The sequence below is a fragment of the Erythranthe guttata genome, chromosome 12, assembly GCF_056151865.1.
Source record: "Erythranthe guttata isolate IM_541 chromosome 12, IM_541, whole genome shotgun sequence".
Taxonomy (NCBI): Eukaryota; Viridiplantae; Streptophyta; class Magnoliopsida; order Lamiales; family Phrymaceae; genus Erythranthe; species Erythranthe guttata.
In genome coordinates this window covers 12,267,746-12,339,834 of record NC_142544.1, presented here as the reverse complement: position 1 = coordinate 12,339,834, position 72,089 = coordinate 12,267,746, and the positions used below count along the sequence as shown (strand labels likewise).

The 72,089-nt window shown below is 35.3% G+C and overlaps 3 protein-coding genes and 1 non-coding gene across 34 annotated transcripts; 3 read left to right on the top strand and 1 right to left on the bottom strand.

The window, feature by feature from the left end:
• The first annotated feature begins 16,711 nt into the window (after positions 1 to 16,711).
• On the top strand, positions 16,712 to 16,784 carry TRNAK-CUU (transfer RNA lysine (anticodon CUU)). Its single transcript has one exon. It is a non-coding gene; the product is annotated as a tRNA-Lys (tRNA).
• Positions 16,785 to 17,087: 303 nt separating this feature from the next.
• Positions 17,088 to 25,932, top strand: LOC105969779 (putative NAD(P)H dehydrogenase (quinone) FQR1-like 2). 28 transcript variants are annotated; one of them, XM_088826311.1, is made up of 12 exons: positions 17,090 to 17,551; positions 18,714 to 18,945; positions 19,625 to 19,897; positions 20,461 to 20,579; positions 20,839 to 20,976; positions 21,057 to 21,123; positions 21,492 to 21,604; positions 21,932 to 21,993; positions 22,213 to 22,297; positions 22,503 to 22,577; positions 23,051 to 23,102; positions 25,735 to 25,932. In XM_088826311.1, exons 2-5 carry the CDS (start codon positions 18,838 to 18,840, stop codon positions 20,840 to 20,842), a joined length of 504 nt encoding a protein of 167 aa, XP_088682437.1. In that variant the 5' UTR covers positions 17,090 to 17,551; positions 18,714 to 18,837; the 3' UTR covers positions 20,843 to 20,976; positions 21,057 to 21,123; positions 21,492 to 21,604; positions 21,932 to 21,993; positions 22,213 to 22,297; positions 22,503 to 22,577; positions 23,051 to 23,102; positions 25,735 to 25,932. The 28 variants fall into 28 exon arrangements, with proteins under 28 accessions (XP_088682436.1, XP_088682432.1, XP_088682427.1 ...); XM_088826310.1 differs by lacking the exon at positions 22,213 to 22,297 and adding an exon at positions 22,109 to 22,186 and having other exon boundaries at positions 17,088 to 17,551; positions 20,839 to 21,123; positions 25,212 to 25,932; XM_088826306.1 differs by lacking the exon at positions 25,735 to 25,932 and having other exon boundaries at positions 17,088 to 17,551; positions 20,839 to 21,123; positions 23,051 to 23,252.
• Positions 25,933 to 46,282: 20,350 nt separating this feature from the next.
• LOC148766469 (uncharacterized) lies at positions 46,283 to 49,008 on the bottom strand. Its single transcript, XM_088827298.1, has 2 exons — positions 47,158 to 49,008; positions 46,283 to 47,062 (listed from the first exon to the last, which is right to left on the bottom strand). The coding sequence occupies exons 1-2, from the start codon at positions 49,006 to 49,008 to the stop codon at positions 46,283 to 46,285; spliced, it is 2,631 nt and encodes an 876-aa protein (XP_088683424.1).
• Positions 49,009 to 56,145: 7,137 nt separating this feature from the next.
• Positions 56,146 to 64,478, top strand: LOC105954279 (polygalacturonase inhibitor (DUF639)). Of its 4 annotated transcripts, XM_088827173.1 has the most exons (11): positions 56,161 to 56,346; positions 56,433 to 56,690; positions 57,611 to 57,845; positions 58,036 to 58,122; positions 58,277 to 58,446; positions 58,980 to 59,122; positions 59,511 to 59,685; positions 59,761 to 60,355; positions 61,007 to 61,119; positions 62,712 to 62,955; positions 64,014 to 64,478. In XM_088827173.1, the coding sequence occupies exons 2-11, from the start codon at positions 56,488 to 56,490 to the stop codon at positions 64,236 to 64,238; spliced, it is 2,190 nt and encodes a 729-aa protein (XP_088683299.1). In that variant the 5' UTR covers positions 56,161 to 56,346; positions 56,433 to 56,487; the 3' UTR covers positions 64,239 to 64,478. The 4 variants fall into 4 exon arrangements, with proteins under 4 accessions (XP_088683300.1, XP_088683299.1, XP_012833408.2 ...); XM_088827174.1 differs by lacking the exon at positions 58,036 to 58,122 and having other exon boundaries at positions 56,146 to 56,346; XM_012977952.2 differs by lacking the exon at positions 56,161 to 56,346 and having other exon boundaries at positions 56,358 to 56,690.
• Positions 64,479 to 72,089: the final 7,611 nt, after the last annotated feature.

The following is a 72,089-nucleotide window of genomic DNA, read 5'->3' as shown; positions in this document are numbered from 1 at the left end:
AGAAATGGTTTGGGGAGGTATTGTTGTATTTAGTGGTGTTTGATTTTCCATTGTAGTTGTAATGGAGACTAAGTAGGTGGGCAAAGGATCAAACTCTATTCAATTGATAGAGAGAGCTCTGGTACCATAAAGAGATTTGCTGTAATATTCATTATATTTTATTAAGAATGATATTATACATAATATATACAAAAGAGTCCCACTAATCTAGTTTGTACAATAGGAAACTAAATCAATGTAATTACTGTAATGGGGAGAGAATTATGTCATTACTGATTATGCTCTATGAAGGAATATTATGTTCCTGATTTTGTGCTCTATCATATATATCGACCTACGTGATTGTAAGTGTACTCCCTTCGGGTCGAGGAAGCTTACGATCCATGGTTTATGATCTATGAGTAATAAGATACTATATGAGGCTAAAAACCGAGAACAAGATTAATAAAAATGGATTTTTTTGTGATTGAATTGTTGATGGTTCGAATATTTTGGAAAGAAAATGAAATAAATGGAAATTTGGTGCTACTTGAAAGAAAACTTCAAGTCTCTTGAGAAAAAGGGCTTGAACTTTAATTAATGAAACATGGAGATAGTAATTATAAATAACCAAATGATTTGAGTTACTTTTGTTATGTGTGTAAAATATGTGATCTATGTTCTTTGCTTGAGTTGTTATGTGTCTTGCTTGATTTTGTGAGTTTGTGACTAAACTATGTGCCTTTACGAAATAAGTGGAAATATGTGTATACTTATGTGAAAGTTTAACTTTGAATGTTGAATTAAGAATATGTACTAACCTCACTTGCACGTTTTTAAAGTTGGGAAATCTTGTAAAACTTAGATCGAATAGGCACGGGGTATGAGGGACGGTACCCCAAAAATGAGATGAAGAGTGTGTGGTTTGATTCCACTTATGAAACGGGTTCCAAATAAATGAAGGCTTATTGTGTAATGTTTTGCTTGATTTTCCAAAGGATATCCGAACAAAAATGTTATTCTCACACGCCTAATCAAGTTGCTTGAAATGAATGAAAGTATGTACTAACCTCACTTGCACGTTTTTAAAGTTGAAAAATCTTGTAAAACATAGATCGAATAAGCACGGGGTATGAGGGGCCGGTACCCAAAAAATGAGATGAAAAGTGTGTGGTTTGATTCCACTTATGAAACGGGTTCCAAATAAATGAAGGCTTATTGTCTAATGTTTTGCTTGATTTTCCAAAGGATATCCGAACAAAAAAATGTTTTTCTCACACGTTGTATGAGCACTTGAATGAATGTATGTGTAAAAGAATGACGACTCCCTTGTAAGGGATTACTCTTATTTCTTATAAAATGATGAAATGAAGGTCTAAGAGGTAAACCGAGAAGGTAAAGGTAAATTGGTAAAGTTTCTCAATGAAATGACGAGAGGTAAAAGCGAAATGTTTATATTGTGTATATGTATGATTTGAGATATATATGTTTGTTTGTCTATGTGTATTCGGTATTTCTTCGGAAATTCTCATTGAGTCCAAAAGACTCATATAGGTGTTGAAATGCTTGTAGTTACTTTCAATCCGTGGCACGAGTCGTAAAGTTGGAGTCGAGTTTGAGGATCGAGGGATGTGTTCATATGGACGGCGTGTGGATCTTGTGTGCTCTTAATTTAGCCATATTGTTCTACTTATATAGTTTAATTTTAAAGACTTTCGATGCCGTCTTAGATATCTATTATCGTACTCTTTCACCCCTCGAGGGATCTTATTAGTAAGAACATTGCATCTAATAATAATTCGGATTTTGATTTCCTCTTTTTGCCAAACTTCTATATAATGCTTATCAGTTAGTTATATGTTGTGCTCTGTCCTGTTGTTTCATAATACGTATTAAATATACTTTCTGTTTAGAATTGCATGTAATTTTAAAGAGTAATAGGCCTTTCTGTAAGGGTTATTTTGGTAGGTCTTTTGTATCATTTGAATAAGTCACGAATTTATTATGAATTAATTTCCACAACTGTACACATGCTGAGTCATTTTAGGACATGCTTCAATATATGAAGTTGTTCTGACTCCAATGAATCCATTTAACTTGGATTATGTTCCTACTTTGGTATAAAATTTGGTAGTGTTTAGAACAGTAGGGAATTTATAAAGAATTTTCAAAACTCCCTCCCCTGTTCTGGATTTTCAAACTGTACAGTTGCATGTCTTTAATTATTTCTTTCAAATGGTTTATGATATTTTAAAAATGTTTTAAAGGAGTGGTTTAGACCCATATGAGAGTATGTTGATAAATTTTCAAAGTCTTTGTACGAAGGGTTTAAGAGAAATGAAGGGGATGTTTGGTTTCATTTCCAAAACCAATTTTCAGTTCTATAATATTCATAAAACCGAGATCATGTTTGTTTCACAATTTTATCCAGAAAATCCCATTTTTTTTATCAAATTTCTATTGAAAATACAGTATTCATATTTTTTTCAATTTTCAAACCTACTAAAACCTACTACTAACCTATATATTATAGCCGAAAGTACAGTTTGCACCCCTGAACTATTAGGGTTGTACTAAATACCCCTTGAACTACCATACGTACCAAAATGACCCTTGTCATTTATGGTCAACGTTAAAGCAACTAAAACCGTCAGTTTTCATGTGCTTTTACTTATTTGCCCACCAATTTTGCAACCCTCTCTCATCCTCCCTTCTCTCTTCTCTCTCTTCTTCATCTTCTCCCATTTTCTTTTTCTTTTTCTTTTTCCTAAACATGGGTTCTCTCCTCTCTCCCCTCTCATTTCCTTTCCTCCTTTTCTTTCTAATCTTACCTTGAATTATTTTGACAGAGCCGATTGACTGAATTCGGGAAACTTTTGAAAGTTGAATTTGGCTTTGGGATTTACGAGATATTCCATCTCTTCTCTTTTCTTTTACCTTAAATTTATGCACAAAAGGTTTATGGAGAGAACCATGTTGATTTTGTCGAAAAGCCATTTTTTCTTGTATTTCCATTTTAACAAGCCGCAATGCGCCTAGTTAAAATCCCTCATTTTTTTGTTCTTGTAGTCGGGAAATTTGAAATTCTGTAGCCGGTGCATTGAGTAACCGTCAACTCTCGTGCACAGAGGTGGACCGTAAGTATGGTGGGGGTTGTTGCCCCCCCCCCCCCCCCCCCAAGATTTTATATTTTTCCATTACATAATATATGTAACAAAAATTATATTATATGCAATTTTATGTTAGTTTTTGAGAAAAAAAAGAAGTAATATTAATTTGGGTCATCGGCCACTAAAATGAGAATGCATGAGACTTTCATGAGTTTTAGGACTCGTTTGATTACCGCTATAAGATTTTATTGACTAAATAGTATGAGCTAATAATATGTCCAGTTAGCGGGATTCACAATTTTTCAAACCCGTTACTAAATTAACACTCCGCCATTAAATGCTATTATTTTATTAAATTAGTAGCACCCATCTTCCTAAGATTAATTTAAGAGAGTAATTAAAAATAATACCAATTTTTTTCTCACTTCAATACCACTAAAATAAAAATTAGATAGTAGATAGGTAACGACATAAATACCCTTAATGAAAATCAATACCACAAAAACATTAAAAATCTCATCTTTCCTTCTTCAATACCAAACACACAAAACACTTCAAACCCATCTCCTTCACAAACTCCTCCGTCTTCTTCTTCCTCACAACAAATCTTCCTAAAAAATCTCAAAACTAAAGAAATCATTACCTCATACAACTTACAAAATGGATTCAAATGACTACAAAATGGTAGTTTACGACCAAGGAGAACCCATTAACATATGTATCCATGTCTTATTTGAGTTTCGAAGTTGATTTTGATTTTTTTTTTAAACCGACATACAATTTTTGACACATACAGAGCGAAGTTTTTGTCAATTTTCGACACCAACTTGTACAAAAATATAATTGAAAAAAAAAAGAAAAAAAGAAAAATAATTTCGATACGTATGTGACGAAAAAACCACTGCCGCTTTAAAAAAACGTTTTTTGAAGTAGTGATTTTTCGACACATACATGTCGAAATTTTGAGAAATTTCGACATGTTGGTGTCGAAATTTTGTTGGTATCCAAAATTGACAAAAAATCGACATGTATGTGTCCAAACTGTGGACGTGGTTAAAAAAAACTTCAAAATCAACTTCCAAGCTCATAAAAGACATGGATACATACTTTAATGGGTTCTCCTACTTTGTAAACTATCATTTTGTTGTCATGTGGCCCCATTTATATGTTTTGTGAGGTTTTGATTTTTTTGAATTTTGAGATTTTTCGGAGGGTTTGTAAGAAGATGAAGAAGAATTTAGGGTTTAATGAGTTTGGGTTTGTGGGAGAAGAACAATTTTTTTTTTCTTTTTTTATTATTGGGGCAATATGCCAAACACCCTCCATTGGGATTTTTATTCTTGATAAATCCTTAATTTATTAATGGTATTTGAGATAAATCCAATGGGCTTGAAAACCCATATATGCCCCCACTTATTATTAATTAATATAATTATTCAAACTAAAAAAAAAATTATACACATAATTTACACCCCGATCTTTTCCATAATTTATATCCCCAAATCACGCTTCAGATTTATGCCCAAAATAATACTACCAAATCAATTCTAAAAATCTCATTTTTATTTCTTTTCTTATTTTCGATTTCTTCATAAAAAAAATTGATTTTGTTTCTAAAAAAGTTTATTTTTCATTTTCTTAATTTTGGTTTTTTACTTTTTTATATTGCTGCTTTTCAATTAAATTTAAAAAAAAATGTTTTTAACAAATTGAAATTCACTATAAACTTACCAAAAACCACTATGTGATTATAGTATACCGTTACGAAAATCCATTATAAACTTATCGAAAATCTCTGTGTAATTAATAAAAACCACTATCTAATTAATGAAAATCACTCTGTAAATTAACGAAAATCACTATGTAATTAGCCAATTCCATTACAAAAATTCACTAAAAACTTATCAATTAACAAAAACCACTTTATAATTAATACAACTCTGTAATTAACGAAAATCACTACGTAATTAACAAATTCCATTTCAAAAATTCACTGAAAACTTATATATCATTTAACGAAACGACTATGTAATTAATAAAAACCACTCTGCGTGCAAAAACCACTTTGCGTGCAAAAACCACTCTTTCTTTTAACTTTGAAATCCTGCATTGTGTCAAATCCACTTTGTAATTTGAAAGGATCGATCAACTAGATGCTAAAAACCACATAACAGTGGGGGAGAAAAACCATGTGCATTCATATTAACATTATTTCGAACGGTGTTAAAACCACGACTATTATGCACTTACAAAGTTAGCGTAAAAAGTACGAAAACCACTCTGTAATTTCTTAAGACGAACTTCCTTCTTTGCCACATATGACACCTCTTGATTTCTGTACGAATGATTCACAAAACAACACGTGAATGCCCCTGTCCTTAACATCTAAATCACGAATAATCAACACTCGTCAAACATTCCACTATTACCCATAAACAAACAAGAATGGAACAGACGATTGCTAATGGCATCTAATTGAGGAGGCTGCACGGCGGCAGAGAGAGAGAGCCAATAAGGCCGCGACGGTGGAGAGGTGTTGAGTGTAGATTTTACGCTCAATACGTTTACTTTATGTGGATCTTTTGTTTAGATTTAATTATATTTGTGCTTTAATTGATTGATTTTGTGTTTTATAGGTGAAAACGAGAATTAGGTGTCCATGAAGGACAAAAGATCAAAAAGAAAGGAAAAAGTTGCAAATAAGGAATTAAATCAAATTGGAAGAAGGAATCTCGCCACAGCTTTGGCAGTGTCCACCATTTCGAGCATATCTCTTTCATACGAACTACAAATCAGCTGATTTTGGCGGCATTGGAAAGCTAATTTAAAGTAGGGTTGTGCATGGATCGGTTTTAACCACCAACCAACTCATTTTCGACCCATAATTTGTGACGGATAATCAACCATCAACCGACCCATTTAAGTTGGGTCGATAATCTTAACCAATCCATGTATAGTTGGGTTGATAATGGTTTCTAATATGCTATAAAGTTGGTTAGTCGGGTAATATCGGCCAACCAACTTTATTTATTAATTTATTGTTTATTAATTTTATTTAAAATGTTTAATATTTTTTATTTCAAATTTCTATTTTATATCACATTTATAAAATTGTTTAATATTGACCGAAATCCTAAAAGCAATAAATCTAACCTAATTATCTATTTTGAACTATTTTAATTTTAAGACATATAGCCTAAATATTTGGACGATTATTATTTGTTGAACTATTTATGTTTAATTAAAATATATATGGCCCGTAATGTTTTGAATTTTTTATTTGAATATTGTTGAACTAGTCATATTTAATTTATAAAAGATATAGTTTTGTAACAACTAATAAAATATTAAATAAAATTAAAAAATATTTAGATGGATGACCCATCAACCAAACCATCAATCGACCCACTAAATTGGTTTGCAACCATCACCCAACCCATGTAAACTAGGTTAACGGTTTCCAATATTGGCCAAAGTTGGTTGGATGGGTTGGGTTGGTTTTATGACTGGTTTTTAACCAAACCAACCAACGCACAACCCTAATTTCAAGGGCTACAGTTCTTATTTACGAAGTATTCCAAAATTCGGACTCCAACATGGCGAAAATCGAAGAACAGATCCTGATGGGGGAAAGTGGCGGAAATTGATTCCTATTAGGTCTCCACTACTTCTTTATCAAGAAAAGCCTATAAAAGCAACAAGTCTCTACACCATAAGCAAGAAATTTGACACCACACAATGCGAAGAACGACGATCAACGAAGACTCAAGCATAGTTTTTGTTATTTATTTTATTTATTCTATTTTGTTTATCTTATTCTAGGATTTTATTTGAACCCTATGTGGTAATTCGAACCTATTTTTCTATTATTATGCAAGTTTAAATTCCATGATTATTTCTTCTATTTGATCTTATTTAGCGCATGAATCTAGCTAGTTTATGTTGCTATGTGTTATTGTTAGAATTGAATCGACAGATCGTTTTAATAATTAGAACAGGGATAGAAGAGTCTTCAAGTAGTTTTCACCGGATGAGTGTGTCAATTGCATGTGGTGTCTTAGACATACAGATATCACCTTAGGTCGTCGTTTACGAGACTTGTTATTTAATACTTTATTTCTAATTGGTTTGCATAGACATATAGTGAATCGTTTATGAATAATAGACTTATAACACACGCGACAACGGGTTATGAGTAATTTAGTGTCTCGGGTTAATAATCGGGAATGGTAACTTGCATGATAGAAGTTAATTGGGTGACGAATTATCGCATAGGGGGAAGATAAAATCCTAAATCCGTTTTTATATTGATATTTTCTCGTGTTTATTTTCTTTCATAATTAGTCTAATTATTTAGTTGATTAAATTTGACAACTTTGCGTAGGCTGGATAAAAATCATAATTGTTAGAATTTGGTACTTAGGATTAGATAATTTGAATATTCCATGTGGGATCGACATCCGACTCTCACGAGTCCACTTTTACTACTTGTTTGACATACGTGCACTCGTGTTAGGTATTTTGACAAACAAGAGGGAAGAGAAAGGGGCCAACGACGCGAGAGTGGTGCATGGCCAATTCCATCTGTGGTGGAGCGGGATGTCTCGCCAGGAGGAGTAGGGCGGAGAAGGCTTCGTCGTTTGGTGGGGCAGCGGTGCTGTGGGTGTAGAGAGAAGATAGAAGGAACCATCGTGATACAAATATAAGTTCTAGGGTTGGGAAGTAACTCAATATAAAATAAAAAGAAAATTGATATCAGAAAGGATATAATCATGAAACTATATTTATTTGTATTAATTAAAATTATTTTGGATTTATCATAAAAATGTAATTTTGTTTTGGACTCATTGTAATTGAAGGAGTCTAATGAGGGGTGTTTGTCAAATTGTCCCTTTATTATTTGGTATTGTGAAAAAAAAAAAAAATTTATATAAATTGTATTTTGTTTGATGAGGGGGATTTCAGTACTTTGCTAAAAAAAATTATTTGTGGTAGTAAACTAAGAAAAAAATGAAAAAACTTCTATAAAATATGGTATTAAACTCAGTGGTATTGATGTGAGAAACAATTGGTATTAATTTTTGCAGTCCCCTTATTCCCTTAATTTAATAGGGCTGACTAAAAAGGAAAAAAGACAATTTTCTTCTTAAAATTGAATCTTATTATTGTAAACTAAGTGGTTTATAGACAGTTCATATATTATAAGAGAATTTAACAAATTTAATAGAAGATCTAATCTAAGAAACCGAACATGCTACTAACTAAATAACTAATTAGTCAGAGGAAATGAATTCAATCTCATCTAATCCAATCTAATCCAATATAGACAACCGAATGAGGCCTTAGGCTTTTGGCTATATACGGTAATATATTACTCAGTGTGGAATAAAAAAAGAATTGCTCATCCAATTTGAAATTACATATTAAAATTTTATATGTTCTGCATGTTTAGGTGCTTATTTGTTGAAGTTAGAATGATATGATTAGTTACATTGTTATTAAAAAAAAAAAAAAAAAAAAAAATTGGCCATGTGTAATGACGAAACTCATGGATTGTGTGTAGTTTTTGCTTAAAATTTTGTGATATAAATGCAGAGATTATTTATATTATGTCATATAATGTGCAATTTTAGAACTCACCTTAGGAATCTGCAAGTGAAGTAGCTGAGTCATTGAGTGATTTGGAATATTTTCAAAACGTTTGAGCCTTTGTAGCCTACTATTTAATATATTATCACTTGAACCCTGATTGTTCGATGAAGAAATTCTTTTATTTAGCAATATTAAATTGGATAGAATAACCTTTGGAGTATTGTTGAAAATTTGTTATGCAAAAAGAAAGAAAAAGAAAAAAAAGGAAAAAAGAAAAAAAAAATCTAGAAAAGACAAAGAGGACATGAGCATCTTGATCAAAAGCCAAAGAAAATAAAGCTTGAACCATATCTCGAGAGCATAGGTAGATACCTTTGAACTCTTGTGAATTAAGTAGCGTAACAAGTCTCTAGAGGTGAAGTTATCGCTCAAAAAGTATAATCTTCAAACTTTCGGCGAAAACACATCGATTCAAGAAAAGAGTATCAAAATCTTGTTCATTACAAACCTAATTAAAATTGGGAAAATCAAAACGAGAAGAGCAACCAATAATACCCATAATTCCTTCCTTGTACCAAAAAACTAAACAATTGAAAGCCAAAAAGTTCAAAGGATCCCATTAGCTTAATTATTCAATATTAGCAGAGTAGAGGAATTTTGTGAACTTTTAGACTTAAATATTATGATGCTATGTATAAGTTCTCTCCATATTTATTGCAAAGTTGAATATTTGAAACAATAATAGAGCTTTTTTTTTTTGCAATGTGTTAAGTAATTAAGTGTGTTTGAGTTTCGAGCTTATCATTTTTGTTTAAGAATGGTTATGGCAATTGCAAATTTTGAAAAAGGAAAGTTGGTCATAATTTTTGTGATGAGATGCATGCGTCAGTTTGTTATTTTGCACGCATCTTTATATTTGCTTGAGGTCCAGCAATAGTTCAAGTTTTGGGGTGTGGAGAGTGTGATCTGCACTCTATTTCATTACTTTCCGACATGGACTGTTCTTTCTTAGTCTTTTTTATTATTGTTATGTTGTTTTGTGCTTTTAGTATTTTTATATGTAAACATGTGGAAAAGAATGAATAATACATAAAAATTCAAGTTTGGAAGCAAAATCAACGTTTGGAGAAGAAATTAAAAAGTTGGTTTAAACAGTGTTTACAATGTTGGTCCTAACTGACTAATATGAACTCCAAATGATCCGATTCAAGCAGCATAAAAAGTTATCTGAAATGGCTAGTACTCCTATTTTTACGACCATTGTCCAAATTCGGGACATACATGGGTCAAAATCAGGTTTAAAGTCCAATGATGTGAAGAATACCTTCTGCCGACTAGGATCGCGGTCCAAGAAAATTCCTTGCAAATGAGATCGCGGCCCGAGTGAATAAACGAGGTTATGGTTCTGAAGGCTCGGACCTCGATTCAAGAAAATACTTAGGAAATAGGACAATGATTTGAAAGTATTTGTGTGGAAATTTATTAAAAACGTGAAAACTTGGGCTAGAAGTTTAGCTATAAAAATAAGGTTTCCAATGCAAGTTGGAGAGGAGTCTTTGCAAGAATATTCGGAGAAAACTTGGAGCAATAAAAGCGAGAAGATGGAGAACACAGACAACAAAGAATTGACAATTTTTCATCATATTTTCTCTATTTTTCTTCTTTTTTGAACTCATTTATCGTTATTGTATTTATCATTTTTTTGAACAATCTGAGTAGCTAAACTCATACTCTAGAATTTCGTTAGAACCCTATGTGAGATTTGTTCGATTTATTTTCCTATAATACAAGTTTGATGAATTATATATTTCTTCACCTTGGGCTTTATCGATTCATGAATATGATAAGTTTGTAATTTGTTTTTATTGAAGTGATTGATGAGTTGCTTTAATTATTTAGAACTGTGGATAGAAGAACTTTCGGGTCAACTTCATCAATAATTGATTAAGAATTATACTTACTTGGGCGTAGAAATTCACCGGATCTACGAAAAACCATAAATGGAGGGAGGCTTGCAAAAGCAATGTTCTTAAGAATATATTTTCCGGTTGTCTACTGTGAATCTCTCCCGGTAGTATCCCAGTATACAACAATTGGATAATTCGATATTTGCACAAATTCGAAGCCAAAGGCAAACTCGAAACGCATAAGTGAAATTAAAAAAAAAAAACAGTAAGAAGAATTTCTTAAACGGCCTTGTTATATCTTATGCAAAATTGATCATATTTTGTCTTATTTATAGATATTTAAGAGTCTTTTCGTGAATGAATATGTTGTTTCATAAATAAATGTGTTGTTTGTGAAGAAAACTATTCAATCTAAATACGCACCTATTTGAAATAGCCTAATTAATTTTATTCATATCAAAATTCCAACAATGATGCACATTATGCACCCAAAAAACGTATAATTGATGCATAAATGCATTCAAGCTTACAAAAAGCCTATTGATCTATAATATATTTCACCTTCAATATGCCATCTCCACAAAAAAATCATACAATATATCAAACATGGGAGCTCTGTGGTCAGTTTGTCCTTCTTTATTATTTTGTGAGGAGGTCCCCGACCAACCCTCTTTATGATTCTAGGTTTATGTGTTATATCTCTTTTGCCAATAAGTTCATCCCTTTAATATGTCCAAAGGCAAACTTAATGTATATGACAAAATTACCCCCAACCCTTTAAACTCAATTCCTAATAGTAACCACCAATTTAACTTCAATTTCAATAATTTTGAACAAACTTTTTTGTTTTTCAATGACTTTTTCTTTTTCAAATTTGTTTTTTCACCTGCCGAATACCGGCGGTGACTTTTTATTGACTTGAGTTTAAGAAATATTTTGCTAAACAAGAAGAGTGTTAATCATTATCAACAAGTATATAACTTGTGAAGGTGCATTTACAAGCAAATGTTTTTATTAAAACAATATTGAAGATTACGAAAGAGAGAAGTATAGATGTTCTCTTTTACGAAGAAATCCCAAGATGTTTTTTTTGTACAAAACATCCTAGAATCAACAACAACCTATACTTAACAAAACTCTAGGATTTAAGACTAGTATTCACGAATAATGAATAGAAACAGACTCAATTTAGTACTGAGAAAACAAGGTGTTGTTGAAAGTATTCCAACATCTAAAGCTCTCTTCTCTCCACTCTCTTCAAAAATCAGTGAGAAATGAACAGCTGACTTCTCCTATTTAAAGAGTCTAATGGCTTCTTGTCCTGCACGAAATATACACACTAGAGGAGATCGCGGGTTAGTGAGTTAGTGGATTAATTAATTAAGTGTTTAAGATAATTAACCACTAGGCTAGATATAACCGTTAACTAACTACTAACAAATAATCCGCTTAAATAAATAAATAAAATTGATTTAAAAAAAGTTAAAATAAAATATATTATATTTGACTTATAAAATCAAATATCAAACCTAAAAGAATGTCTCCAAAAAGATAGATATTGTCAAACAAAGGGGTTACTATTTTGCTCTAAAACTAATTGATCGGAAAATGCTACAAGTTTTGTCAACTACGAGTCTACGACAATCTAGTAATTTTAATTTATTAATATACCAATGCATTTGTTAAAAACAAAATTAGTGCTTATGGCCATGCAAATGATGGCCTAGTGAACGAAGCAACAAAGATGTGTCAAATGTCCCAAATTCAAATTCTACAATCTCTAGGTCGAATTTGTTTGACATAAATATGATCGTGTGGCTTACATCGCTCGTACAGTTTACAAGTTATTAAATGGGGGTGGATGTTTATTCCATTCACCTATATATTTGGATGCGGATTCATTTACTACTTATTAATTAATAGAAAAATATTTAAAACATAAAAAAATGTAGAAAAAAATTGTGTGATTTGATCATAATGAATAATCATATACAAGTAAGAGCTCCCCCTACCTTACTACTTTGGCCAATAAATGCATATAGTGGTGTTCAAATAGGCCCCCTTGTGCGCCACGACACATTTAAGGTTGGCTCGTCCGATCAACAACTCAGCATGCCCACGGATTATTACAACTCGTCGGGCCATGGGTTGGAACTGTCGAACTAATGGTCACATAATCAAGAACAGGTTGTTCGAAGGATCAGGACCTTCTAGGTTGGCCGGTTATGAGTTGGTTATGGGTCGGCCCGGGTCAAACGCATGGCAATTTTCTTTTTGATGATCCCGACCGTTGATTTCAAAAGGAAAAAAAAGTCAATGTTGCCGAAGACCGGCGTTTACCGCCCGCGGCGGCAGCAACATAAAAAAAATAATAATAATAATAAAAATGAATAATAGGTATAATTTAGGGTCTAGTTGAGGTTAAGATGAGTTAAGTGATAAAATTGAAGCATATTAAAATGTGAGGCAATAATTTAGTCTTTTACACACCTCTGAACTTTGTCTAGATTTTGTTATAAAAGAGATTTTGGTGTTGTCCTCTCTATGAATAAGTAGGCCATGATGGGTTTCTTTTTAAATGCCCCAAAAATCTAATTAATGCATTTATAAATCAGAGAAATGTTTGAAATAATTTAGATTAATGAAAAAACTATATAAATATTTATATAGAATAATGAATTCTGTAAGGTTCTATATGATAATATAGGCGTGAAAATAACTTAAAATTATTTATATAAAAATAGATATTAATAAATTTGTCCAATAAAAAAATTAATAAATAATTGAATAACTTATTTAATCGAGCTTAATTCAAATAGAGTCATAGCAAGATCAAGCTCGGTTCATCATATATGGGCTCGCTAAAATGACTCAATCTCGATACACCTTACAATTAACTAGGTTATCAGATAAAATTTGGTCGAACTGTCAAGCTTCATGTAGGCCGAGCTCAATTGACATTCCCACATATTCTCTACTCAACATTTCACTGTTATTTGCATATATATATATATATATATATATATATATATATATATATATATATATATATATATATATATATATATATATATATATATATATATATATATATATATATATATATATGGGATAATTAGCAAGAACCCCCTCATCTAGGTAAATGAGTTAAGAAAACACCCTCTTCCAAAAATAATTAGAGAAAACCCCTTTACCTAACATTTCACCCAAGTGATATTTTCATAATTCCAAAACTACCGTTAATTATCTACTATACTCTTTCAAACCCTAATCTTATTTTCTCTTCTCTTCCGTCTCTTCTTTCCCCGTCCATTCTCTGTTTTTCTTTTCTCCATTTTATACTTTTCTCTCTCAATTCTTAGATTACTCTCTCTTGATCGGAAGATGAAGAACCAACTGGAACGGAACAACGATGCTAATTCCGTTGAAGCCTTTGTTGTCGGTGCCGTCTCCTTCGTCGTCGCTGTCGAAGTCGGGGTCGGGGTCGTCGTCGTTGTCGGCAGATCTTAACAAAAGCCATAAATTGTCGATTTGTTATCGAAATCGGATTTTTGATGGGTGGTGGTGCGAGTTGTGATTTTATTTATTGTTTGTAATTAAAAAACCATCATAATAGCAAAGTAAGGTGATGATGGTGTGTTGTGACGGCGGTGTAGTGACGATGGGGAGGCTGATTTAGGGTTTTTCGGTGGATTGAACGGATGAAGGTGCGTGTAGAGAATTTCGCGCAGGCTGTTACCTTAATCGACTATGTACATGTTCATAGTCGATTAAGCTAATCGACTATGCTCTGGTAGTCGATTAAGGTTCATCGATTCCAATTTTTTTTTTTTTTTGGATTTTTTGTTTATTGCTTTCAATTGTATAAATCATTTATAATATTTGTATATTTTTTTGTTTTTGTAATATATAGTTGATTTTGTATTTTTTTCGCAGTTGTGATTTGTTATTTTTAGTAGCAGATTCTTAATCGACTATGCTTCACATCATAGTCGATTACTATACCTGATATAAAACAAAAATTAAAAATAAATAAATAATTAAATAATTTCCTTAATCGACTATGAAGCATAGTCGATTAAGGCTAATCGACTATGCTTCATAGTCGATTAAGGAAACTGATACAGAAAAGACGGAAGAAAAAAAACGGAAAAAAAAAAAATCGCTGAGCGTGACCCAGTGATGATGTGGCGGGCGGGGGCAAAGCATGAAAGCATAATGGCTGAAAATGGGTGTGGACTTTTCTCAAATGGACTAAAATATTTTGGGCCTCCCTCCATTAAAAAAAGTAGTGAGGGGTTTTCTCAAAAAACCCATATATATATATATATATATATATATATATATATATATATATATATATATATATGGGATTATTTGTCAAAAGCCCCCCATTACACAAGGCTAATTACAATAGATCCAATTTTTTTAGAACTTTTTGAGATAAATCCATTTCGGCATTAAATAATAAAAAATAATAAATTATCACTATTTTACCCCTAACCTAAAAGTAACGTATATTTTATGATTGGAAATAAAAAAAATTAAAAAAGATTTGTAATATCTTTTCCTATTATATCGCAATTAATTATAAATTAAATGCGATATAATAATATATTTTCCTATTATAACGCAATTAATTACGAACAACACCGGCTTCTCCCCTGCAATCATTCATCAAGAAATCCTCATCGCATCGGAAATATCTCCGCAGCCGCTCCGCCTCAAAACCTGCGTCCGTCGCTCCTCCTCCCCGCCGCCACATCCGCGGCGAATTTCCGCTTCAACGTCGAGTTCCAGTGGTTTTTAATCGCGTTATAGGTGTGCCTGACGAGCAGCCTCGAGATCGACGCCCACTTGTTCCCAAACTCGGCGTGCGCCTTGAGAATAGTCTCGTCCTCCTCCGCCGTGAACGGGCGGTGACGAAAGCTGATTGCACCACCGCAGCCCACAGGACTTCCCCGATCTCCCCGAAATCGACCGGCATATGAACGACCAATTCCTAGTGCCGTGCCGCTCAACCAATTTATTCAACAACTCATCCTCCTCCGTACTCCACGGCCCCTTGATCCTGTCACGAACCTCCTCCGCCGCCATTGATTAATCAACACACACACAAGTCGGTAAATCCATAACCAAAAAAAATTTGAATATTTTATTCGAGCAATTATATAGATACAGAGTCCTTGTATATGTACAAGGGGTTAGATTATAGGGATTATTTGTCAAAAGCCCCCCATTACACAAGGCTTTTTTGGTTCAAGTTCTTGAGCAACCAAAGTGATGCCGAATTTGTTTGTATACATTTGTTAATAGTGGTTTTGGATGAACATTTGTTAATAGTGGTTTTGGATGAACATATACTGGATTACACTTATGTAACAGTCGATTACACTAATTTAATAGTGGATTACGTTTTTTTAATGTGGATTATGCTTATTTTATAGTAAATTTTACTTCAATTCTATAGTGGTTTTCGATAAATTTATGCTTATTTTATATTAATTTGTACTTTTAACTTCATAGTGGTTTTCGATAAATTTAGTGTTTTTCATGTTATATTGCTGGTATATAGAGTGGTTTTCATGTTTATATAGTTGTGTTATATAGAGTGATTTTCATGTTTATATGAGTGGTTTTTATTTTAAAAAACTGGAAAGAAAAAAAAACCATTTTTAAATAAAATTGAAATTAAGAAACAATAAAAACCATGAAAAAATTAAAATAAAATTTAAATCATTTTTTAAATTAAAATAAAAAGCATGAAAATATAAATAAGAAAAAAATAATTTAAAATAAAAAACCAAAAATAAAAAAAAAAAAAAATAATAATTACAAAATTTTCTTTTAAATCGAATAAAGAAAATCATTAAACAAAATAAATAAGAAAAGAAAAAAAAAACTGAATTAGCGTGATAAGGGGAATAATTTTTGGAGAAGATTTAGGTGTAGATTATGTATATACTTTTTGTAAAATTAAATAATTATACTAATTAATAGTTAGTGGGGGTATATATGGTTTTTCAGGCCCATTGGATTTATCTCAAATGTCATTTATAAATAAAGGATTTATCAAGAATTAAAATCCCAATAAAGGGTGTTCGGCATATTTCGGTTTACATTGCCCGTCTAGCTCAGTTGGTAGAGTGCAAGGCTCTTAACCTTGTGGTCGTGGTTTCGAGCCCCACGGTGGGCGTTATTAATAATCAAATTTTGCCCGCATGGGTGTAGCTCAACTGGTTCCGGAGGTGGTAAGTTGGTGCAAGGTCCTAGGATCGAATCTTGGCAGCCTTTCAACTCCAATGAGTTGGTTCCTTGTGGGCACCAGGTCCGGGTCCGCTACCTTAACGGGCCGTTGAGTTACCATGATTTACATTCCTCCATCAATCCTTGTCGGGCCAAGGGATGGGGGCTCGCCTTTTATATATATATATATATATATATATATATATATATATATATATATATATATATATATATATATATATATATATAGCGAGCAATCGGTGGCTGCTCTCCATTATTATCCCTTTACAGGGTGATTCGTTCCCTCCGAACCCAATCGGAATCTCAAACTCTTCATAGTGTACTACCACGTGGAGGGCCTCGCCCGCCGGTTGAAGCGTCTGCGGCATCGACGCCGTGCTCTACCGGGTGCCCCAAACCCTTCCCGATGAAGTCCCCGCCAAAATGCTGGCCCCAGAGAAGGACGATTCGATTCCCGTAATCGGGTTTCCGGAGGATTTGACCGGTTCGATTCCCGTAATCGGGTTTCCGGAGGATTTGACCGGCGCCGATGGGTTTCTCTTCGGGTTTCTGACGAGGTACGGGTCCATGGCTGCGCAAATGAAGCCTTTCTTTGATTCGACTGTGCAGCTATGGAGGGAGCAAAAACTCGCCCGGAAAACAAGCCGGCTTTTTCGTCAGCACCGGCACTCAAGGCGGCGACCAATAGACCACTGCGTAAGGCCCCCTTACTGTTGTTGCTCTTATTGTTTTCTTTGTTTTCATACTCGATATATGTTTGGTTTTAATATTAACGTTTGCTGTAAGAATTAGCCGTTGATTGATTGAGTTTCCATCGATACAAATGCAAGAAATGCGTATATTGAGTTTCTTTAAAATATTTGCAAATTAGTAATGTGAATTCTAAATAAGATGCACGATTGATGATGGTGGGTTTTTTATTGGTCAACTTTTCTGAGTTTTCTGCTAAACTGATTTCCGTAATTCCTGTCGTAAATTTCTTTCGGGGACTTATTACTAAATAAGGGGATAGCGTTTGAACGAAACAAGTGGGAACCTTCGTTCGGTGACTACGGCCTATCATGGAAAAGCAATCAATCTATATGTTGTTATGCAGCTTATGTTGGCAAGAAATTATGAATTTTAACGTAAAGATCGATGACTTTTAGTGTGAACAACGTATGCGACTCGTATGTTATATCTCGTAAACCAGTTAGTAATAAATAATAATAGTGGAGGTATAAGAATCTAAAACAGTTGTTATGTTTTTACCTCTAATCTGCTGCATCTTCTTAATTTTAGCTTCATCGACCCTAATTAGTAGTAGAATCACAATTACGAACATGTCAAAGTGCATTAGAACTCGTGTTTTTTCATCATCCATTCTTCTCTTCACTATTGGTGTTAGTTTGATGGGAGTCATGAATGATGAGATCGAGTAATGTGTTTATGGAAGCATATTTCTTTTACCACCGAAGCATAATGTACAATCACAAGAAATATATACGAACCCCACATTGTTTTTAAAGGCATTTTCGTGCCGTTGTTTTATATATTATTTGGCCTCGTTTGGTTGGTATAGTCACGGTTAATCAAATATTGGACCGTATTGGATGTATGCTTAGTCCATCAACTTTTCAAGCCAACCCACAATTGTGATTAACCAAACGAGGCCTTTTCACTTTCGGTTTACAATTCAATGATTGGTTGAAAATCTTAGTTAACAGTAGATCACTCTTTTAGTTTTGTTGTTTGCTGTACATCTTTGTTGTCTCTTTGATGAAACAGGGTCCTCGTATGTAATCGTAAGATGATAAGAACGAACATGTGTTTTGTCATATGATAAAATTTGATTCAATTCTCACGTTAACCGATTTAGGTGAACTGCAATTACTCAACTAGCAGATACGGAATGCTTTTTGTTCCGATTGGATATACTTTTGGAGCAGGTGTGTTTAAAATGGATTCGATAAGAGGTGGCTCTCCGTACGGTGCTGAAGTTTATGCAGGTGATGGAACAAGGGAACGGTAATAAGAGGAAAAGAAAGGTGTTGGATAATGATAGCCAGTCTCTCTGCAGCTTGCTTTTGATGGTGTCAAGGATATTACCGGTATTGAACATCTCTCATTATCCATTATCAAGAATTACTATTAGGTGTAATAATTCTCGATTGTTTTAATCTATGGAGCCATTTTTGACGGAATTGTTATAGCTGATGTTCTTTTTAGGATGGGCAAAATCGAAGTATAGTGTTAAACAAGTAGGTGTAACCGTTGAGTTTTATGGCGGCGAACTCAATGTAGTCAATTACGGGAAATCGAAATAAAAAATGTGACAATGTGGATTATGCTAAAAAGGTTTTATTACCGAATAGTGGGAAAAAATCTCAAAATGCATAAACAAATGGAACTCCGAGTGGATGTCCAAAGATTTCACCGATTATTAGTGAGGATAGTAATCCAAAGATTGCACAATATCACATTGTGCATTCGCATCACCAACTCGGTCGAAATAACCGATCGACTTGTGCAAATATGACTACGGGACACCGCGCCTTGCGCGGTGCTCCGTACCTAGTATATATATATATATATATATATATATATATATTTTAAGTATATATATATATGTCTATGGCCCCCAAATCCCGCCCCCCTATTTACTTTTGCTTTTTTTTTGGACAGTTTTATTCTGAAACGGCGTGCTTCTTCTTTTCCTTTTCCTTTTTTTTTTTCAAAATCTGCCCTTCGCCGCAATCGACGACTTCTTCCCTGTAATTTTCTCTGCAGGTGTTGAACGGTGTGCATCCAGGTATTGAACGGTGGTGCACGGGCCTACAATTTCTGACTATGACCGCCGCCCTCCTCTGCCGCCTTCAATCAGGTCTTCCGCCGCCGCCTCCGCCGCTTCGTTCGAGGCCACCGCCCCAGCTGCCAGTGTCACTTCCCACCGCATTTTTCATCCAATTGCAGACCGCTCCCCCTTTTCGATCTCATCCGGACTTGGATTACTCAAGAATTGTCTATTGTCGGTGCCCACCCCTTTTCTCCAACATAATCATGGTACTGATCCTATTTTCTTTCTCATCCTCTTCGTTTTCTCCAGTTCTCCCAATTTTTATGTATTGGTATTGATTCGATCGATTTTATTCAACTCTCGGTTGGAACGCTTCCACTGTTCTTTGTATTAATTTAATTTCTCCCAGACTCGTCCGCCATTACAACTGTCCTTTGTTTATATTTGAGAGTTTTTCATGTTTTTTCTAATAAATTTCCGTACTTCGTACAGTGTCTTCTCTTTCTTATGAGCTTCCTCTTGCTTTAGTATCATCTTCTTATTTTTTTTATTACATTAGTGGTGACGAAATGAGGTGTTGTGGGTTTTGGCCTCAAAGTTTTTTAATGTTTCATCCAATAATGTTTCTGATTTTATACAAATTGTCTTTCCTTTTTTATGAATTTTCTTTTGGTTTTACAGTTTGTACGTGCTCAACAATTTGCTTTCGAAACCTTACCCCGTCTTCCTGTAAAAATTCTTCATACCCCTACCAAAGTGTATTTGAGTTTCTTTAAATTTATTTGTGGAGAGATGATTCCTCCTATTCATTTGTTTTTACGATTATTAGGTGTTTCCTTTGGGGATTCTTCGTGTTAGTTCTTCCGTGTTCTACAACACCGTGCCTCATTTGTGGACGCGAAATCTTGAGATTTATTTCACTGTAGCCTTGAAAAGCACATTGGTGTGGTAAGTGTAAACCCCGTATAACATCCCGAAAGCATTCTTCGATATTTAATCTAAAATTGTATTTTTCAGGCCTTGATTTTGCTCGTCAGTCTATGATTTGTCGATTTTAGCCTTTGCTTTTGCTATTGTTCGGATATTCTGAATTTTTTTTTATGGAACTCCTCTGTTTTTGTTTCTCTCTGTTTTGGTGATATGGTCTTATTCTTCAAACTGTGGCCTGATTTTTTCCTTATTTTAAGATCATGCATTGTTGAAGCAGGTGAAAGCAATGAGGCAACTACAACTTAGAAAATTGAGGATTGTGGCAAACAAGCAAATGTGCAGCAAATCTCTGTAGCTCAATTTCTTGTTTGTGTTTCCTTTGCACGATTTTTCTTTTTATCTTTAATCAAATGAGGTCTGGTATCGATTGTTTAATTTATGCTATCGATTCGTGACTGGAATTTTAACTAATAAATGTAAACACTTCCATTGCAGATCTGCTCGTGGGGTCTTGTCTGGTAAAACATATTGAGGACTTGCACTTGCGCAACAACTGTATTAGGTGTTTTTTCTGTCATTAAAATTTTACAGTTCAGTTCCAATGACAAATGATCTTTTTTTGTGCTGCTAGAATTCAGCTATGTTCTATGATTCCATGCTCTCTTTTGTATCAAAAAATGATGCTTGTTTATTTAGTACAGGTTGATACTCTTGAATTTTTTTATTAGGTTTAAGTGTATCATGTTATATCACTTTTATTATTAGCTGCAACAATAAAAAGTTTCTGATAGTTATATGAGTATTAGTTTGTTTGATTTTAAGCACATTAAAAATGATATCTTGGCTTATTGTTTTTAGTTTCTTGTTTGGTACAAATTGCTATAAATGGGTGGTTCTTTTGACGCTAATATGTTGGATTTTTTTTTATAGGCGTGGTAAGAGTAGGGAGTTGAAGCTATGGAGGGAGCGCGTCTGCTTGGATTGCATTTGTGGGGCCGACCAGGCACCTCACTGCCGCCAATTTTTTTGCCCCGTCTGGATGCGTATGAGTTTCACTTTCACTATTTGTGTGCCAATTCTTAAAAATCGAATAATTGATGCATGTTTATTGGTTATCTGTGGTCTATAGAGGTTTTATAATTTGCCTGTGCTTCTCTTTTCATTAGTCATAAGTTGCTGCTTGAGTTTAGTTTTTATTTGTTTAGTTTATTGGGAGTTTTATTGAAGTTTTGAACTGATATACAAGTATTCTTTGGATAGTTATAATATTAAACTTGTATTATTCAATCAAACAGATCGACATTGTATACATGGGAGACACTCTTAATTATTCATCTATGTAGATTTTTATATTAATACGCAGTTTGCAGGTGATCCTCTCGTGGAAGATATCTCTAGACTGCACAACAACGGTGTAGGCAGATCAAATAGGGTATAGTTTTTAGTTCTGATAACTTATTATGAGTTCTTTTATGTTCTTAAAGTTGGAAAGTTTATGTTGGCTGATTTTTCCATTTTCAAAAATTATTTTACCTGAACAAATAAAGTAATAGATTGAGCCACGATGTTGACAAGTTTGTAGAGCCAACCGATGCATACAGTGATTTGTTCGACAACCTGAATTGGTGAGTTTATATGTTTTCCCTTTAAGGTAAAACCATTTAGGTTCCGATTCTGGATCCAGGCGCATGGTTGAAGTGATGAAATAATTTTCTTCTTTGCCTCAATACATTCCGGTATTCCATTTTCCTTACGATATGAGTCTGTGTTGCATTTATTCCTTATGATATTTCTTCAGTACTGTTTTTAAATTATATATATTAAACGATATTCAGTTTTCAGTTCTTTTATGTGGGATAGAGCTATGACGGATTTATGCATGTGTGTGTGTGTGTGTGTGTGAGAGTGTGGATTACCTAACAAAATATGCTTGTTTTGCAGTGTGAAAATAGCTAATTAGGAAAACATGGACTTCTTTTAATGTTATTTCCAGTCTCTCTCCAAGGCCATGCACAAGTAAGTCACTATATTTCTAGCTGGTTAATTTGTTATGTAATCATTTTTCTTTTTAATTATTATCGAGGAGAGGCATGGTTGTTTCGATGATTTTATTTGTTACTTCTGCCCCACTTAAATATCAATAGTCTAATTGCTTTTTAGATTAATTAGTATGATTCTTTGCAAATTTCACGGTAGAAGATATAGAGGAGGGTGTTCAAGGTACCCTTCTAATCCATATATGATTGTGTGATTATGTAAAGTTCAATTTTCTTTTCTGATGATGATTAGCTTTGGCTGATTAGATTTGTACGTTGTATTATATGGAAGTGAGATTAGGAACTCCACCACTGGAGTTTAATGTGAATTTTGTTTGGGAGCGACATCTTGGCTGCAAGTGATATACTTTGATTAAAAAATATCTGCTTCTCTATTTTCCGTTTGAATGAGACTATAAATTTGTGAATCATTATTTGCTATGTTATGTTCAGGCTAAAATTCCTCTGGAAAAGGCGCACACATATTTTGCTAGTGGACTCAAAGGTAAGTGCTTACGAAATAGATAGATAGATTGATAGATATAGTGTTAACTGTAGCAGATGAAGAGAACCCAAAATTTATCAATTATGTAGTGTTGATGAGGCAGTGAATAAAACAAGGCACCGCGCATTGCGCGGTGCTCCTCACCTAGTATATATATATATATATATATATATATATATATATATATATATATATATATATATATATATATATATATATATATATATATATATATATATATATATATATATATATATATATATATATATATATATATATGGGTCTTTACAAATAAGCCCATTAATAGGTACTTATTCATAAAGAGATTCAGACTAAAAGCTCATTTACCAATAAGTCCGCACATGGTCCAGATGATTTTTTTAAAGAACTAAAATAACATCTCATACTTTAATATGCTCCAATTTCATCCTTAACTTAATTTAACTTTAATTTGATCCCAAATTTCACAAATTATTCAATTTTGACCCAAAACTTTTTTTTTCTCAATTTTTTTTCCCTCCGGATTCCGGCGTTGACCTTTTTTTTTTTTTTTTCCTTTCTGTAACTTTTTTTTTTCCGTTTAAACAGCAATATTGTTGTGATTGACAGTAATATTAACTATACTACGGTTAAACATAGTAAAATTAACTAAACTATAGTTTAACACAGTAATATTGCTATATTAATCTCTAGCACAGTAATATTAACACAACAAAACTCATTATTATTGTGTAATAAAGTAATATTACTATGTTGACCGTTCAACAAATGTAAACATAATAAAAAGCCAAAAGAATTAATATTACTGTGAGTGACAGTAATATTGCTATAACAACAGTAATATTACCGTCAACCACAGTAATATTACAATAATAGACAGTAATATTATTACGTTACTCCGTGAATAACTCAAACAAACAAAAAATTCCAAACAAAATAATAATATTGATGTGGATGACAACAATATTAATATAACAACAGTAATATTACCGTCAACCACAGTAATAGTATTGTGTTTACAGTAATATTACAATAATAGACAGTAATATTATTACGTTAGCCCGTGAATAACTCAAACAAAACAAAAAAACCCCAAAAAATAATAATATTGATGCTGTTGACAGTAATATAATTACGTTGATTTGTCAACAAATCAACAAAATAAAAAAAATTAACAAAAAATAAAAAATAATAATATTACGTTAATTTACTGTCAACGGCAGAATAATTACATAAATGTATTGTCAACGGCAGTACAATTACGTTAATTAACTGTCATTGACAGTATAATTACCTTAATTTACTGTCAGTGACAGCACAATTACGGTCAACGTTTAGCGGCGGACGTAAAAAAAAAAACAAAAAAAAAAAAGTCAATGCCGGAGACTGGCGAAAAAATCCGAAAGAAAGAAAGAAAAAAAAATTGAAAAGTCAATGTCGGAGACCGGCGTTGACCGTCGGTCAACGCTGGAATCCGGCGGCAAATTTTTTTCTTTTTTTTCAAAAAAAAAAGTTTTGGGTCAAAATTGAATAATTTGTGAAATTTAGGATCAAATTGAGATTAAATTAAGATAAGGATGAAATTGGAGTATATTAAAGTATGCTCCAAAAAAAAGTCAAAATTGAATTTTTGTGGTTAAAATTGGATTTTGTGGACAAAATTGATTGAATTGGGGTTACAATTAAGAATTGGGTATAAATGGTTGAGGGTAATATTGTGATATACATGAATGTTTCCTTTATTTATAATAAATATTAAATGGATGGGCTTATTGGTGAAAGAGATATAGCCCCTAAACATAGAATAATAAAGATGCTTGGTTGGAGACTTATGCATAAAAACCCCATATATATAATGTTGAAAAAATGGTGGTGTAGAAAGATAAATTACATACTTCTATATAATTTAGGACTATGCAGAATATTACTTGGGAATTATTTGACAACCCCTCATTAGACTCTTCCAATTACACTGAGTCCAAAAAAACTCAATTTGAAAGTTAAATTCAAAACAATTTTAATTAATAAAAATAAATATAGTTTTACAATTATATTCTTTCTATATCAATTTTTCTTTTATTTTATATTGAGTTATTCCCCAAACCCTAGATCTTATACTTGCATAACGACGCTTCCTCCTATCTTCTCTCCACACCCACAACCCTCCTGCCCCGCCGGACGACTACGCCCTCTCCGACCTACTCCTCCTCGACGAGACCTCCCGCTCCACCGCAGATGGAACTGTCCCTGCCATCGCTCCCCACATTTGCCTTCACGTCGATGGCCCCTTACTCTTCCCTCTCCACGTCGCGCCCTTATTTCCTCTCTCTCCACCGCCGCCCAACCTCACCTATTAGATGCCATCAGCAGTCGTGTGTTCCATTCTTGTTTGTTTATGTGTAATATTGGAATATATTTCATGAGTGTTGATTATTCGTGATTTAGATGTTAAGGTGCGGGCATTCACATGTTTTGTGAATCATTAGTATAGAAATCAAAAGGTGTCATATGTGGCAAAGTTGAAATTGAAATGATTAGAGAACTCATAATCGGTTGATGATAATTCATCTAGAGTTTGTTAATTTGTTAAATAAAGTCGGGGACGTTCACGCGTGTGTATGTGATTTCGAAGGTTGCAACGGCATAAGCAGCGATGTGGGCGAGGCATGATTCTTAGTGGGTTATGTTATTTTACATAGTGGATTATGATATGTTTGCAATGGAGTACTTTAATTATATAGTGGTTTTCGATAAGTTTAATAGTAGATTTCATAATAGAATATGTTAATTACATTGTGGTTTTCGTTAATTATAGAGTGGTTTTCATTAATTCTATAGTGGTTTTCGTTAATTACCTAGCGATTTTTATTAATTAGATATCGATTTTCGTCAATTATATAGTGGTTTTTGTTAATTACATAGTGATTTTCGATAAGTTTATATTGAATTTTCGTAACCAAATATGTTAATCACATCGTGGTTTTTTATAAGTTTATAGTGAATTTAAATTTGTTAAAAACTATTTTTTTAAATGAATTTGAAAAACAGAAGTAAAATAAATTAAAAGATCAAAAATCAAAATAAAAAAACGAAAATAATTTTTTTTAAAAGAAAATCAAACATTTCCTATTAAAAATTCGAAAATAAAAATAAAATAAAAACCAATTTTTTAATCGATATTCAAAAAACCGATTTAATGAAGGAAAAAAATACAAAAAAAAAAATAAAAAAAAAATAATTGCAAAAGAAATAAAAATTGAAATCCTGTGAGATTGTTGAGGATTTACCAACCCTCATTAGGAGAGTTGGTACCTAGCCTTTACCAATAGGGTAACGGTCTAGGGTTCGAGTCCCCCCTCCCCTACTTCCCCTTGTAATGGACTTGAATTTACTCAAAAAAAAAAAAACAAGATTGTTGATGATTTTGGGGAATCGGCGGATATTTAGGGGGAGTTATTTTGGAGGAAGATATAATCTTTTTTTTTTCTTTCTATTTTCGGAAGAATAATTCGGGGCATTTTTGTAAGTTACAAGTAAAAGGAGTTCTCACTAATTGGTGATTTAAAATTGGTGTTATCTTAATGCCAAAATTCTATGAGGGTCCATTTGGATGGAGGGATTTGGGGAGGGATTTGATTTGGGGAATGAATTTGAAATGACTCCAATTTTGGAGTCATTTGAAATCCATCACTATTGCTCCAAAATCAACTAAAAAGGAGGGGTGGGGATTTGAATCCATCTCCAAATCCCTCAATCCAAACAAGTCCGAGGGATTTGTTATTATGGATTTGAAATCCCTCCCCCAAATCCCTCCATCCAAATGCACCCTGAGGGACTTTTGTCAATAGCCCCTATTAATTTGATGTTTAAGCGCATTATTATATTAAAAGAATCTTATATTTGACATAATCTCCTTGTATTTTTGAGTTGGCATGGGCTTATTCATGTCAATTGATTGTGAGTAAATTGCAGCATTTGAGAATCGTCAAGTGTCCGAGTAAATTATGGACATTGGAAGTTAATGATGGAAGGGCAGATATTTTTTAGGGAAAATTTGTTAGACGTCCCTTATTTTGGACTTATATTGGTAAAGATCATAGTTGTTAGATGAATATATGTATAGGTTTTTTGACTTAAAAAAATAATATAAATAAAATAAAATAATTAGTGTATAGACATAATCACCCCCAATTAATAAGAAAACAAATCTCATATATCTTCTCTTTCCAATCTCACCTCTCTTTCCAATCTCACGTTTCTCTCACCTTATATTTAATCTCTCATCTTTTTCTCTCATTTGTGTCTCACACCTCTCTCCCTCTCTCGAGCTTCTCTGGGTTTTTTTTTTTCTTTTCTTTTTCTTTACATTTTTGATAAAGAAATATTATAGAGAAGGAAAAAATAATAGGGATTTTTTTGAATTATGAGATGATTTTTCGTGGAAGAATTAAAGAGGACAACAAAAATTCAGAAATCCAAAATCATAGCCAAAATTCACATTGTGTCTCCCGTATATGAGAACCTTCCCATCGTTTTTGTTGTTAGCAATTTCCGTTTGCAGGTTTGTTTAACTTCGTTTGTTGTTTGAAAAATTGCGTTTGATGTTGAGATTCGATTGCTCTGGTTTACAATTTGCAAGGTATGTCTTAAGTTACATTTTACAAACATTTTGTTTAATGTTTTTGTTATTTGCAAATTGTTCCAAAACAATTTTTTGGTTGATGTTTTTAATGATGATGAATTTTTTTTTCCAGGTTGCTGTTTGCATTTGGCCAAGTCATAGGTAGTTTATCGCTTGCAATTCAATAATGCAAGTTTTGCTGAATGTTTTTCTTCAGTTTGTTGTTTGCAGAGTCATATGTAATTTTTTGTTTGTAATTCAGTAATACAAATTATGATATTTTGGTTTTTCAGTTTGCTGTTTGCATTTGGCGAAATCATATGTATTTTGTTGTTTGCAATTCAATAATATAAAATCTAATTTTCAGTTTGCTCTTTGCAGTTCGCGGAGTGATAGGCGTCGCTGTTCCCGGATCATAGGCGGTGGTGGGGTTGTGGTGGCGTTTTTAGAGTCTTAGTTTGTAAAATAAATTGTATATTTTTGTTATGAATAAATTTATTTGTTTGAGTTAATATTTGGAAGAGAGATGTTTGGGAATTTGTTTTGATAGGAAGATTTTTGGGGATTTGATTTGATTTAATTAAGGGTATTTTTGCCGTAATAAATATTATTAATTTATTAAAACATTCAATTTTGAGTTGGATTTACATACATAAATTATAATATAGAGGAACCTATAACAAATTGCCCCTATTTTTTAAGGCTCGTGTTTCTTTGTCGTAGGTGGGTAGTTTAAGAACCTAATTTTTGATATTTTCTCATACAAGAGATATTAGTAAATCCCATAAAATCACTAATTTTGATATTTTGCCAAAACAAAAATTCGAAAAACTTAACAAAATAAATGTACCCAGGAACTGAATAATAGAAGTCTATAATTAATTGCATAGATACAGACAAGAGAATAGGAGCTAATATAAATATTGTTAAAATAAGTTGTATTATATGAAATTAATACAACAAAACGTAATTAATTAAATAAATGACAATTATAGCTATCAAATAAGCGGAGAAAATCCCTTAGAATTTATCGGGAGCAAACTTACTTTTATTAATAAGATACATTTTTTTAAGATTTCGTTTTTATTTTGCGCAGGTGCAAATAGTGTACAAAGAGCTATATTGGCAGATTGTGCTAGTGATTACACGCAAAGGACAGGCATGCAAAGGACAGGCATGCTAAGCTGTAGATACGCCGACACACGGGGACTAGTGACTTAGCCCGTTGATCGGTGACCGGTCTCGTAAACGATTTTGGGTTCCTCATATCATAACCCGTGACCCCCGACATATCAACCCGGATGACCCGACGGGATAAAGAAAATCTAAAAGAAAATGAAAATCCATCAAAGGCTAGTTTGCCCTTGACCAGTGGCGGATCTAGCTATGGTCTAGGGGTGCAGTTGCACCCCCTTGAACAAATAATACTCTTATACATATATTTACAGAAAAGGCTATTGGTTGAGGTGGTAAAGAGATTCTCGTTCTATTAATAGGTCGCAAGTTCGATTTCCCACCCTCTGAAACTCGAATTTCTTTTTCAAATCTTAACTTTTTCACATTTTTCACTTTAAATAATTCCACAATTCACCTAAAATTTGTAAATTATAAATTTTTGGTCCACTATTTTTTCAAATCTTAACATTTTCACATTTTTTCTCTTTAAATAATTCCACAATTCACCTAAAATTTGTAAATTGTAAATTTTTGGTCCACTATTTTTATAAAGTGATATTAATTTTTTTTTTTCTACAATTTCGAACCCTCTTGGCAAAAATCCTGGATTCGCCACTATCCTTGACCTACTGGATCTGACATGTGTCAAACCTACAATTCGACGAGCCAAATTAAAATATATATTTTTTCCTTTTGAAATCAACGGTCGGGATCATAAAAAAAAAATTGCCATGCGATTGAGCCGGGCCGACCCATAACCAACCTGTAACCGGCCAACCTGGCGGGTCCTAACCCTTCGAACAACTTGTTCTTGATTATGTGACCATTAGTTCAATAGTTTTAACTCATGGCCCGACGAGTTGTAATAATGCGTGGGCATGCTGAGTTGTTGATCGGACGAGCCAACCTTAAACGGGCCTAGAGCGCACAAGGGGGTCTATTTGAACACCACTATACGCATTTATTGGCCAAACTAGTAAGGTAGGGAGCTCTTATTTGTATATAATTATTCGATATGACCAAATCACACAATTTTTTATGTTCTAAATTTTTGTTTATTAATTAATAAGTAGTAAATGAATCCGCATCCAAACATATAGGTGAATGGGATAAACATCTACGCTCGTTCAATAACTTGTAAATTGCACGAGAGATGTAAGCCACACGATCATATTCATGTGGAATTTGAATTTGGGACATTTGACATATCTTTGTTGCTTCTTTTACTAGGCCATCCTTTTCATGGCCATAAGCACTAATTATTTTTTTAACAAATGCATTGGAATATTAATGAATTAAAATTACTAGATTGTCGTAGTTGACAAAACTTGTAGCACTTTCCGGTCAATTAGTTTTGGAGCAAAATAGTACTCCCTTTGTTTTACAATATCTATCTTTTTTTTAGACATTCTTTTAGGTTTCCGGTCAATGTGGTTATTTTATGTTGGGGAAACGAATTCGTGATAGATACACCTATGTCCGCCTCCATGCATCCTCCGGTTTTGGATGGAACAAAATACACCTACTGGAAACTAAAGATGAGGGCATTCATAAAAACAATTGATGAAAGGACTGATGAGCCTTGTTGACGGGATGGACTCCTCCATAACAAACTAGTGAAGATGGTGATACCAAGTTCTACATGAAGTTGATTGGACCACTGAACATATTTCAAGAGCCAGTTACATCTCAAAAGCATTAAATGCCATTTTTAACTCTGAGGACACCACAATATTCAAGCTTATCTCCGTATACACAAGTGCAAAAGATGCTTGGGACGTACTTCAATTGCATTATGAAGGGTCTCAAATCGTGACAAGAACAAACCTCTGATTAATGTCCCCAAAGTTTAAACGACTAAGAATATATGAAAATGAAACCATTTCCAAACAATGAGAAGATCATTGATTTGGCAAATAAATTTCAAGTACTTGAAGGTCCATTGAGCAATGAAACACTAGTCAACAAAGTATTGAGAACACTCCCAGAACGGTTTAATATAAAGGTTACGACAATTGAAAAATTGTCTGACACATCCACCATTAGACTTGATGAACTAATGGTAAGTCTCAAGTCTAGTGAGATAAATGATGAGAAGGAAAATAAACTAATAGGGGTGAAGTATGTGACTAATGCACTGCAAGCAGATGTTGCTCACAACGTCACAACACACGATGATGAAGATTTGGATGCTGAAGCTTGTTTGAACAATTTTGCTCTTCAAATCAGAAAACTCTAACAAGGTCAAAAACGGATTCAAAACCGACCGAACTACAGACAAAAGCTTCGGACGGCCGCCTGAAATCTAAGATGGCCGTCCGAGACCCCGAATCTGCACAGTAAGGGAGTTTTAATTGGACAAGGTAGCTCTTTCCTTTTGATGAAGTCTTAACCACTATATAAACACAATTCAATGGGACCCAAACACGAAATTTTACACCAAAAAAGGCAAAGATCAGAGAACTCAAAGATTCAAGCATAACTTTTCTTATTTCTTTTATTTATTCTATTTTGTTTATCATAAGAATTACGAGTAGCTAAGTCTCTATCTCTAGCATTTTATTCGAACCCTGTGTGAGACTTGTGAACCTAGTTCTATGATTTTATGCAAGAATTAATTTTGATTATTTCATCTACTTGATTTATTATGCGCATGAACTTGATCACTTTATGTCTTTTATTTTTATTATTGAATATGCATGAATTGGAAGATCGGTTTAATAATTAGAATTGTGGTAAAAGAACGTTTGTTGTGTTAGCATAAAAATATAGTTAACCTCTTAGGTAGCCATTATTGAGATTTGTACTTAATGCTTTGTTCTTGATTGAATTGCATAGAAATATAGTGATTTAATCCTGAATAATAGAATCATAATACATTCGAAAATGTGTTATGACTTATTCAGCATTTGAGTTTAGTTACTAATCTGAATTTCTTGCATAATTGAGGGAATTGGGGGATTAATAATCTCATAGGGGAAGATAAAATCCTAGGCTCGTTCAAATTAATAAATCTTCGTGGTTATTTGATTTAATTGTTATTTGCTTTTTATAATTTAGTTTAATCTAGTAATCTTCTCCAAATTAGACTGTGTAGGGTGGGTTTGAACATAATTGTGAGAATCTAGCGCTTAGAATTAGATACTTAAATGTTCCTTGTGGGATCGATACTCAGACTTAATTGTCCACTATATTACTTGTACGATACGTGCACTTACGTGTAGGTATTTCCAACCAACAGTCATATTAGACCATACTGTCAGAAACTAAAAACTGATAGGTTGTTGTATCACGTGTCCCATAACACTTAGAACAACACCACTAAAATGAAAGTTGTCTTGTCTGAACCTAAGCAGATATGGATACCTAGGGATAAGAAAATTACTTGCAATGTTGTATATACATCTAGGAATGCTAACATTTCAGGATCATGGTACTTTGATAGTGGGTGTTCAAGATATATGACATGCACAAGAAACCATCTTATCAATTATCAACCACTGAAAAGAGGACAAGTTACATATTGTGAAGGTGAAAAATAAAAGTGACTGGAAAAGGAACACTGAATGTCATTGGTTTGCCTAAGGTTATAACAACGAGTTACATGTAGAAGGCTTAATGTCAAATCTTATCAGTATCTGTCAACTGTGTGACGACAATCTAAGAGTTGTATTGGATAAACTCTCTTGTTCTGTATATGATGCTAATCGTCATTGTCTTATGACAAGTTCGAGATCTACAAATAATTGTTATCAAACCTGTGAAAACGTCACGTACTAATGATGTCGGTATGTGACATCAAAAAATGGATCGCACCAACTTCAGAACATTCATATTGTTCCGTAAAAGGAATTCCAAATCTGAAGTTCCATGATGCATCAGTATGTGGAATGTCTCAAACGTGCAAACAAACAAAGGTGTCACACAAGGTGAAACAACAATTTGGAACTCAAAGATGTTTGGAATTACTGCACATGGATCTCATGGGTTCAACTGAGGTAGAAGAGTACTGGGGAGGGGGGGATGCGTTGATGATTTCTCTCGTTTTTCTTGGGTCTATTTCTTAAAAGAAAAGTCTAACACATTTCAAGATTTCAAGAAACTTCATAATTTAATTTGTAATCAGCTTTCTTTAAATATAGCTAGGATTAGAACTGATCATGGAAAAGAATTTGAAAATTCCTATTTTTCAAACTTCTCTGATAAAAAGGGAATCTCTCATGATTTTTCAGCCCCCAAAACTCCTTAGCAAAATGACATAGCTGATAGAAAAAATAGAACTTTGCAAGAAATGACTCGAGTAATGTTACATGCCAAAAACCTTTCAAAAAGATTTTGGGCAGAAGAAGTTAACATAGTGGTCATATTTCTAACACAGTGTACCTAAGACTAGGTACACTATGATTGCATACCAAAATTTAAAGGGCAAGAAACCTAATCTTTCATATTTACATGTCTTTGGATGCATATGCTATGTTCTAAATGATATAGATCAACTTACCAAATTTGATTCCAAAAGTGATAACGGAATATTTGTTGGATATACACAAAACAGACTAAACAATCATGCTTATAGAATATATAATCTTAGTACTAAGACTATTGTTGAATCAGTAAATGTGGTATTTAATGATTTCCCTGATCTTAGTGAAAAAACAGCTGAACATGAAGTAGGTTTGATAGATATGACACATGCATAGTCTGAGGATGAACAAGAAAAAGATGAGTTCACTTCAATAGCTCCCTCAAGACCAGCAAGCAGTAATGATGGTGTTGTTCCAAGATTAACAAAACCTCTAGCAACACCGTGTCCAGGTTCAGCAGAATCTGATCATAGATGATCAAAGAAATGGTGTACGAAATAAGAAACCCTCCAGCAGAATACAAAAGAATCATCCCACATCTCAAGTTGTTGGAGATATTTTTGATACTATGAGTACAAGAGATACGGAAAAAGTAAACTACAAAGAAATGGTAAAATAACTTCTTTGAACCTAAAAACATCACAGTTGCATTAAAAGGTAACTTCTTGATTAATGCCATGCATGAGGAACTTCATCAGTTTGTTAGAAATGATTTTTGGACCTTAGTTCTCAGACATGGCTATGTGAATGCCATTGGAACTAAGTGGATATTTAAAAATAAATCTGATGAAACTGGAAAAGTTGTTACAAACAAAGCTATATTGGTAGCTCGATGTTACACCAAAGTAGAAAAAAAAAGATTTTGATGAAACATTCGCTCATGTTACAAGAATAGAATCCTTAATATTGTTTCATGCTATTTAAAAATACCACTACATCAAATGCATATTAAAATTGTTTTTTTTAAACGATGTTCTGAATGAAGAGGCTTATGTTGAACAACTTAAAGAATTTGAGGATCCTGCCAAACCTAGTCATGTTTATAAATGGAACTTTGTACGGGTTGAAACAAGCTCCTAGAGCTTGGTACCAAAGACTTACTGATTTTCTCCTCAAAATTAATTTAGAAGAGAAGAAGTAGATAGAACCCCATTCATAAAGAGAACTAATTGAAAAGTAATTATCGTACAAATTTATGTGGATGATATTGTTTTGGTTCTACCTGTTCAAAATTACTTAAAGCCTATATTTTTTACTTTTGTGATGAGTACGATTGGAGAATTAAACTTTTCTTGGCTTGCAAATCAAACAATCTTATGAGGGAATCTTTATTTCTAAAAATAATTATGTTATGAATGTTGTGAAAATATTTGATTTGGAAAATGCCAAGCACATGAAAAGTACTACGGGATCAAACCAGAAACTCTCAAAAGGCGATGTTGTTGAAGGTGTTGACAACACGCTATACAGAAGTATGATTGTAAGTATTTTGTATCTAACAAGTACACCGGATATCATGTTTAGTGTATGTGTATGTGCAAGATATCAAGCAAATCCAAAGGTAACTTCATTTAAAGGTTGTCAGAAGGATCATCGGTTATGTTGCTGGCACCTTAGATTTTGGAATCAAATATTTCAAAGATACAAACACCAATCTTATAGGGTTCAATGATTCAGATTGGGCTAGAGATATTAATGATTGGAAGAGCACATTTGGTGCTTGCCTTTTATTTGGGAAAGAATCTAGTATCTTGGGTCAGCCAAAAATAAAATTGTGTCTCTCTTTCCACAGCTGAATCAAAATATGTACAGTTGATAGTTGTTGTGGTCAATTAATTTGGATGAAGCAAATGCTAGATGATTATGGCCTATCGAGTGATACTTTAACCATGGACGGTGATAATTCTAGTGTCATTGACATTTCTAAAAATCTTGTCCAACACTCATAGACGAAACATATTGATATTAAGTATCATTTTATCCGTAATATAGTTGAAAAGAACATAATCTGTTTAAAATATGTCTCCATAGAAAATCAATTAGCAGATACTTTTACTAAAGCTCTTGACTATGAGAGATTTTCTAAACTCAGAAAATGTCTTGGCATGAGCACTTTGTATAATGTTCTACAACGTGTTACAACACCCATAAGAATTTTTAAAGTTCTAACATGATTATTTAGGGGTCATCATAGGTATTGGTTTCCCCGAGGCTCCGATATTGGGCTTACATTTCTTATACCTGTGACGGTCCTAATGCAACAGTTCCTAAAAAAAATCTCACTATGGTTCATCTACCATTCACAAGAATTCCAAGTATCTAAGGAGTCTTTCACACATATGTGATCATGCTCCATGTGAAAATAATTCATAAGGCATGAGCCAAACTCCTCTATTTGATAATTGGAATGAGCAATTGAGGAATCTTTCAAGCTGACCCTTTATTATGTTCCACGTGAAAATTTTAATTTGACAATAAGGGTAGTGATTTCCAAAAAAACTCTATGTTGCACAATAAAAATAGAAGGATCCGAAATAAGGGAACAAAAATTACTAAACAACTCTAAATTGCCAATAGTTGTAATATTTATATATATATATATATATATATATATATATATATATATATATATATATATATATATATATATATATATATATATATATATATGGCTTATTTTATATACCCTAGCTACCAAATAAGCCATGGATAAACTCAAGGCAAAATCATCATTTGACGTACCCCCTGGAGAGGCGAAAGTACTATACTACACTTATATGCAATTTTCGGCCAAATGCCTTCAACATTTCTGGTCCTGCATTTAGCATTTTCGCTGATTTATTTAGTATTATTATTCTTTATTTATTTTAATATACATGTTTGTTACATTTATATATATATTTATCTTTTTTCATTTTTTTTAAATAAGTTTTTTTTTTATTTTTTTTTTTCAAATCAATATGTTTACTGTACTGAAAATAACAACATATAACTACATATAACTGTAGTAAACTATAGTAATTCGTAGTTATGTTCATTTTTTTACCCCATATTTTTAGTCAATATATCAATTATATACACACACGAATATTGTCTTATACAAAAGAAATTTATAAATTCCAACAACAAAAATTTACAAATTTCAATATTTATACTATAAATCACATCACAACCAATAGAATACAAATAAAAAATACACAAATATATGTATATGTAACTAACTACATGTTACTATATGTAACTAGTAATGTATAGTAATGTACAGTAATGTATACAGTCTCTTGAACAAAGCAAGTGTAACTTCAACCAAAATTTTTGACACTTCCAAGGAAATGATTAATGGCCTTCATTACGCTGCAATGGCAAAATCAAAACAAAAAAAATATTTTAGTGCAAATCAACAAAAATTAAAGAAACATTAAAACACTCAAAAATTAACAAACACTAAGAGAAAGAGAGAGAGAGGAGAGAGAGAGAGAGAGAGAGAGAGAGAGAGAGAGAGAGAGAGAGAGAGAGAGAGAGAGAGAGAGAGAGAGAGAGAGAGAGAGAGAGAGAGAGAGAGAGAGAGAGAGAGAGAGGGGGAGAGAGAGAGAGAGGGAGAGAGAGAGAGAGAGAGAGAGAGAGAGAGAGAGAGAGAGAGAGAGAGAGAGAGAGAGAGAGAGAGAGAGAGAGAGAGAGAGACCATAGCTGTGAATTTTAGATCAAACCGTTAATGACTCCTCACCCCAAGCGCCTCCTACCAAAACCCTAGCCGCCGCTAACCACCCAAGGTTCTGCGCTCACAAATGCAAAAAAATATAGAAATAAATCTGAAAATATTAAAATGAATGAAATTTCCATCAAAATATAGATCCCGACGAGAGGAATCCAACAGTGGGTAGCTCGTCAAATTTCGACTAGCGAAAAATAAATTACACCTCTAGTAAGACCACCGTCGTCGAAATACGCCGACTGAATTTTTTTTTAGCAGAAACAGATCTAACACTCCAAACAAAATGAAATAACCACCAACAGAAAGAGCTCGATGAGAGGAATCCAACGATAATTGAACCATCGAAATTCGACCACCGGAGAAAGAGTTATGGTCCGGAAAGCAATATCGCCGGTTAGAGACCTTGGGGGCCGGATTTGGATCTGGGAATTGAGAGAGGAAGATATAGACCGATATGGGCTGGCTAGGGTTTAAAACTGATTTAAAAGGGTATTCTAGGTACTTCAGGATGGGCTAGAGGGGGTATGTCAAATTATTATCCAAATGAATGGAGTTTGCACTAGGGTGTAAACAACATGGTGGTTAGTTATATATATGTAGATAAATAAATTTTATCCAAAATAAAGGGGCAATTATGCAATTATGGGGACAAGGAGTTTTATGCAAATTCAATGGCAGTTCCGCAATTAGATATTTGAATATAAATCAAATCAAATTATATGCCATGAAAAGTGGCGTATATTAATATTTGTCTATTTTAATTTTAGGGATTTAATATTGATTCCTAAATTAAATAGATAATTGATTTTAAATATATATATTGACCAATAGGATTATTTCTTCTCTTCCAAGTTAAGAGATAAATATCAATTTAAATCGGGCCAATCAAATCGCGCCACATCATCAGTAAGGCCCATCAAGGACTCTTGTTCTACCACTATAAGTAGGGACCCTCCCTTCACAATTCAAACACAACTGAAGGAGCAGAAACCGTAGGAGCAAGATTCTCTCTACAATTCAAGAAGCAAGGAAGAAGAATTCGTAGGAGGTAAGATTCTCTCTCTACATTCAAAGTGTTCTTCGTCATATTCGAGGTGTTCTTGAGCAAATTCAAGGCATTCTTCATCAAATCTAGCGTTCGATCCGAGATAACGGTGCCAAACCTTCGGATTAACGTTAATCAATTCAAGTCAAGATCACTGGAAGATTGAAGGGCCAAATCCATCAAGAATTTCAAGATCTTCAAGTCAAATCAAGTCAAAGTTCAACGTTCGATCCGAGATTCAAGTCGCAAGACCCTTGGAAAACGTTATTCAAATCCAAAATCAAACCCGGAGAAGATCAAGTCAACGACCCGACTCCGAAAATTCAAGTCAACTATATATTTTTCTAGAGAGAAGAATCAGAGGATTAAAATAGAGATTGTAACCCGCAATTTATTTATTTTATTTAATAAAATCATCTTTGTTCAATTTTTCTTGTTTGTTTATATCGCAGATAAGAATTTGTTGTTACAAATTTTGGCACGCCCGGTGGGACATCTCTACCTCTCATCTCTTCTCTCTCTCGAAGATCCTAGTAGCTGTTCTACGTTCACAATGAAGGCTGCTACTTCAAATTCATCAAGCATAGGCGTAGTTACAAGGAGTATGGCTAAGAAGCTGCAGACATCCTCCGAGACTAGCTCAACGCCCCAAATCATCGAAAAAGGCTCGTCACCTCTCGTCAACATAGGTGGAGGCGTGGAAGGATCTAGAGGAGAAGCTTCATCATCCACGTCCCTTTCAACATCAAACTACTCTGAGGTGGCTCCCGTCATGACGACACATGCTACGACCATGGAGGAGCAGATGGCGATCTTGACCAAGGCCATTGAAGGGTTAACAAAGCACATTCAAGAACAAGACTCCCAAATCGCGATGTTGCGGGACAAGGTTGATGGTAGCCACGACATGGGAAAACAAGGCGAAAATCACACCGAAGCTGAAACTTCTGCAAGGCGACATCCAATCGAAAGGGAGAAGAGCCCGGCTGAAGAATTCCAGGTTTCGTCAGAGGGGTTGATTCCTATAGACCAATTGAAGGAGTTCATCATGGGGACTATCAAGGACAAGTTCAATGAGGGTTCCAAATCGTCGTCAACATACACCAAGCCATACACTCTAAGAGTAGACGACTTGAAGATTCCAATCGGTTACCAACCTCCGAAATTTCAGCAATTTGATGGCAAGGGCAACCCAAAACAGCATGTGGCACATTTTGTTGAAACTTGTAACAATGCCGGGACTTTCGGAGACTATCTCGTTAAACAATTCGTCCGATCGTTGAAGGGGAATGCTTTCGATTGGTATACGGACCTAGAACCGAACTCAATTGACAGTTGGAGTCAGATGGAACAAGAATTTTTGAATCGCTTCTACAGCACCCGAAGAACAGTGAGCATGATCGAGCTCACAAACTCTCGCCAGTGGAAAGAAGAGGCCGTCATTGACTATATTAACCGCTGGAGGAATTTAAGCCTGAATTGCAAGGACCGATTGTGAGAGGCTTCAGCTATCGAGATGTGCATTCAAGGAATACAATGGGGACTCCGATATATCCTACAAGGGATTCAACCTAAGAGTTTTGAAGAGTTGGCCACTAGAGCGCACGACATGGAGTTGAGCATTATGGCTAGTGGAGTTGAGGGACCACCAGTTCAAGAACCTCGACAGTTGAAAGAAAAACAAGACTTTCGGAAGGGGGGTAGAATTTTCTCTAAAACCTCAAGTAAAGAATCTTTGGCAGTGAATGTAACCCCTATCAAATTTCAAGGAAAAATGAACGGAAACAATGAGGAAAAACAAGATTTTTCTCAAGAAAGAAGAGAAAGAAGACTTACCCTCAAAGAAATGCAAGCAAGGGAGTACCCGTTCCTCGACACTGACGTGGCTGGAATATTTGACGATTTGCTAAGTTTTAAACTTATCGAGTTGCCTGAAATGAAGCGCCCCGAAGAAGCTAGCAAGACCGATGACCCAAAATACTGCAAGTATCATCGGTTGGTCGGGCACCCAATTCATGATTGCTTCGTATTCAAAGATAAAATTATGCAACTAGCTCGCCAAGGACAGATATCACTTGAAGAGATCAGCGCCAATACAAACTTTATCGTCAGCAGTTTTGAGTCCTTTGACATGACGACAACGAACGTAAACGAAGGAGATGATGATCGTATTAACATCTCATGCAACACGATAATTGAAAAGGAGATCGCTGCTAGTGGAACAACTCCGTCTTCAAATGAAGTTTGTACCGTGATTAGTAAATGCATGTCGACAATGACTTTCGCTGATGAAGATTTGCTTCTTGGTTCCAAACCACACAATAGGCCATTGTTTGTTGCCGGCTACGCTCGTGAGCAGAAGGTGAATAGAATTTTAATCGATGGAGGTTCTGCAGTCAATATTTTGCCGTTGCACACTTTAAAGGAATTGGGGATCTCCACGGAGGAGCTCAAAACTAGTCGCTTGATGATCCAAGGATTTAATCAAGAAGGACAAAGGGCCCTTGGTATCATAAGGATAGAGTTGTTAATGGATGATATGTTGTCCACCGCACTGTTCCATGTCATTGATGCAAGAACCTCATATCGCATGCTTCTCGGGCGACCTTGGATACATGAGAATAGTGTGGTTCCTTCTTCTTGGCACCAATGCTTCAAGTATTGTCGAGACGGAGTAGTTAAAATGATACTCGCCGATGATAAACCGTTCACCGAGGCATAAGCTCACTTTGCCGATGCTAAGTACTATCTTGATGATGAGAAGACGGTGAAAGCCAAAGAAATTCTACTTGTCGAAGAACCAAAACGAAGAAATAATCAAGACAAGGATCCTTTAGCGTGTGAGGCTTTGAAAGATTTGATGTTTCCCCTAACACCAATTGACGAGAAGCGATCAACTTCTCAACCACCTAAAGGATTTTTTCATCCCGCAGAAGAAACCCAAGAGGAATGCGAAGAATTCTCCGAGTCCCAAATGACAAAATGCTTTGGCCCAAATGCTTATAAACTCTTAGTGAAAGCTGGTTTCAACCCACATGAAGATTCTACGCTTGGAAGGCTTCCTGCCGAAGTTGTTGGCGAAAAGGTGCATGGCCTCAATACTACTCAAATAATGTTGAAAGAAAAAGGACATGCTATTCAAAGTCCTCGAGTTGGTCTTGGATTTGTGCCACAAAAACCAATCCGTATTGCTATCAATAGAGCTACCAGTAATTACATAATCGAAGATGAATTCTCATCAACAAACGATTTTCTTGAAAGTGGAGAAAAAGTGAGAAGGAAATCCGTCTTTGATAGGCTTACACCATCTGTCTTCGATAGACTCGCGCCATCCGTCTTTGATAGACTTGGACCACTTAGAGAGTGGGGGCATGGAAAAGGTGACAAACGAGGGTTGGATAGACTTACGCCATCCGTCTTTCATAGGCTTGGACCACTTAGAAAGTGGGGGCATAACAGAAGCAACAAGCAAGATTTGGGTGTCTCTAATACTAAAATCACAAAAACACGAAGGATTCGAAGTTCAATTCCATCTCGCATGAAACGGCGTACTTATTTGACCATATCATGTGGTAAAGAGTTGAAGGCTAAAATGCGAACTGTCGTCTTTACAAAAATCCAAGATGACGAGGAAGATGACAGAGAAAGTGTGGCATCATCGTATCATATCACTTTAAGTGAAATAGACGTGATTGAGGAAGAAGACGCTGAAACTGCCCCACCCGAGCTTGAAGAAGGAGTCAAAGCCACCATCGATGAGTTAAAGGAAATTAATTTAGGAGATGCGGAGAATCCTCGACCAATCTACATTAGCGCTTTACTGGCCGTCAACGAAGAGGAGACTTATATTGAATTGTTGCACGAGTTCAAGGATGTGTTTGCATGGTCTTATAAAGAAATGCCCGGATTGGATCCAAAAGTGGCAATACATCATCTCTCCGTGAAGAAAGGAGCTCGCCCTGTGAAGCAAGGCCAACGTAGATTTAGGCCTGAATTAGTCCCTGCAATTGAGGCTGAAGTGAACAAACTTATTGAGGTTGGTTTCATTCGAGAAGTCAAGTACCCAACATGGATTTCAAGTATCGTCCCTGTTAGAAAGAAGAATGGACAAATTCGTGTGTGTGTCGACTTTAGAGATTTGAACGAAGCATGCCCTAAGGACGACTTTCCAATGCCAATAGCCGAACTAATGATCGATGCTACTACAGGCCACGAAGCATTATCATTTATGGATGGGTCGTCCGGATACAATCAAATACGAATGGCGCCGAAAGACGAAGAATTAACAGCCTTTCGCACACCTAAGGGCATCTATTGCTATAAAGTGATGCCGTTTGGCTTGAAAAATGCCGGTGCTACATACCAAAGAGCCATGCAGAAGATATTTGATGACATGCTCCATAAAGATGTTGAATGTTATGTGGATGACTTGGTGGTTAAATCCAAAAGAAGGGAAGATCATCTCCAAAATTTGAGAAAAGTCTTCGAGCGCTTGAGAAGGTACCAATTGAAGATGAATCCGTTGAAATGTGCATTTGGTGTTACTTCGGGGAAGTTTCTTGGATTCGTAGTTCGTCACCGAGGCATAGAAATCGAACAAGCCAAGATTGATGCAATTTTAAAGATTCGCGAGCCTAGAAACATTCATGAGCTCAAAAGTTTGCAAGGAAAGTTGGCATACCTAAGAAGGTTCATTTCAAACTTAGCCGGTCGGTGTCAACCATTCAGCCGACTTATGAAGAAAGATGTTCCCTTTGAATGGGATGAAGCTTGCACTAGTGCCTTTGAAAGTATAAAATCGTATTTAACGAAGCCTCCTGTGTTGATTGCACCAGTGCCCGGACGATCGTTGATACTCTATATTGCTGCTCAAGAACGATCTGTCGGAGCTTTACTAGCCCAGGAGAATGATGATGGAAAAGAGAGTGCCTTATACTACTTGAGTAGAACAATGACACCAAATGAATTGAACTACTCGTCAATCGAAAAGACATGCTTAGCGCTCATTTTTGCAATTCAAAAGTTGAAGCATTATTTTCAAGCACATGTTGTCCGTCTGATCTCAAGGATGAATCCTCTAAAGTATGTCATGTCAAAACCCGTCCTATCCGACAGACTCGCAAGGTGGTACCTGCAATTGCAACAATTTGACATAACATATATTCCACAAAAGGCTGTGAAAGGACAAGTTCTAGCTGATTTCTTGGCAGATCACCCTATCCCAGCAGAGTGGGAGTTATCCGACGATCTACCCGATGAAGATGTTCTTGTGATTGAAGTTAGTCCTCCTTGGAAGATGTACTTTGACGGAGCTTCTCACAGTGAAGGAGCAGGCGCCGGAGTAGTATTCGTCACATCCAACGGCGAAGTGTTGCCTCACTCTTTTACCTTAACACAAAATTGCTCAAACAATGTTGCTGAATATCAAGCTCTTATCCTTGGGCTAGAAATGGCAGTTGATATAAAGCAACTAAATTTGGAGGTATATGGAGACTCCAAGTTGGTGATCAATCAGATACTTGGATCATACGAAGTAAAGAAGCTCGATTTACTCCCTTATGTGGATTACGCTAAAAGACTTATCGGGTACCTTGGTGATGTGACGATAGAACATGTGCCTAGAAAGGATAACAAACAAGCAGATGCATTGGCAAAACTTTCTTCTACTTTAGCCATGCCCGAAGACGGAGCTCGTATATCAATTTTCAAGAGATGGGTCGTACCACCAATCTTTGAACAAGAAGAAATTGAAGAAGACGAAACTCGAGTGGTTTACGTGTTTGAAATCGAGAAGGAGGACTGGCGTCAATCATTTGTGGATTACTTGAAGTACGAAAAGTTGCCTAATGATCCACGTCAAAGAGTTGATATTCGACGTCGTGCGGCTCGTTTCATCTATTACAAAGATACACTTTACAGACGTTCATTTGATGGAGTCTTCTTGAGATGTTTAGGTGATGACGAAGCCATTCAAGCCATAGAAGAAGCTCATTCCGGAATTTGCGGCGCCCATCAGTCAGGACCCAAATTACATTTCCGAATAAAAAGAATGGGCTATTATTGGCCATCTATGGTGAAGGACTGCATGGAGTATGCCCAAAAATGCCAACCTTGTCAATTTCATGCAAACTTTATTCATCAACCGCCGGAGCCATTACACCCTACTGTTGCCTCATGGCCTTTTGATGCTTGGGGCTTGGATGTGGTTGGACCTATGACGAAGTCTTCTGCTGGACATCTCTATATCTTGGCAGCAACAGACTACTTTTCCAAATGGGCTGAAGCAGTGCCTCTTCGAGAAGTAAAGAAGGAGAACGTTGCTGATTTCATCCGCATCAACATCATCTACCGTTACGGAGTTCCTCGATATGTGATCACAGACAACGGAAAGCCGTTCTGCAACGGTGTGATAGATAAACTCTGTGAAAAGTTTGGCTTCAAGCAAAGAAAGTCTTCAATGTACAACGCTGCCGCCAATGGACTCGCCGAGGCCTTCAACAAGACTTTATGTAATTTGTTGAAGAAAGTGATCGCCAAGTCAAAACGCGATTGGCACGAAAGGATGGGAGAAGCTTTATGGGCTTATAGAACAACGTATAGAACACCTACTCAAGCCACTCCATATGCGTTGGTGTACGGTGTGGAAGCAGTCTTGCCTCTTGAAAAACAAATTCCATCATTGAGGATAGCTATACAAGAAGAACTCACTCAAGAAGAAAATGCCCGTTTGCGTCTTGCAGAATTGGAAGCTCTTGACGAGAAAAGATTAGAGGCACAACAAAGTATTGAATGCTACCAAGCTCGTCTTTCTAGGGCGTTTAACAAAAAGGTGCGGCCAAGATCGTTTCAAGTTGGAGATTTGGTACTTGCCGTAAGGAGGCCCATCATCGTCACTCACAAAACGGGGAATAAATTTACTTCAAAGTGGGATGGTCCTTATGTCGTCAAAGAAGCATACACAAATGGAGCGTACATGTTGGTTGCCGAAGATGGTTTGAGAATTGGTCCGATAAATGGAAAGTTCTTGAAGCGGTACTACGCATGAAGCGGAGGAGAAGGCTCCTGGCCCGCATGAGTTGAAACTGTGCACGGCTAAAAAAAAAAAAAAAAAAAAAATCTATCTTTTTTCCTTTGAACTACGTTATGACTTGATCCCATTCGGGGTACGTAGGCAGCTTAGATATTCTCTAAGTTCAGTCCTTTCCCTAAAAACAAAAAAAAAACCTATCTTTTTTCTTTGAACTACGTTATGACTTGATCCCATTCGGGGTACGTAGGCAGCTTAGATATTCTCTAAGTTCAGTCCTTTCCTAAAAAAAAAAAAAAAAAAAAAAAAAAAAAAAAAAATCTATCTTTTTTTCATTTGAACTACGTTATGACTTGATCCCATTCGGGGTACGTAGGCAGCTTAGATATTCTCTAAGTTCAGTCCTTTCCTAAAAAAAAAAAAAATTTTTTTTTTTTCCTTTGAACTACGTTATGACTTGATCCCATTCGGGGTACGTAGGCAGCTTAGATATTCTCTAAGTTCAGTCCTTTCCTAAAAAAAAAAAAAAAAAAAAAAAAAAAAAAAAAAAAAAATCTATCTATTTTTCATTTGAACTACGTTATGACTTGATCCCATTCGGGGTACGTAGGCAGCTTAGATATTCTCTAAGTTCAGTCCTTTCCTAAAAAAAAAAAATCTATCTTTTTTTCCTTTGAACTACGTTATGACTTGATCCCATTCGGGGTACGTAGGCAGCTTAGATATTCTCTAAGTTCAGTCCTTTCCTAAAAAAAAAAAAAAAAAAAAAAAAAAAAAAAAAAAAAACTATCTTTTTTTTCATTTGAACTACGTTATGACTTGATCCCATTCGGGGTACGTAGGCAGCTTAGATATTCTCTAAGTTCAGTCCTTTCCTAAAAAAAAAAAATCTATCTTTTTTTCCTTTGAACTACGTTATGACTTGATCCCATTCGGGGTACGTAGGCAGCTTAGATATTCTCTAAGTTCAGTCCTTTCCTAAAAAAAAAAAAAAAAAAAAATCTATCTTTTTTTTCTTTGAACTACGTTATGACTTGATCCCACTCGGGGTACGTAGGCAGCTTAGATATTCTCTAAGTTCAGTCCTTTTCTTAAAAAAAAAAAAAAAAAAAAAAAAGAGAATCGTTGAAGAATATAAGGGGAGCACGATGGGAAAGGAAAATTTTTTTATTTCATGAATCATAAAAGTGAAATAAACAATAAAAAAAAAAAAAAAAAAATCATCTAAATCTAGCTCAAGCAAAAGGGTCTAAATCGTTCAACTTTTCTTTGGCATCTTCTAAAAGCTCGGCAGAAGCGCGCAATTCGTCTACCAAATCATCACTTAAAGGGGATGTATTTTCAATGGCAGCAATCTCTTCGTTAATCTCACGAATTTCTATTTTAACAGTATCAAGGAGTTCTCGTTGTCGTTTTAATGATGATCTCAACCGTCCCACCCTCACCTTCAAAGTAGCACGCTCTTTCTTGACACTCTCCAAATCATTATTGGTGGCTTGAAATTGAAGAGTCTCTTTGCGTTCTCTAGCTTGAGTATTATGCAAACGATCTTTAGCCTCATCTAATTGTCGTGCTAGAATCTCTTTAGATTCCTTCTCAGTGTTCGACGACCTCACCTTATCATAAGCCGTCGCCTGGGAAAATAATGACTTCAATAATTCCTCTATGCAAGATATGTCAAAATCACCAAGATCCCTCATGGTTCCAAGAACTAATTGGACATCTTCTTGAATAGACGAAATGGAATCAATTGAAGTCCGTACTATCCTCGCACGAAGATCTTGCCATAATTGGCGAAGAAAAACCCGCTTGTGATTTTTCAGGAAATTCTCACCCACAAAAACTGAACAAGCACCATTGTACGACCCTTTCGTGGTCTCTTTCATCTTGGATGTTCTGGCAGGCATCAAAGTAGTCGGCGGCGAAGCTGCACCCGTTGAGCAAGCATTGGCAGTGGAGTGATGACTAGCTTGAGATTCCTCGCGATCGTCAACGTCAATTATCTCCTTTTCCAACTAAAAAAAAAAAAAAAAAAAAAGAAAAAAAAAATCATTATAAAAAAAAAAAAAAAAAAAAAAAAAAGAAAAAAGGGAAAAGTGTGAAGTGCAACCTTCTCAGCAAAAGTGTCATTTGTTCGAGAATCACTGTCCACGTTGTTATCAATATGAAGATCTTGTGGTTTTGAAGATTGCGGGTCCCTCTTCGGCCTTTTCCAATGACGCTCTATATGGCTATTGTCACTCTCATCCGAAGGAGGCAAAACGTTCTTCTTCTTTATATCTCTAGGAGGATTTTTGGTTTGGAGAACATTTTCGCGAGAAAGATTGTCGAGACTACCTCTTGCCTCGTCTTCTTTGTCTTCAAATGGAATCTTACTTAACTCCAAGTTCATCAGACTCGCAGCTTTATTTTCAAGATAAGTTCCGTAAGCTTTAGTCCACCATATCTTATAGTCGTCCGTGTGAAACTTTCTCGGATTTTGAGGAACGATGGAAAACATCACTTTAGACATGGACTCGAGCAAAACACATAGACGCCAATAACGGAGTCCGTCTATTAAAGAAGCCTCGCGAACATCTTCATCAAGTACTCCGGGCACATCTTGGTAATAACCAAATTGACGACTAAATCGATGAGGACTATAGGGCTCAATAACGAAACGATTACCACGCCGCAAGGAGAGATAGCTCGAGCGAATGGCGATGAAATAATTTCTCTCGGACCCTTTTGTTGTTCCATCATCAACATATAAAGAAGACTCGCTCCTAGGGATCGTGGTACAGGTCCAAGACATAAGATCTCCTTTGTGAATCCGTTTGCGTGCATCCGCGGGGGTGTAGTATCTAGCGCTTCCTTCTCCGGAATAAGATATCATCTTTGGGCCATCTACGGCTACACCTTGCAGAACTTGACAATGGGTCTTGAAATAAAGCGCCAACCAACTATAGACGAAGTGAATAGGAAACGGAGAGTTCTCTTTATGGGGTCTCAAGGATCTCGAGATCCTATTTATGCCGTTGAAGATACTGGCTAAGACAGGAACTGCAAGAGAGACTTCTTCGCCACTCGCCATTATGCTAGCCATCTTGAATGTTGAAGGACGTATCATGCCCACATCATCAGTAGGGAGGACGAAGGTGCAAAGCCAACAAGCCAAATGGGCCGCCAAGTACGTCTCGGACCTCAGTTCGACATCAACGCTAATGCTCGAAAACACAGCTTCTTCAATGTTGATCCATTTTGCATGTGCTTCAATATTGCCGGAAGGATTGTGAGTTGACTTGGGGCGAACACTTTTCTTTTCTTTGCGCGGAGGAGGTTGAGTGTACTTCTTCTGCTTCTTCGACCAAAACTGAATCCAGCTTTCGACAGAAACATTGGAGGACGGATCTTTAGAATGCTTCCGAAGTAAGTGGTAGGCATGGAACAGATATCGACAGGAACGGTGAGAATACCGAACACCCTTTGCATCGGAGCCGACGAGTTCTTGAGAGGCAGGGACAACTTCATCGTAAAGCAGCCCGGTTAACGATAGCCCGGAGAGGATGTGCAAATCCCATAAAGAGATAGACATTTCTCCAGGAGACGTCAAGAGGGTATTTTTAGTCGGACACCATGCCTCGAAGAACGCCTTCATAACTTCGGAATTGTAGTCGTACGTGAAGAGGGAAGCATATACATGATCATAGATCTTCGCGGACTTTAGCTTGTGCTGGCAACGACTGAGAACATCTTCGGTCCACTCCCAGTACCCTTTGAAGAATTGAAAGCCGCCGGAAAGCTCGAGAGTATCTCCCCACTTGACTTTTCCCTTCATGATGTTGTCACCCAAAGTCGGCAGAAGGCTCGGACCGCTTGACTCTTCCGGAAGCAAGGATATGTCGGGTTTATGATTTGATGCTCGCAAGCTATACACGTACTCGTACTTATTATGAGGATGCTCGTGGGACCAAACGGACATGCGATTCGGAGTCGTGAGACATGGCCATTGCTTTGCGTAAGAACCAGTAAGGGGGCATAAATCGTCAAGATGGTTCCTTTGTCATTCGGTTGGTAACGATTGTCAAGAATTACCAATTGCTCGTCGCCAAAAGAAGAGAAAGCTTGCTTGAAATAAACCATCGGAAAAATCTATCAAAACAGATCAAAAAAAGAGCGATTAGTCCGGCGTGCAAAAAAAAATAATAATAATAATAAAAGGATAGTCTCGATCGATGAAACCGACTTGGAATCGATCAAGATGAACTAGCAAAACCCGAATTTAAGTCAAAAAAGCAAACATACCGTTTATTATTGTTGAAATAAAAGAAATAATCTCTCTGCTCATAGAAATTGGTTATGCACAAACTTATTATACAGAACGAACCTGGAGTCGAGTAAAAAGGGAGAATAAATGACGAATAGGGAAAACAACGCAGTAGCAGGCAAGAGAATAACTTCGGCGGTTATTGCTGTGGTGAAGTTGTGAAAAAAAAAAATCAGGGGTCTCTCTATTTTTATAGGCGTCAAGTAAACAGTCCAATGCGAATTAGACTTTTGAACAGCCAATCGCGGAAGAATCACAAACGGAATCAAACATGGATTGCTAGTTACCATCTGATTGAAAATTACGATTCCAAGGAGAGAGAGAGTCCAAGTAGAGAAAGACTCTCCTGTCTCGCACGGAAATCGAGTTGCAATTGAAGTTGCATTAAAAAAATCTGATTTTTTTATGTGGGCCCTGCTCTTAATACTTGTTTGAGAATAAGTGTGCACGTTTGTCTCACGTGCAATTCAAGTTTGAAGTTTGAGGAATAGTTGGGCCAAATTGATTAAAGGAAGATTGGGCTCAAAATTTTTATTGGTTTATATCATCAATTAGCCTGGACCAAGAATCGAATGAATGTTTATATATATATATATATATATATATATATATATATATATATATACCGAGGAAAGCCAATATTATCGTGACTTATTCACTTCAAGACGCATCATCCGTAAATAAGTCGCGAGGGGGCATTTGTAGATAAATAAATTTTATCCAAAATAAAGGGGCAATTATGCAATTATGGGGACAAGGAGTTTTATGCAAATTCAATGGCAGTTCCGTAATTAGATATTTGAATATAAATCAAATCAAATTATATGCCATGAAAAGTGGCGTATATTAATATTTGTCTATTTTAATTTTAGGGATTTAATATTGATTCCTAAATTAAATAGATAATTGATTTTAAATATATATATTGACCAATAGGATTATTTCTTCTCTTCCAAGTTAAGAGATAAATATCAATTTAAATCGGGCCAATCAAATCGCGCCACATCATCAGTAAGGCCCATCAAGGACTCTTGTTCTACCACTATAAGTAGGGACCCTCCCTTCACAATTCAAACACAACTGAAGGAGCAGAAACCGTAGGAGCAAGATTCTCTCTGCAATTCAAGAAGCAAGGAAGAAGAATTCGTAGGAGGTAAGATTCTCTCTCTACATTCAAAGTGTTCTTCGTCATATTCGAGGTGTTCTTGAGCAAATTCAAGGCATTCTTCATCAAATCTAGCGTTCGATCCCAGATAACGGTGCCAAACCTTCGGATTAACGTTAATCAATTCAAGTCAAGATCACTGGAAGATTGAAGGGCCAAATCCATCAAGAATTTCAAGATCTTCAAGTCAAATCAAGTCAAAGTTCAACGTTCGATCCGAGATTCAAGTCGCAAGACCCTTGGAAAACGTTATTCAAATCCAAAATCAAATCCGGAGAAGATCAAGTCAACGACCCGACTCCGAAAATTCAAGTCAACTATATATTTTTCTAGAGAGAAGAATCAGAGGATTAAAATAGAGATTGTAACCCGCAATTTATTTATTTTATTTCAATAAAATCATCTTTGTTCAATTTTTCTTGTTTGTTTATATCGCAGATAAGAATTTGTTGTTACAATATATTTTCGAAATAATTAGGGGGTCTCCAAAATAATCCCATATATATATATATATATATATATATATATATATATATATATATATATATATATATATATATATATATATATATATATATATATATATATATATATATATATATATATATATATATATATACATACACATACACATATATTCACAGTATTTTCTCGTTGTTTTATGATTTTTATTATTCACGTTTTTTAAATCCTACTTAATATTATTTTGGAAAAAAAAAACGTTAGAGTTTGGTCCATATTTTTAATTTTCACACTTTAATTATTATAAGTTATTGATTAAACCTATCCTAACTGGGCTACTAAATATTTTTGTTTGCTCTCATTTTTTTACACGTGTTAAATTGTACCGTTGGAAGGTATTCTTCTCACTCCAAACGTATAAAACTTCTTCCTCTCCCACTAATCTAGTTCTCGACTCCTTCGTCACCCTCAACTCCATTATCATCATGTCAAGCATATAAATTTCAATCTCAACCAACATATTTTTTCACACTCTTTTTGCTATAAAGCTCCTATTTACCCATTTCAAATTTTCTCTGGATCTCATTTCCATGGCGACCTCCTCCTCCAATCTTGCTCAAAATCCCACTAATATCGGCACAAGTGCAATAACACCGGAAGAACCAAACCCTAGTTTGCCCATAGTTGTCTCTGAACTGAATGAAGATGCAGAACCAATCTCTTTTCTCGAGGTCACAGATGATGAAGAAACAAACCCTACATTTGAAGATGACATGGTTGAAGGTGAGAAATCTCCTGAGGCTGAGGAGATGGTCATGCCAGAATACAACCCCTCTTCCCGAGCTGACATTGATGAGAAGAAAAATGTTGCTGAAGGAGATGTTGAGAAACCAAATGTTGCGAGAGATGATGTAGGTACAGAACCTCCATTCCTTCTTCTTGATTTTCTCGAGAAAGAATTGTTTATATTCCTGAGTTCATGCAAGTTGAAAAGGACATTTCTATTGCCTTTGAGACCTTGGGGAAGCTGCATTGAGTGCTGGAAAAAGTCTACACTAAAATGAGACAAAACAGAGGAACCTAAAGTTGGGTGGAATATGACCATTTCAGACTTCATATCTAGACTCAACCGGGAAATTGACAGAGATGAGCTTGAAGATAGCTCTGAAAGTGAAGCAGAGGCGACTGGTGAGCCAAGTGTTGAAATGCATACTCCATCACCTGATCCAACATTCAATCCTGACACTTAAGCAACAAATGAAGAGAATCCTGAAGAAGGAAATGAGGAGAGAAGGAACCTGAAGGCAAAAATCTTGCTTCCCCAGATAAGAAACTCTTTCAATCCTACCTTTTATTTTTGAGGCTGATTCTTTGAGGAGAAGACATTTGACCAATCGTAGTTTCTTTGAGGAAATGAGCATTCTGTTAGATGATATTGATCGTTTTAATATCACTTCCTTCCTCAAACGCAGAGGTATTCTTAGCCTTCTGTGTTCCACTACCCATTATGATCCTGCTGTCATCAGAGAGTTTTACTGTAATGTTCAATCCAAATTTTACAAAGAAAACTCTTGTAATTTTAGGAAAGTGTTTGTGAGAAAACTATTTTTTGAGGTTACACCTTTCACAATAAATGAGATCTTTTGAATTGAAAATGTCCCTGATGAGGCCATATTCGATGATTTTTTTGTGATCTGCAAAACTCTCACATGCAACACAGTATTATCTTGGCCTCATCATCCGAAAAAACACAGAGTTCGTTCTCCCACTTTCCTTCTACCGTGTTCTCTATATGATCATAGTCTCCAATTGGATTCATCCCACTAATGAATATGTGGTCACTAAAGAGCAAGTTGTACTTATGTAGAAGCTTGACGCATGAATGCGAGTTGATTTTGGCAAACTATTTTGTTCTCGCATTGCCAAGTATGCACAAAATACATCCAACTCTCCTTTACTCTGTCCATAGCTCATCTATAATGTTTTTTTAGACCAATGATTTATTCAGGATCCATATGTCCATCTTTTCACTCCATCTGGTCTTGTTCGAGTCTCTAATAAGTTTTTAGAATCATTTCACTAAGAGACACCTTGGAATGATGGATCGGTTTTGAAAGTGGTGTTGTAGGTGTTCCAACACCTCTGATGGGTTTGCTACCAACATTTTCATTCCAAGAGATGTAATTCTCCTTCAGCTCAAACACTCCAAGTCGCATATCATCGACAAATGATGGAAATGTTGGAGTTAACACTTTCTAACAAAAAAAGAAAGGATGATTGTCTGGGTAAAAAAATTGAAATTAAAGTTTAAACTTCCAATCTTACAGATTCTTGATGTATAGATACAACATGAGATGATGAAGACATCTCTGAATTCATGAGTGACGATGGTGATGAAGATTATGATGGGACATGCTCCAGCAGTGGTTCCAGTGCTGAGATCTAAATTCCTACTATTCATATCCTATTGTTTGAGTTTTGAATTTTTGAAAAAAATATGTTTAGTGCTTTCTAGTGCACTTATTTTTGTGGGATGTATTTGTTATTGAACTACTATTTGTATTTGGTTTTGAACTCCATGAATGTTTGAACTTCTCTTTCTCTGTAATATATGGTTCTTATGACATTTTTTTGCATGTTATATCTGATTTGATATTTAGGTCGAGTTTGAAGTATCTAATACAGGGGAGCTCAAAGACTGTTACACACGGGAGTTTGGTTTTGATCAAAAAGTCAAAAAGAGAGAGCTTGTCGGATATTCGATTTTATAAGTCAAACATAAGTTAGTTTATTCTAACTTTTTTTAAACCAATTTTATTTATTTATTTAATCGGATAAGTTGTTAGTAGTTAGTGGACGGCTATTTCTACCTTAGTGGTTAATTATCTTAAACACATAATTAATTAATCCACTAACTCATTAACTCACTATCTTCTCTAGTGTGTATAATTCGTGCAAGACAAGGAACTCTTAGAGTCTATAAATATGAGAAGTCCTCAGTTTGTTTTTCACCGATTCCTGAGGAGAGTAAAGAGCAGAGAGCTTTAGGTGTTGGATCACTTTCAACAATACCTTGTTTTCTCACTACATAATTGATTATGTTTGTATTCATTATTCATGAATACTAGTCCGTAATCCTAGAGTTATGTTAAGTATAGATTGTCATTGATTTTAGGAAGTTTTGTGCGAAGAAATCATCATGGGATTTCTTCATAAAAGAAAAGATTTTACTTCTTTCTTTTGTATTTTTGAATTTTGTTTTAATAAAATTTTTCATCTGTAAAAACTCTTGTTGTTTAAATTTCGCTGCAAAACATTGCCTCAAGTTTTTTTCTAGTCTTTTGTCTAAATTTCTGACTTGATATTTATTACTCCCTCCTTCCCTCAATAATTGTCACTTTTGTTAGTTGCACACATATTAAGAAACTCAATAAATATGCAAAGATAGTAGCAAAAAGTATAGTAAATCACTAAAATGCCCATACCATTAATTAATTTTTAAATAATTATATTTCAATTAATTATGAGTGAGGAAGGGCAAAATTGAAAGATTACAATTAATTATTTATTGGAATAGTAAAATGACAAATAATTTGAAATATGAAAAAATGGCAAAAGTGACAAATATTAAGGGAAGGAGGGAGTATAATATTGGTACACGAATTTTCACATAGAATTGTTTTACTTTTATTCGATGTTATCTGTCAATTTATAATTTCAATACTCCATTAGTTACATAGTTTTCAGGGGCCTCAAGATATAGGTCCCTAGTGACAAAACTTATTTGAACTAAATGACAAGTTAAACTAAACATTTGCTTCACATCCTTTATAAATTTCATTCCAAAAATACCCTCTATACAAAAAATAAAATATGCACAAAGTAATATTTAAATTGCATTTATCATTTTTTATTTTACATTTTACATTTTCATTTTTTTTACGTAGTACACTTTTTTTTTTTTTTTTTCATATTTGTTCACTATTATAAAAACCTTATTTTTTTCCGAATAAATATTGAAAATTATGAAAATAATTTTTTTAATGTTTTTCGACTCTAGTATCCATAGATACCCATAGAAATCCGTAGAAGTCCGTACTCATAGAAATCCATAGTAGTCTGTAGTCATCCATAGTATTCTTAGTTACACACTTTGAAAACCCTAGCCTCTATTTGAACCCAAGCCGCCACCGCAAATAAATTCATAGTAGTCTATAGTAACTCATAGTCATCTCCATGCCACCGTCGCCAACACCATAACCACCCCCTCCGTTATTGCCATAACCACCCCCTCCGTCACTACCATAACCCTCTTCCGTTATTACCATAACCACCCCCACCATAACCCACCACGACTCATATATTTGGACTCATCTCTTCCCAAACACGATGCGCTTCCGCTACGCACTCCATTGCCGCTTCAGATCCACCACCGCCACCATAGATCCAACGCGCTACCGCTACCCACTCGTTGCCGCCTCGCCGCTTTCAGATCCACAGTCACCATACATTCACCGCAGCCGCCACCTTAAGATTCACTGTAGCCCACTCCGCCGCCGCCTTCTCGTCCGCCACCGCCGCCTTCTCGTCCGCCGCCGCTGCCGCCCGTGTTTGCTTCTCCAAGCATACGGCAGAATTGATTTGTGAGCCCAAATAAAAAGTTAGTCCCGAGGAATATGGAGATCGGGAGAGAGAGAGAGAGAGAGAGAGAGAGAGAGAGAGAGAGAGAGAGAGAGAGAGAGAGAGAGAGAGAGAGAGAGAGAGAGAGAGAGAGAGAGAGAGAGAGAGAGAGAGGGAGAAAAAGGAGAAAAAAAAACAGAGAGAAAGAAAGAGACATGCTGAGAAAAAGAGAAAAAAGAAAAACAGAGAGAGACAGAGGCGAGAGAGGGATAAAGAGAAAGAAAAAGTGAAGAACATATAGAAATAAATTTATTAAAAAAAACCTGAGTGAATTTATAGATTAAAAAATTTAGGGTATAAGGGCAGTTTAGGAATAAAAAAATAATTAAGGATGTATGTCATATATTATTTCAAATTAAGGATTTAATTAAAATGTTGGATTTGTCATTTAGTTCAAATTAAGTTTCATTTGAGGGACTCCTAGCATATTACCCCTATTTTTTAATTGTACTCTTATTAAGTCTCCTTATTAACTCTCGAACATTATTCCTGCATTAATTAATAAACAAGGCTATTTTAGTTTATCAACATCTATTTTTCTAGAATCAAACACAAAACATATTAATTGAGATTCTTAAAACTTGCGAAGGTGAAAAACGATATATGTCGGTTATCAGCAACAATTATTGATGAAAAAGAAAAAAAAAATAATAAAAAGAAAAGAAAAAGAAAAACTCGAGCTAGCGGTATGTTTGGCGATAAAGAAAAGAACCCCTCTCTCATTTGTGATTTTGTGTCGGTTTATCATTGAAACCAGTCTTCATTTTGTCAGGAATTTGGGTTTTCGCTTCTCCCCGCAATAGCATAAATAGAAAAAGAAGCGATCAATGGAGAAGGAGAAGAAGGAGAAGAAAGAGAAGGCAGAAACGGTGCCGAAAAACGACGGCATGTGGCTTTTGAAATCCATTTTCTCTAAGAAGAGCAATACCGATGGGGATGCTGATTCCAATGTCAAAAGCTCGCCTGACCAGAATCCCCCATTTCCCTTCCTCTCTGCTCACGCTAACGCTGTCGTCTCTCTTTGCTCCAAGTAATTCATTTCAAATGCATATCTGATTTTTGAGAATTAGGGTTTTCAATCTTGTGAGATAATTGCCCTTTTGATTTATTTTAGTTTGCAGTTAACTATATGTCATTTGCAATAAGATCTCTAGATCATCGTGCTTGTTGATTTGTTACGCAATAGAGTTGGATTGTGGTTTCACTATGGGGAAAGTGATGTGACTTACGGAGCCGGAAAATGTTTAGTGTTGCACATTTTTCCCCCTATTTTTAGGGGGAAATGTTTAGTTGAACATGTGAATGAGTGTAGTTGTTCAATCAGGGGTTTCTAAAAATGCTCGGAAACTGTTCGTGATTATTATGTAGCTATAAAGTTTTGGAAAGTGTGCCAAGATGCAGTTCACACGGAAACATAGAGAAGCATTCAGTTTGATTAGCTAATTAGTGTGCTAGTTTAGAGTGGGGACGGGGTTTGTGTTTAATCTCGTTATCACATTAAATTTTTAAACATGCTTTACATCTTTGACATCCTGTACATATTGCGTATCTATGTCTCATGAAAAGAAATAAATACATTTAAGATTCTCTCGGTTGTATTATTTTTGCTATATTAAGCTCGCTTATGTAGTAATGAGCATGTGAAACCATCTATTTACATTGCCGCACTTTATCTTCTTGACATTAAACGTCTTTAGGTCAGTAATTTAATACGTGACAACAATAATAGTTTGCTCCTAGATCTTTTAACTGGTTCAACGTTTTGCTGTATTATTTTCTTGAATTTTGTATGTTTTCAAATTTGCTTGACAAAGCCCCATCATCCCTTTGAACGGTGATTTTTTTGAGGTAGCATGAGCTTGTGTTGCTTTGTACGCTAAATTACAAAATGGCCGTGGCTCCTTCGTGGGTAGACACATTTTCAAAGCCTTTATGCTTTTTTTTTTGTAGGACCCTTGGCATATCGACCAACGCGTTACAAGAACAATTCGATTTGGAGTTACCTGATAATCTGAAGCAACCTGAATCCCATGCTAGGAACTTCCTGGAATTCTGCTCGTATAAAGCATTGGGTCTGGCCATCACACAACCTAATTATTTGAATGACAAAGAATTTCGCCGTCTAACATTTGACATGATGATTGCATGGGAGGTTCCTGGTGTTGCTAGTGACCAGATAGATAAAGTAAGATGGAACAGTATGCTTTAGAATGTTCTAATAAATGTACATGAGAAAAAAGATATCATCCGATAATAACTGTATGCCTTAGCATTTTCAAAAGAGTGTGGAGTTGTGGCTCAAACTTTTGCCTTTTTTCACTTCACTTAAATATTTTCCTTAAGCTCGAGATATCTTGAATGTTATGCAATTGCAGGAAACTGCTTCTTGCAGCAGTCAGGATGTGGAGGGTGAGGATGGTTGGTCACTTTTTTATTCCAACTCGACCAAAATGGCTGTTGAGGTGGATTTATCATATGACTATTATCTTTACTTTGAAATATGACCTAAAGAACTCTAGAGACCGTACTTGTCTAGAACTATGTACTTTAAAACTTCTTACGGTCATATGCCAAGTATCATTTATGCCTGTTTTTTATCTTGTTGAATACACAAAGGTCGATGACAAGAAAACTGTTGGGCCAGAGGCATTTGCTCGCATAGCTCCTGCTTGTCCAGTTATTGCGGATATAACCACAGTACACAATCTTTTCGATGTTCTGACAAGTTCTTCAGGTCCCCGACTTCATTTCCTAGTATACGACAAGTACCTTCGGAGTCTTGAAAAGTATGCATCACATCCTTCAGTTAATTTCTTCTGTAAATATATTTTTGCTGTGGTATTCGTGCAAGGCAGATCACAATTGGTTGGTTTCGCCTGTTACCTCTTGAGTATTTATCTATTTTCTGCAAAGAGGAATTCAGAGTATTTTTTCAATGCATGAGTTGAACTTAGTTGTTTGTTATCTTCTGTTTATTCATGGAGAATCCCTCTCACTTGCCTTTACAATTGAGTTGACTGAGGACTTTCAGCTACAGAAATAATGACTGAAAGACATTTGTTTTTATCATATCTCTGTTAGGATATAATTGCTACAATTCCCTTCAGCTTAAGCAGAAGAGCATCATAAATCATAATATTCTCTCTATACATTGTTGGAGTTTCTAGATATTTACAATATGGTAGATGTGGGTTCTCCTATGGGTTTTAATGGATTTTAGGGCTACAAATTAATATTAGCCTAGCCTGAAAATTAAAGATGAAAATGGTTATATGGTCCACTAGTTTTAACAATCATTGACCCATATACTTCTGTGTAGGATTATAAAATTTGTGCAAAATGCAGTGGGACCACAAGTCATTTCTAATCTTTCACTTGCTGAGGATGAAATTATTATCGATATAGATGGCACAGTTCCCACACAACCAGTTTTGCAGCATATTGGGATGTCTGCATGGCCAGGTAACCTGTGTTTTCCTTTTGGAAGCTGATTTGATATTTCACAACTTGTAACACCCCTTCTCATACAGCATAAATTTGTTCCAAATCTTTCGAATGGACTCATGAATAAGAGGATCGTCATTGCAATTCTGTTTTTCGATTCTTTCTGAAATGGCATTGCATCGGAGTACGATTTCTTATTATTCTTTTGCCAACAATGAATCTGAAACATGAATATAATCGTCTTTAAAAAGTTCAACAATATAATAACTGGATAGTATTTGAGAACTTAAACTATGTTATGCGTTCTGGTACAAATATTTGTTTTAGTCTAATTTCTCTCTGTTTTAATTACTGTATTGCATCTATCTTACAGTATTTCCTGTTTTGGTTTGGCTTACCATTTCAGGGCGGTTGACATTGACAAACCATGCTCTTTACTTTGAGTCTGGCGTTGGGTTATACGACAAAGCTGTGAGATATGATTTGGCAAAAGAAATGAAACAAGTTATAAAGCCTGAATTAACTGGGCCGTTGGGTGCTCGTCTCTTTGATAAAGCCGTGATGTACAAGTCAACATCTATGTATGTTTTCTACCACATTTGAATTTTTTTAATTCTAAAATATGTGATTATCTCTTGACTCTAGTCCTTGTATAGAGCAGAGCCCGTCTATTTGGAGTTTCCTGAATTTAAAGGTTCATCAAGGAGGGACTATTGGTTGGATATCTGTCTAGAGATTCACCGAGCTCACAAATTCACCAGGAAGTATAATATGAAAGGAAACCAGTTATCGGAAGCACTTGCTCGGGCAATTCTTGGAATATTTCGGTTCCGTGCAGTTAGAGAAGCTTTCCGTGTCTCCTCATCTAATTATAAAACTCTGCTGTGTTTTAACTTGGCTGAGAGTCTTCCTGGGGGAGATATGATAATGCAAACCCTCTCCAGTCGACTGACACTCATAAGTCCCACTGCTGGACAACAGGAGATTCTAAGCTCTCCTAATGCAAATAGAAAACACGTATTGCCAGCTGCACTGATGACACTTATTACACTCAAAATTGTTCCATCCAAAGAGGGAGAATTGAACGGTGAAGCAACATATCAGGGTGTGGATGTTTGTGTCGGTGAATCGAACCCTTTAGAAGCTGTGGTGAAGCAGCTGAAACTGGATACTGGAATGGCTGAAGCAGCTCAAGCAACTGTTGATCAAGTGAAAGTGGAAGGAATTGATACCAATTTAGCTGTGATGAAGGTTAGTTAGTTATATGCTTTTATCATTTGGGTGTTCCTGTTTTTTTCTCTTTATTCATATTTCGGCATATAAGTGACACTTCTATCCTCCAACTGATAGATATAGGATTTGATGTGAATGAGACTGATATATCTAATACCGAACGGCATAACACATGAGAAAACCAACCCTTATTAGGAGAGTTAGTACGGTACCCGGACTTGACTATTAAGGTCAAGGGTATTCAAATCCTGCATGTTCCCTTCTTAGAAGCCCATTTCTAACAGGATTTCGATTAAAAAAATGCATACTACAGGAAAAACCCTTAAGTCGTTATTGGATCAGAATCCCCCCCCCCCCCCCAGTAGTCACACACATATGCTGATCAGTTTATTCATGATTTACTCTCTTACACCAAAATATAGTTGTGCATTTTACTGTTGATGTGCACTTTTACTTTGTACCTATATGATCCAGATAAACTTTTACAAGTCTTTGCAAAACTCAAGATCATATCCATGCTACTTACAAATCCCACCAATAGCTAGATTTTTTTTATGCTACATGATTTGTTTCAAGTGTTCATCTCAATTGTCAAAATCTTTGTTAATTTTTAAGATGGCTAGTTTCAGTTTTCCTTTTTCTTGATAAGTTAACCTTGTCTGTCTGCAGGAGTTGCTATTCCCTCTTATCGAGACATATAACCGGCTGCAACGTTTGATTTCATGGGATGATCCCTTCAAATCAGCAATGTTTGTGTTATTTACCAGCTACTTGATATATACGTAAGAAAATGTCATTAACTTATTTTTCTTAGCTGCACCATAATTCTTATCCATATTTTATAGCATGTGAGCCATTACTTATTTAATAGGACACCAATAGAACTATGCGTAGTTGAATTTGAAAGTTCTATATTTAGGCTGACCATCAATTTACTTTTGATTTTGTCTTCATATTTGGTTAACTCACTCTAGAAGTCTTGGATGTAACATAATAATAGATATAGTCATCTTTTGGTGTGTTAATTAAGAACATGGAAACGAGATTGAAGTATATGGACATAATCACATACGTTTTAGTTTACAATAGTGGACATTTCCTGGTACCTCATCCTAATACTTGACATAGTGAAGGTAATGTAATTTCCATGCTCTTTGAAGCTGGTTAATTACTTTTGGATCAGCCAAACTTGTTAAATGATGGTAATATTTAAAATGAGCACTTCCATTCACTTCGGGAATTGTCTTTAGAAATCTAGAGTTGAATATCCTTGACAGTAAAGTTTATGATTAGTTATAATGAGAATCACGTGCTAATGGGGTCATCAGTCTGGAATTATGTCACGTTTAGCGGCACCTCCGGCTCTTGACCAGACCTTTACATTGAAAGCATAAATGATTCGTGAGTGATGCAGTTTCTGAGGTCTATTTATATGGAAGTAGTGAACATCTTTTCTGAAACAGTGTGACAAGACGAGGTGTCATGGCCACTCCTTGCATTATGCAATGCTTTGTTGGGTACCAACTCATACATTTTTTTTCATGTGCATGCATTGTTGATATGGCATATAGGGTACATGGGTTGCACTCCTACTTTATAAATAATTTTTACATTTGGACACACCCTCTTCTTAGTTTCCTACAACTTGAAGGAATATGAGCTACATTTATGACTTGCACAAGAAATTCTAATGAAATTGCAGAACCTATTAACTTGGTATTCATTTATTTATTTATTTTCCAATGCGAACTTTAGTTCCACAGAGCTTTGTCTGAATGAATTATAAGCTTTAAGCTTTGCCATTATTTTTTTCACAGTTTCTTTTGGTAGTAACTAACGTTTTCTTTGTAAGATGACACTCAATGATATCGGTTTCAAGAAGCGTTATTAGCCACTTATACGCTTTTCGTGTCTCACTTTACTTTACTTCTTGTAGTCTCATGGTCTCACTTTACCCATGTGCTTTGTAAAAAAACAACCAAATTGTCTTTACTTTTTATGCTAGTAGCTTTGTTTTTTAAATATTCTGAAATTAATACACCTTTTATGCGTATTTAATTATTTTTTGAACTCGATTACTCAAAACAAAACATTAGATTCACGTGCAATTTTCATACACATAAATTTAATTGTTAATTATGTAGTTAAATTAGTTCCTAGTAAATTTCTATGGTTTAAGATATTAATTAGCTAATACATGTTAGTCATAAATTTTCTACTCGTCATAAATCTACAAATTTGTAGTGTAAATATTTTGTTGAAAACAAAAAAGGTCATTTTAGATTCAATATAATATTATGACATTATCTGTTTCAGTTCTGATAATTACTCAATTTTACACAGTATCTAAAAACAGTTCCATGATGAGTTTCAGGGATTGGATCAAGTACGCGTTACCGTCCATTTTCGTGTTTTTGGCACTGGTCATGCTCTGGCGCAGGTATACATGGAATAAAAGGCAACTCGGAGCATTCAAAATTGTAGCTCCCCCTAGTAAGAATGCTGTGGAGCAGCTGTTAACATTACAAGAAGCTATAACTCAAGCTGAATCTCTCATCCAAAGTGGCAACATTATTCTTCTGAAAACACGAGCACTTCTGTATGCTGTTGCACCACAGGTACTGTTTGTCATTCTAAGTTCTACATTATGTGTTGCTTAATTATAAGTTTATAACTGTATATGAAACTATTTTCTCAAGGATGATTTTGGATTCCCCTTTGTTGAAACTAGAGTTGACCGGTGCAGCGGCCACAGGCATCTTTTTGTTTACAATGAGATAAGAATTGCAGATAACAACAAAACACGTAAATGAAAGATATTCTCTTTTGAAGTAGGACATAATGTATGAAAGGAATTAGTGTTCAGGTTGCTTTATTACTTTCAAAATCAAACTGCAAAAAATAATCATGAGGTTGAATCCATTTTACCAAACTATCCCTTTAAATTCTCTTACAAATACCTTATTATTTGTCATTAATGTAAAAAATTTCACCCGACGGGCGAGGCTTATTTGTAAATTGGAGACAAGCCTCAGGGGATAATTATAATATCTTTATGTGGTATTTGTAATTTTTAAATTTAGAGAGATGGTTCTTGTGAGCTAACAACAAACCTTATGAATGTTTTTTCGTTATTAACCCAAACCAAACTTTATAATCAACGTAAGCAAATAGCTATTCCTAGTTTCTCGTACCGATTCTTTCTTTGGTGTATAAAAAGGTTCTTCTGAGAGAAAAGTTTGTGTTGCATTATGTAGGTCTCATAGATTTACTCAATTGACCCTGCTCTAGTTTCCCGAAACCATAATGATGTCCTGTCTGATGAGACCCTCTTTTATCGATGCACACATGGTACATTATATCAACTTTATATGGAGTCATTTGAAATCTTATCCCAAATCCTGTCATCAAATCGAAATCCTTCAGTCCGTATTCACATTTAAGAATTTGAAACAATTTGTAATATCAATTCATTGATTAAGCTGAATGGATTTGAAATCCTTGGGTTCAAATCGTTCAATCCAAAATAATATGATGCTGTGTGTCCGAAAATAGCGATCTGTTTACATGGGAGAGAGATCTATTTTGACTTACTAATCATATTTAAAGTGTTTAAGATTCATTTAATGTATTCTGCTGCAATATAGCATAACGAGTTTCCTATTTTAAATTTCAGGCGACAGTGAAGCTGAGTATTGTGTTGGTTTTAACGGGAACAGTAATTGCTGTTTTGCCCCTGAAGTATCTAATGTTATTAGTGTTTGTGGAGAGTTTTACAATGAACATGCCCTTGAGAAAAGAAAGCAGTGAAAGAGGGCTGAGACGAATAAGAGAATGGTGGGTCAGAATACCGGCAGCTCCTGTTGAGCTTGTAAAGCCTGATGACAAGAAACGGAAATGACTCCAAAACATAGGAAAAAAAAGGAGAGAATATTGTACTCGCAAATCAGCACGCATCTCAAACACCGTCTTGGATTTGTTTTTATGTAAATATCACATTTCTTGGCTCTCTTTATATTCCTCTTTTTATGACTGGAAATTGATCATACATACAACGGCACTATATCGTTACTTTTGTGGGGGGATTTCATATGTACACACGTGCCGATGAAAGAAGCCTCTTTGAGTGGTTTTATTATAAGTTTGCTCTTGCTTATTCATATTACTTCGGCAGGTTTATTTGATCCCGGAGGCAAGAAAACATAAAATTAACTCTTTTCCTGGAAATATCATTGTTTAGTACAATGACATAATTCCACTTTTTTTTTGTTTTTTTTGTTTTCTTCTTTTCTTCTTAACTATGATTTTCAAGGGCAAAACTATGAGGGTGAAAGTGCCGTAGTTTCTTAATCTTTTCTTTCATGTGTGGTCCATTATAACCCTCAAATACTAAATGAATATATATTAAGCATTTAACTCTAACGAAGTAACTACCACGTTAAACAAATGAATATCTGAAATCATTTTTATTGCTCTCTCTCTCTCTCTTTTTTTATTTTTTATTTTTTTTTATTTTGTATTGCTCTTTTTTTTTTTGAACACATAAAAACCCTACTATATTACATATTTAACAAAAGATGCAATTACAAACACGGGTAGTACATCTAGTAAAGTTCGATGTTTTATCTTCATATATATAACTAGTAAGAAACGGGGGACATTCATCATAGAATAAAACTTCATCGAGATTTAGCTCTGCCCCTCGTTTTGCTTATACGTCCGCTACGGTATTTATTTCCTATAGCCGAAGTTGATGACAACATCCTGGAATTCAGTCAGCAATGCCTGTAGATCCATGAGAAGTGTTTGGTGGCTGGTGTGAGGTGCTTCCTGCCTGTTGATACATGACAACAAGAAAGTTGAATCTGTTTCTATAACAAGTTGTTTAATATCAAGATTTCTTGCCTGTTGGAGGCCAAAGAAGCAAGCCCAAATTTCTGCTTTATTATTTGTGGCACACCCAATATTTTTAGAGAAAGTAGAGACGAAATTTCCAACATCATCACGGATAATGCCACCGATTCCTGCTATTCCCATGTTTTTATTTGACGAGCCATCTGAGTTTTGTTTAAACCAGTTTGTTGGTGGGGGTTTCCATTTAACAGTTAGGGTAATTTGTGGAGATTTAGGTTGAGTATTTTGGAAGGAGTAGTGTGATGACATATTCCAGATTAGATGGTTATTTATGGGTTTATTCTGGAAGATGTATTCATTTCTAGCTTTCCATATTGACCAAAATAAGATTGCAGTCTGATTATAAGAAACGTGAGATTTTGCGAGTCTAAAAAGGTGGGAGCATATGTTAAAATTTGTAGTGTTATTAGTCCACGGGATTTTTATTCTAGTGGGGTTAAACAAAGTGCATGAGAGGAATACTTGGGATATGGTTTCCGGTTCTATTTTACATAAAGGGCAGAGATTTGTTGGTAAAAATTTTCTTTTAAAAAGAAATTCAACTGTTGGTATGGCTTGGTGGGCTGCTTGCCAAATGATTTTTTTTATTCTTGGGTGTACTTGGAGTTTCGATATAAAATTCCATGGAAGGGTGGGATTTTGTATAGGGTTTGAGCTATCAAGTAGCCATGAGTAGGCGCTCTTAAGTGTAAATATACCAGTTTTGGATAATGCCCAGACAAATTTATCTTTTTCAGGATTTGCGGGAATATATACATCAATTATGCGTTTTATGATGAAATCTGGCACATGATTAATTATATGAGATATATTCCAAGATCTAGTCTGAGGATTAATGAGAGATGATACTTTAAGGTTTGTGAGTTCGTGAGGGATGCTATGAGTGTATTCTGCAATAGTAAAATTTCCAATCCATTTATCAAACCAAAAGTTGATTTTATTACCCTTTCCTAAGATCCAAAATTTACATTTTGTGATAAGGTTGATAGTTTTGTGTATATTTTTCCATATGCCACTATTATAACCTTTTGGTTTGGGGGCATTCAGGAAGTTGGTTTGGGGAAAATATTTGCTTTTCATAAGTTGGGCCAAAATGGAGGTTTTATCAGTAAGGAGTCTCCATCCCAGTTTTAAAAGGAAAGCTTTATTTAGGACTTTAAGATTTTTAATTCCAAGTCCTCCATAAATTTTTGTTTGACAAATAGTATTCCATGGGATGGGGCTCTTTCTATTAGAGCTAGGAGAGGAATTCCATAAAAAAAATTTATTTATAGAGTTCAATTTATTAATGGTGACGTCCGGAAGTTTGAAAGAATTCATGGTATAATTTGGTAGGGTATTAATAACGTGATTAATCAGAGTATACCGACCAGCATGGGATAGGAATTTATTATACCATGTCGAGATTTTTGCTTGGGTTTTAGAAATAATATCAAAAAACGTTGTTTTAGACACACGGTTAATGATAATAGGTAGACCCAGGTATTTATCTCCGATGTTTCCTTTTTTTATTTGTAGCTTTTGGCATATTTCCCGTTTTCTGTTTTGGGTGATGTTTTTGAAGAAAAATATTTTGGATTTAGTCCAGCAAATACTATAAGCCCTGATTCACGTGCAAAGATATTTAGGGTATCTTGAATAAAATTTAATGATTTATCACTGGTTTTTGAAAAAATGATACAATCGTCAGCAAAACATAAAATTGGAATAGGCGGACACTGTTTGTTTATTTGCAAAGCATCAAAACGGGAGTTTTTATGTCCTTCCAAAAATTTTAAAATGAGAAAATTTAGGCAAAGAATAAAAATATACGGAGATAATGGATCTCCTTGCCGGAGACCTCTTTCCGGTTTCTATGTTTCAGAAATATATCCGTTTACGGATAGAGAAAAAGAGACCGATGTGATGCAAGCCATAATCCATTTTATTAAAAGATTCGGGAAGTTTAATTTATGAAGAACCATGTTAATGAGATTACATTCTAGTTTATCATAGGCTTTTTCTATATCTATTTTGACCGCCATAAAAGATGATTTTGTTTTTTTTGATTTCAATGTGTGGAGAAGTTCATGAGCCATAATAATATTATCCCCAATTTGTCGTTTAGGGAAAAAAGCATTTTGGAGTGGAGTAATCAGTTTGCTGAGATACGGTCTAATTCGATTGACCAAAATATTTGAAATGATTTTATACGGAACATTACACAAACTTATTGGGCGAAAATGATTGATATTATAGGGGTTATTATTTTTCGGAATAAGAATGATTTTGGTTTCATTTAGAAAAGGAGGAAGTTCAGATGACTCGAAAAATCTAAAAATTGTTCTATGGATGGATGGTCCCACTGTGTATGTCCCAGTATGTTTGGAAAAAAATGCCCATTAAGACCATCCGGTCCAGGAGCCTTGTCTGGGCCAATGCGGAAAAGAGCTTGTTTTATTTCATTATTTGAGATATCTTTGGTAAGTGGAATATGCTCTTCCAAACCTAACTGAGGGCAGCAAATGTTTTGAAAAATGTTTGGATTAGGTTTCGAGGAGGTGAAGATAGTTTTGAAATGTTCCAAAAAAGATTTTTGAATATCTTCCAAGTTGTAGATCCATTGGTTATTGATTTTTAAGCTATGTATAGTATTAGCACGTTTTCTATTTGTGGCATATGTGTTAAGTGTATATTTTTACACTTTATCATATCTTTTTATTTGAGCTTTTGGTGTGTTTTAACGATAATTGGTGCTTAAAAAGTTGATTTATTGTATTTTAGGTACAAATTGAAGAATTGGAAAAGTATGGGGTCAAAACTGCAATTTTGGCGAAAATATGGGTCAAAAGTGAAAATATCAAAATTCTGAAGATTTAAAGCTGAGACCCCCGTCCCAGTTTTAGTGCAAATTGTGAGACTCCCGTCCGAGACTCCGAAATTGCGCAGTAAAGGAATTTTAATTGCACAAGGAAACTGCCTTCTTCCCCAAATTCTTCACCCTATATAAGACCAAGCCAAGCACACAATTGGGGATCCATCTTTGGACGCAAATTCAAGAGCATAGAAGATCAACGAAGATTCAAGCATAGTTTTTCTTATTTAATTTATTTATTTTATTTTATTTATCATAAGAATTACGAGTAGCTAAGTCTTTATTTCTAGGATTTTATTTGGAACCCTATGTGGGATTTATGAACCCTTTTCTATGATTTTATGCAAGTTTTAATTCCGGATTATTTCTTCTACTTGTTTTATTAAGTTCATGAAACTGGCCACTTTATGCGCTTTTATGTTATTGTTAATCGCATGAATCGGAAGATCGGGTTAATAATTAGAACTGTGGTAGAAGAGCCTTTGTGGTATTAACATAGGAATATAGTTAATCTCTTAGGTAGCCATTATTGAGATTTGTGCTTAATGTTGTGTTCTAGAATTAATTGCATAGGAATATAGTAATTGAATCTAGAGTATTAGAATCGTAATACACGCGGAAGCGGGTTATGATTAAATTAGCATCTCAGGTTAATAATCCGGATTAATTGCTTGTATAATTGAAGGAATTGGGGGAATAATAATCACATAGGGGGAAGAATAAAATCCTAGGCTTGTCTACTTTGATTAATCTTCGTTTTTAAATTGCTTTCGTGTTCTTGTCTTTTTAATTTTCTTTTTAATTTATTTTAATTTAGTTAATTCTCTCTAAATTCGACTGTGTAGGGTGGGCTTGATAATAATTGGTAGAATTTAGCGTCTAGAATTAGATAATTAAATATTCCCTGTGGGTTCGATATCCGGACTTAAGTGTCCACTATATTACTTGTACGATACGTGCACTTGCGTGTAGGTTTTCGACCAACAATATGCATGAAAGAATTTTGTGTTATTATCTCCTTCCTTAAGCCAAAGGACTCTAGACCGTTGTTTCCAAAAGATTTCCTTTTCTTTAAGAAGGTATTGATGTTGATTTCAGAGTCTGTTTAGTTCCTCATGAATTTGGATCGAATACTTGTTATCAAGTTCAAAAGTGCATTTTTCAGTCCTATTCATAATATATTCAATATTTCTATCCAGATTTCCATAAATATTTCTTTTCCACCAACCGGCTCTAGATCGAAAAATCCAGCAAAATTTTTGAAATTCATTATTAGAATTAGGGTTAACTTTACTAGCCCACGACTCAGCCACAACATTAGCAAAAGATTCATGGTTAGACCAAACTTTTTCATATCGAAATTGTTTCCTTCTAGGGGAAGTCGAATGATGCGTGTCTAAAAGAATAGCGTTGTGGTCAGATGTACTGGAAGCTATGTGATAGATTTTTGTATTTGGAAAACAATTATACCATGACATATTTGCAAGTGCACGGTCAAGTCTTTCACAGATAAATGATCTACCATATTGACGGTTATTCTATGTAAAAGGATGGCCACTAAAACCTAAGTCCATTAATTCACAATTAGCTACGCAATCTCGAAATTGTTGCATTCTATTCAAGGATGGTCACCTTCCACCTTTTTTTTTCATTTTCGTTTAAGATATTATTAAAATCACCCATAATCAACCAGTTCATAGAATTGGTAGTAGCAATATGCATTAATTGATTCCATACCTGCATTTGCAAGTGTGGCTGCAGATAGTTGTAGACTGCAGAGAAGAGGAACGGTGGGTCCCCGTTGTTGATTGTGGCGACTGCATTCACCATTCGGTTAGTAGGCTGCACCTGTGATAGCATGACTTGTCCTGAGTTCCATAAGATCCATATTCCTCCTGCATTGTCGTCTGCCGGAATCAATATGGATTCATCAAATAGGAGGCTCCTGACAGCATGAGAAGCACAGTCAGTGTTCATTTTAGTATCTAGAACCACAAATATCGAAGGGTGGTTTCGTGCAACTAGATCTCTAGCTGCACTTTGGAAATCTGGCCTATTGGCCCCCCGACAATTCCATACTAAGATCTTCATTGGTAGTTGTTGTGTGGGTGGTGGTTGAACTATGTTGGTTCTTGTTTCTGTTATATCGGGATTTACATCTCCGTTTTGGGTGGGAAGGGAGTTCGGTAGAGGAGAAGGTTCGTTTGGTTGGCTGAGTGGATTCATGATCAGACGGTATTGGAACTCTCTATATTCGTGCATCACCTCTCGTTCTTGGCCGACTTCCATATGATAGCTGTGGGTTAAAGGGTGACTGAGGAAAAGATGCGGCGTAGTGTGAAAAGTTTGGATGATGTACTCGCTGGGAGAGATTCGTATCATTCTGCTTCGGAGTCTTGCTGCCAAAGGTGATGGGCTCATGGGAAAGTCGCTTGGGCGAACCATCGGTCCTCGTGGTGTTCTTGCGGTTGGCACATAATTCAAAAGCTGGTTCGAACCCTGGTGGGAATGTAGGTTCATTTGTGCATTCGGTCTGGTGGGATGATTGGGTGGGGTCAGATGACCGTTCGAGTACGGCCGATTCATGTTCTAGTTCTGGGGTGGGCTGGGGGTTCGGGGATGAAACACACCATTCGTTAGTGGAGGTCTAAGTGAAAGGGTGAGGTTACCATTGGAGAGCGGTCGGATCCATCGCCGGTATTGAGATGCAATCGGACGAGAGTAGGGGTAGTGGTGTCCGTTTGGTCTTTGCAGGGTTGGATTCTAGATCTGAGATGGGTTCACTGGTTCAGTGGGTAAGAGTTGAAGCATTGTTGGTGTTTCCGGTTGAGAGGTTGATAAGGTATGGGAGGGGTTGTTTTGCTGGGGAGAAGCCATTGTGATTAGGGTTTTCAGGAGTTGGTTTTGGCGTTTCGGGTTTTTTGCAAGGAAGGGTTTGTGAGGGATATATTGAGAGTGAGGTGTTTTGCGTGTGTATGGCGTTTAAAAAGGGATTTTTAACCCTAGTGGAGTCTACTGTTTGCTCATCATTGATGTCGTCAGGTGTCCTCGGAAACTCAAAAGGCGGAAGTTGATTAGGGTACGCAATAAATTCTCCTCGGATATCTCCTTTTGTTTTTTCTGCCTCTATCTTTTTCCCCTTTTTCTTTTTTTTGTTTATATTTTCTTTTTTCTTTTCTGTTTTATTTTCTTTTTTATTTTATTTTTTTCCCGATGTTTCATGCCTGTCAGACTCTTTCTCCGTCGCACACGTGGCTCGGTGCTCCTCGGGAATAGTTGTTTGGGTGCATGCTTGTTCCGTAGTCATGTTTGCTTTGTTTTCTTCTCTGGTGATGGAATTCCGGTGATCTGCAACTGGTTCTTCTTCCGGCGCTATCACATGAATTTTTTTTTGAATAAACTCACTTTTTTTTCCTTGTTCTCCATTGCCAGCCATTTTTTCCGGATTTTGGTTTTGCTTGGCCCGCCAGAATTGGCTTTGCTTCTTTTCCTGCATGTTCAGTGTAACGGATTCTCCAGCACCTTCAGGTATGTTAATATTTTTTTGAGTTAGCATATCTCTACTGCCCCGTCCATAGGTTTCTATCAGATTTGTTTTCTTTTTTCCCCTATTTTTCCTATTAATGATGCTCCATTCTGACCGGGTATCTCTAATTTCCTCTGTCATTTTTTCATCCGCAGCTTTTGAAGTGGTGTTTTGAAAACAATGGTCTTGTATATGTCCGATCTTCCCGCACACCATACAAAACAGGGAGTTGATTTCATAAGCAATAGGTTGCCGAAAATTATTGATAAGTATGTGCGAGGGTAACGACTTCTGGGTTTCCACTTCAATACAGACTCTTGCATATCTTCCTCTTGTTAGGTCGTTTGTATGCCAATCCATCTTGATGGGTCTTCCAACAGCTTTGGCTAGTTTAAAAATGGCAGTTGTATGGAAATATTCTATGGGTAAGTCTGTAAATTGTGCCCATATGAACATTT

Coding starts and splice junctions, on each gene's coding strand:
- LOC148766469 (XM_088827298.1), bottom strand. CDS start 49,008: ATGTCCGTTTGGTCCCACGAGCATCCTCATAATAAGTACGAGTACGTG. Junction 47,063..47,157: donor ATGACACTTTTGCTGAGAAG/GTTGCACTTCAC, acceptor TTTTTTTTTTAG/TTGGAAAAGGAGATAATTGA.
- LOC105954279 (XM_088827173.1), top strand. CDS start 56,488: ATGGAGAAGGAGAAGAAGGAGAAGAAAGAGAAGGCAGAAACGGTGCCG. Junction 56,691..57,610: donor GTCGTCTCTCTTTGCTCCAA/GTAATTCATTTC, acceptor TTTTTTTTGTAG/GACCCTTGGCATATCGACCA. Junction 58,447..58,979: donor TACCTTCGGAGTCTTGAAAA/GTATGCATCACA, acceptor ACTTCTGTGTAG/GATTATAAAATTTGTGCAAA.
- LOC105969779 (XM_088826310.1), top strand. CDS start 18,838: ATGCAGGTGATGGAACAAGGGAACGGTAATAAGAGGAAAAGAAAGGTG. Junction 18,946..19,624: donor TGGTGTCAAGGATATTACCG/GTATTGAACATC, acceptor TTTTCTCTGCAG/GTGTTGAACGGTGTGCATCC. Junction 19,898..20,460: donor TTTTCTCCAACATAATCATG/GTACTGATCCTA, acceptor TACGATTATTAG/GTGTTTCCTTTGGGGATTCT.